The following is a 70514-nucleotide window of genomic DNA, read 5'->3' as shown; positions in this document are numbered from 1 at the left end:
TTCTGAGCGGTGCTGGGCTCAGAGTCCAAGGGCAGTTCACCAGACATCTCCTGTGAAGCCCAAAGAGACCAAAGGAGCAGGAGAGATTCAGGCCCCACTGATCCATGGGAACTTCCCCCAGAAGAGGCTACACAGGGCTCCAGACACAGCCAGCAAGATCCCTCCCACAAGCTGGGCCGTGTCCTTCCCCTCCCAGCCCCACAGCTTCCTCCCCACCCCAGCCTCAGGAACCCCTCCCACCCCCCTGCTCTCCCCACCCATTCTCCAATACCAGGCTGTTTCCAGAATGGAAGCAGGTGCGTACCAGAGTTCACTCCCCGCTAGATGCTGGCCAGGCCTCATGTCACCGCTTTCTAGCTGGGCTAGCAACCCCACTGATACTCACTCTTGCAGTTTGTTGGCTGGGAACTCAGCCCTCCAACCAGGTGACTGGCCTTTACTCCACTCCTTCCTGGGTCGTGCTCCTTCCAAACAAAGTCCAAACATGTCTTGAACAGAAACAAGGCCTTCCACCCTCGTGGGGAGTTCTTCCTCCGCCTGATTTCGGCTCGGCCTGCCCTTCTTGGGTTTCTATGGTCTTCTGTGTCCCCTTCCTTAGGGATGGTAAGAGAACCCAGTCCTACCCTGGACTCCAGGTTTTGGCCCAAGGCCGTTGACTGAACAGCTCGCTCTGCTTCTGGACTTTTGATGCTGTTTTCCCTTGTTTCCTCTCAGGTGGGGCTCACTTGGTCAACAATTTGGCCTAGCCCCAGGCTAGGCAGCCATAGGCCAAGCCACCCTCTTAGATACCCTCCTCCTTCAAATCCGGTCCAGCCCAGCTGACAGGTTTGCTGAGGGGATGGTGAAACCCCATTGCTGATCAGAAGAAGGTCAGAGTCTGTTCTCTAGGAGCTGAAGGTCCGTTTGTCCTGCTGCGGGAAGTGGAGCTGGAGAGCAGAGAAGTTAGGTGAAAGAGACTGCATGATGGAGTTGGAGACTGAGGGATGGGAGCCTCCTCCCAGAAACGCTCCCAGGAGAACAGGTTTGAGGAGTTCTCTGGGGAGTCTCTTGCTAGGAAAAAAACAAGGGTGGCACATTGATGGAGATGTCTCTGTCCCCGGGATGGGGGAAGCTCCCAGCCAGGCTATGCAGCAGGGATCCCATTTCTCCCCCAAGAAACCCATATGCCCAAAGAAGTCAATGGCTCTTACCTCCATGAGAGAGTGGGGTCTTCCCTCTCAGCCTCTTTGAGAACTACCACTGCTTGGTTTCCTCAGACAAGGGACCTGCCCCCACTGCTCCCTGAGGTGGTTCAGCTTCTGACTGCACCCATCTGGGAGGCTGTCACACACCCCAGGGCCGAGAAGACATGGGGGGAGGAGGCTCCTCTTCATGTCAGACTCTGAGAGCCCAAAGAAGAATACAGGGCAGGAGATGAAGCTAGCCCTGAGCCTCTGTCCCATCCTCACCTCCGCAAATGTGGAGCTTCCTGAGCTTCAGTTGGGCAGACAGTCTGTAACCCTGACACAAAGGTCCTTCTGCGCCATATGGGGCAGGAAGATCTCTGCCTGGGAGCACGGGGAATGGGATGGGGGTGAGATCAAGGAAAGAGGGGAGGGGTATGGGTGGGAGGGAGGGAAAGAGCTCCTGCCCCAGATGAAGGAATCTGGGGGGCTGAGGGAAGGACCCAGCTCCACAGAGAGGGCAGAGAATTTCTGTGAGTGCCAGGGGCCTCCATTTCCGCTTCCACGAGCCCTGCATTTACAGTGAGACAGAGCAGTACCTGCAGCAGGGAGCGGGACTTGCTGAACAGGGAGAGGAACCTTTAAGAGCATCAGATGAGCCACAGCCCTTGCAGTGCCTCGGGCATCTGGTGCAACTGCCTGATGATGTGAAGCTGGCACATGACCTTGGCTGTGACATCCTCGTGCTGCAGGGGAACGAGAACATGTCAGAGACAGAGACACTCCCCAGGAATCAGGGAGGATTAAGGGCACCTGGAACTAGCACCATCATTTCCACACAGCAGCTGCTCATGTCTGAGTGCTGGATTCACCCTCCCGACCCCCAGGATGGAGGCTTGCTGTCCTCTCTAGTGACCTCCACTGCCAACCCCCCTCCTTGTCGGGTGAGCTCCTGCCACCTCCCCATCAGTGCCCCTGACAGCTGTTCCACCTCCAACCCACCTGGGGACACCGCTCAAGTTCGTAGAACCCTCTCCTCCACCCCCAACTCCATCCCCACCCAGGTAGGGCAGGGAGGGGGCTCTAGAAGGGTGGCGGGGGGCAGGAGGGATTCTGGCAGCAGTGAACTGGGATGGGGAGAGGTTGAGACCTTTCCCCAAGTCACCCCAGTGACAAAAGCTGAAGCCACAGGATGGCAGCCCTGGTGAACGAGGGAGGTCAGCAGCCCCTGCTGACTGAATCCTCCCAATCTCTTGAGAGCGGGTCCAGCCCTACCAGCAGCAACACCAGCTTCCCACGCCCATGTGCCTCAGCCCTTCCTGCTCAGTTGCCATCACCAGTCAGTCCTTGGCCTCCCAGGCTGCCGGGGAAGGGAGCAGCTCTCGATGGTGGCTCAGGTGACATGGACACTTGGCTATGGGGAAATGGGGGCAGCTCTGTGGGGCAGGAAAGGTTCCCAGAGGGCTCTTTGGGGACTCTCCTGTCCTTTCCAGGAGTGATAGCAGAGCACCACATCCTAAGAAGAGAAGTCCATGAAGTCCAGAAGTCCCCACTAGGCTCCTTGCCACCAGACTAGTGAAAGGCGATAGGATGGGAATGAGGCCCTGGCCCCCACCCCAAGCTCCTGAGTCAATTGCAGCTGCTTACCGTGACCCCCATCAGTTGCTGGGCTTCCCCCAGGAGGGAGTAGACGAGCAACAGCCCAGCCTGGCTGACACGTAGCACGGGGTCGTGGATAGCCAGCACTGCTGTCTGAAGGAAGGATCTTTTCTGACCGATGGAGAAGAATTTTCCAAAGACCTAAAACCAAGAGGACATGAGGCTCGAGCAGATTGGCCAGAGCCAGCCTCCAAGTCCTGGCAGTACAATGGCGTCTAGTGCCCCAAAGGGCGGGGAAGAGAGCTGCTGTGGCCAAGGCAGTTCATTCCTCAGGAGGCTTTCAGGGTCCCAGGGCTCAGGGAAGCCCCTTTATTAAAAGGTGGCAGATGCTGAGGGACCAAAGCCTCCACTGGCTCTTTCAGGAGGGCAATTTCTGGCAGGGGCCAGGATGGGCTGGAAATGGATCTCTAATGTGTGTGAGCAGGCCCACTCTGCTGTGCAGGGCACCGAGACGACAGGGGACCCTGTGTTGCTTCCAGCAGAGAGATCTCCTGCACCTCAGCGGCTAGAGGAGTGTGTGTGTGTGTTGTGTGGGGCGAGGGGGTTGGAGCTGACAGACCAAAGGTCTCTTCACCCCAGCTTAGTGATTTCTCTCATTGCTGGGAATGGCCTCTGCATCTCCTTGAATCATAGAATCATAGAATATCAGGGTTGGAAGGGACCCCATAAGGTCATCTAGTCCAACCCCCTGCTCGAAGCAGGACCAATTCCCAGTTAAATCATCCCAGCCAGGGCTTTGTCAAGCCTGACCTTAAAAACCTCTAAGGAAGGAGATTCTACCACCTCCCTAGGTAACGCATTCCAGTGTTTTACCACCCTCTTAGTGAAAAAGTTTTTCCTAATATCCAATCTAAACCTCCCCCACTGCAACTTGAGACCATTACTCCTCGTTCTGTCATCTGCTACCATTGAGAACAGTCTAGAGCCATCCTCTTTGGAACCCCCTTTCAGGTAGTTGAAAGCAGCTATCAAATCCCCCTCATTCTTCTCTTCTGCAGGCTAAACAATCCCAGCTCCCTCAGCCTCTCCTCATAACTCATGTGTTCCAGTCCCCTAATCATTTTTGTTGCCCTTCGCTGGACTCTCTCCAATTTATCCACATCCTTCTTGAAGTGTGGGGCCCAAAACTGGACACAGTACTCCAGATGAGGCCTCACCAATGTCGAATAGAGGGGAACGATCACGTCCCTCGATCTGCTCGCTATGCCCCTACTTATACATCCCAAAATGCCATTGGCCTTCTTGGCAACAAGGGCACACTGCTGACTCATATCCAGCTTCTCGTCCACTGTCACCCCTAGGTCCTTTTCCGCAGAACTGCTGCCTAGCCATTTTCAGTCCCTAGTCTGTAGCTGTGCATTGGGTTCTTCCGTCCTAAGTGCAGGACCCTGCACTTATCCTTATTGAACCTCATCAGATTTCTTTTGGCCCAATCCTCCAATTTGTCTAGGTCTTTCTGTATCCTATCCCTCCCCTCCAGCGTATCTACCACTCCTCCCAGTTTAGTATCATCCGCAAATTTGCTGAGAGTGCAATCCACACCATCCTCCAGGTCTTTCTGTATCCTATCCCTCCCCTCCAGCGTATCTACCACTCCTCCCAGTTTAGTATCATCCGCAAATTTGCTGAGAGTGCAATCCACACCATCCTCTTGGTTTCTTTACAGGGAATCCAACCTGCAGCCTCACAAGGACAAGGAGACTCATGGCCCAGTCCCCATCCCAGACGCTCCTCGGAGACTTTTCTTCCACTGCAGCAATTCAGCTTGTGGGAGGCGGGACAAGCTCACACAGTCTCTCTCACGGGGCGTCTGTGGAGGAGCGTTCTGTCGATGCCCTTGTCGATCCAGGAGCCACTCCAGGGCCTCCTCTGTGATGTTGTGGCAATCACCCATTTCACCTTTGACTCCAGGCTGGGGGCACTGTGTTACGGTGTGTTCGAAGGTTTGGATATTCTCACCACAGTTGTGAGACGGGGCCGGGGGGTGTCTTTGATTTTCTACTTGTGCAGCAAGAAGGCGCAACTTGGGTCAGTGACAATGTGCTTCTTTGGAACAGTGGCTGAGGTCCAGATACTCTGCCATTCCCTGGCCAGGGCTGGAGACATGAGGGGGGCGCATGTGGTCCATATTGGCTCTGGAGCTCACTATGTCCCCTACCCAGTTCCCAGGTTGGGGCATTCTGCTTCCTGACCGGCAATGGAATTGGGCAAAGCCCATCTCCTTTCTCTGCTTCTACAGGGTGCAGGGAATTAAACAAGGGTCTGATCAAGCAATCGTGACTGGCTGAGCCAGTGCTCTCCTCTCAGACACTTGGGGATCAGCCAGGGGGACAAGGAGCAGAGAGACACCCAGAGCCATAATCCTATATAAACTCACCCACCCGGGGATCCTCCTTATGCCACAGAGCAATGCAGCCTTGTAAGACACTCAAATCACGGCAACTAGCGAGGTTCCAATGTGGGACCTTTAGCACCAGCCTGTCCCACTGGTTGCTGGATGAGGAATTCTGAGCTGGAAATAAGGAGTGGGCTCTTTTTCTGTCTCCAGGAGGCATCCACTGCAGGGAACCCAGCCAGCCACACTCCCTGAGCTGTGTCATGCCCTGGCACAGTGCCCTTACCTCCCCCACTCTGGCTGTGTTCTTGTAGCCTAAGAGCCTTCTGTCCTGGTGCCAGTCATAGCACCAGAGATCTTCCGCGTCATGTATGGTCAGGCCTGGAAGAGAGAGAGAGAGAGAGAGAGACTTTTCTCCTTCTGGTTGCAGTTTCTGTGTCCTTCCAATCCCATTGGTGGCTCCATAGTGGAGTGGAGAAGAACAGAGGCAGAGAGAGACTTGTCCTCCAGCTGGGGTCAGTCTGAGAGAAATGGTCTGGGGTCCCATTATCCACCTGTGGTCACTCTCAGTCCCCTATTGGGTTCCGTGTCCCAGCTGGGTTCCTTACCCCTCTGTTGGAGCAGCAGTTGGTAGAGCCGGTAAGTCCCCTCCCTGGCCTGCCGGCTGATGTCCTTGTCTGGCTCGCTGACAAATAGAGCCAGCTGGGCCACATGGTGACCCATCTTAGGGAACTCGGCTGAGATCTAATGGAAGGGAGAGGAGAGGGGACTCCATCAGCATTTTCCTGTCAGCTCCCCTGGGCCAGAGGGCTCCTTCCCCTTAGCTCCTCTGCAGGAGATGCTGGGGGAGAGGAGCTTGAGATCGACCCTTCATTTGCTCTGCTGCCAAGGGAGCATGGAGCTGCTTTGGGATGCCAAGCAGGGGTGGAGCATGGGCTCCTTAAAGGCCCAGGGAAAACACTGAACCAGGACAAGAAGAACTTGACTCAAGCCGAGCTCACTCCCTGCTCTGATTCTGCCTCCCCATGAAGAACCCTCCTAAGCCACAGCCCCAGCAGCAGCAAATCCTGCAGCCCGCTGGAGCCAGCCCGCCTCCTCCGGGAGCCAGCAAGCTGGGGTCGGAGGTCACTTACGTCAAACTCAGGGAGGGATACTGTGTATCTCAGCAGGGCTGTGCTGCTCCTGATGGCCCTGGCTCGCTCCTGCGACACCCTGGACACGACCCACAAGTTGATATCCTGTGGGGAAAGGAGGCAGGTCAGACTCAGTGGCCAGGTGCACCTGCTTTGCAAATGAGCCCCCCACGCCCCCAGCCCCAGGGGCCTGAGACATTCTGCACAGGGGGGAATAGCTGAGGCCTTGATGGCAGAGCTTTAGAAGGGGATTCTTTACCCCAGGACACAGCTTGTACCCTGCAGGTCACAACTTGTCAGCGTCTCTCTCGATTGGGACAATGTTCGGGATCGGGGCTGGTCCCCTCCTCCCAGAACTCCTGATTCCTGAACGGTTCACCAGAAAGGAGACTGAACCCTCGGCCCTTCCCTGCTATGAAAATCCTTGGGGGGATGTAGGGAGTGACTGAGAACACAATCCCCCCAGGAATTTCAGAGCAGATCAGAGGGAAGGGCTGATTCCCTGGGCTCCTCCTCTTTCTCTAGGAAGGAGCGTGTGCCTCTTCTCTGAGAACCATCTCCCAAATCTCATGGGGTGTGTGTGTTGGAGGGGTGGGGGAAGGGTGGGTTTTCAGACTCTCACTCCCCAAGACAGCCAGGAGCCCTGTGGTTAGTGCTCAGCAGAACCAGGCAGAGCTCTGGCTTGAAATCCCAGCTCTTTCCTCTGTCCCTCAAGAAGGAAGGACCTAACACTGCATTGCACTGACCTCCCCAACCAAGGACGGCCCACTGGGGACCCAGCTAGGAGGACAGAGTAGAAAATGGATCTTCCAGTCTCTCCTTACCAGTCCCCCAAATTGTTCAGGTGAAATGGGGCTCACCTCCAAGATGAAGTGGAGCCTGTCTGTGTCTGGGGACTCTGCCAGCAGGTTCCCCAGCATGGCATCCAGGACCTCTGGGATGACTTTGTGCGGAGCCTGCAAAGCATGGGTCAGAGTTAGGGAACCTGGGCCTGCACCTGCCACAGGATGGGAAGAGGGGTCTCTGGGAAGCACTGGGGAGACTCCCAAACACATATCCTGGCCTCTCTCCTTCACATCCCACTGCAGGCAATTCGCAAGAATTGATGACCCCTGGACCTTTGATCCATGAGCTTAGCAGGTCTCTGCAGAGGGCCTTGTAGGCAGAAGAGTTTGAAACAGCCAAGTTGCTATGGATGGAAGCTGGGCTTCTGGATAAAACATGGCTTATGAAAGAAAGAAAGAAAGAAAGAAAGAAAGAAAGAAAGAAAGAAAGAAAGAAAGAAAGAAAGAAATCCCCCAGGGAGGGGTAATCTCTTCCCTGCTGGAGGGAAGGATCTAACCCTGCAGCTTATTCCATCTCCGCTACCCCACCCCTAAAGCTGGAGCTCCAGCGAATCAAGGGAGCAGGGACCAAGGACTGCTCTGGAAGAGGAGAAGGATGGAGGAGGACGAGGTACCTGGATGCCGGTGGCGTCCTTCTCCGTGCCCAGGGTGAAGACGGAGTGAAGGGCAGCTCGCAAGAGGTGGGTCTCTAGGGCTGGCTCCAGGGCAGGTTTCATGGTGCTGGCAAGAGAGAGGAGCTGGTATTAGACTGTGCAGTATGGGAGTGGGACTGTCGCCAACACGGACACCAAGCCACAGGGATAGAGGCACAGGCTGGTGAGAATGGAAACTGAGGCACTTAGCTAGGGAATGACAAGGCCACGGCGTCCCAGACAGACAGTGGCAGGACAGGAATAACTCCTGTTCCCTGGAGCCTACTGCCCCTCCTGTATCTGAGTCCGGGAGTGAGCCTCTCCCCAAGGCCCCTGTCATGTTATGGAAGTGAAAAGAAGAGCCCTGCCAGGAGAGAGTGACCCTTCCCACCCCACCATCTCTGCCAGAGGCGCCACTCTTGGGAGGTGAACTGGGAGGGACAGTGATGGTGACTCCCAGCTTTGGGCCTGAGCAGCACTGGGGTGAGGGGAGCCGGCGGGGTGTGGGGGTGGGGCTGTCTCGGTACCAGAGGTTCCCCACTGCAGCCAGGGAGTGGGCGAGGACGGCGCTGGGTGACGAGTCATCGGGAAGCTCCTCGATGAGCTCCTGTGAGACGCGAAGGAGACAAAGGAGCATGTGAGCTTCAGGCCCGACTGACACCTCCCAGTGAGGAGATGACACAGCCAGTGCCCCACATGGCGAGCAGGATCCCACACAACCTCCCGCTCCTCCGATTCCTTCCTGCCCATCCGACTTGTCCCCCTTCCCGGATTCCTGCCCAGCTCACTCTCAATCCCCTTCTTTCCTCCTCCCTGTCAAAACTTCCCCCATTTAGCCCCATCCCGATGACCGAGCTGGGACCATGTGATTCCTTGTCCCCCACTCTCAGCTGCCCTCCAGCCCCACAATTCCCGCCCTGCCCACTACCCACCAATCTCAGAATTTCTCCCTTCTCTTCTCCCAAGTCTTCAGCGACAGCAATCCCTGCCCTCTGCTGCCCCCTCCAACAGTACCCAGCCCACACCCATTAGCCTGCCTATACCCTTGCCAATCCCATGCCTCTCTCCTCTCGCCAGCTGCCGTATGGCGTGTCTCACTCACCACAATCCTCTTCACCACAGCTGACTTGCAGCAGCGCGGCTCCAGCGTGTCCTCCCCTCTCTCCTGTGCAGCCAGACATGCGGGGTAGATGGCCTGAAGGAACACGAGCTGCTGCCCCTCATCCTGGATCCACCAGACGTGGGGTATAGCGAGAGAGAACCTGTTAGCGAGGGACCTTCCTGCCCCACCCAAACCAGCTCCAGGGCTCAGGCCTCAATGGGAGATTGTGGGGACCTGCTGATTGTCCAAATCCCCCACCACTCCTACGCAAGCAGGATCAGGAAATGGGACAGTGCCTGTCGGGGGAGACGACCTCGGCTGTTGTGGGATAAACACCCCCATCTTGGGGGTCCCACATCATGGATGTAAAAGGGCCCCATTAGGGGTGGTGGATCAGGAGGGACAAGACCCTTGGCCGGGGGTGGGGGGGATGCTGGGAAGAGACAGGGCAATCTTGGTTCCAGCCCAGGTGGGGAACATTTGTACCTTATCTCTGCACTGGAGCTGCTCTCGGATGAGCTTGAGAGCAGCTTCATCTTTGGCCACGTCCACCCCTTCCTCCTGCTCCGAATCCAGGGGGCTCCCTGCACCAGGGAGGGAAGGACAGGGGCATGGTGGGCAGAGCAGGATTCAAGACCCCCCTTCCCACCTCAGGTCCCCAGGGCAGATCGGGCCCCAAACCTCCCTCTCAGGGATGGCTTCAGCCCCCAACAGCTGCCAAAGCCCAGAGCAGAGCCCCCCTCCCCTGCCCAGGACTCCAGGGGAGGTGCCTGTTCCCCCCGCACGGAGCAGCAAGGACCAACTGGCAGCAGCTCTTCACGCCCCCACCCCCAGGTCCCCGTGCGGAAGGGGCAGCTGTGTGACGGGCTGTTGCTGTCCGTGGGGTTCGCGGGGCTCAGGCCAGACACCTGGGCTGGGGACCCCCCCCCCCCCCGTATCCCTGGGAGAGCGTCTGGGCCCAGGGTGTTCACATCCTGTCCTCAGCCCTCCCGGAGCCCAGCCTGGCTCCTCACCTGGAACAAAGCAGTGGCCTCCATCGGCCTGGCTGCTGCCAGAGGCCCATGTGCTGCCGCTGTCCCCTGCTGAGCTGCCGGTGCTGGGACAGGGACCTTCCCCCTCCTGGCCGGCGGGGGCTGGAAGGGCCTCAGAGAGCGGGCAGGGCGAGGCCTCGTGATGGGAAGGAGGGCTGGGCTCCTGGGGCCGCTGCTGCCCACACAACAAGCCCCAGAGCCACCCTGCCCGGCGCCCCTCCTGGGCTGGGTCCTGTCTGCCAAACCGCAGCCTGGGCCAGCTCCACTGGGGCCTGGTCGGGGCCTCTCCCAGCTCGGCGCCTGCGCCGGGAGCCGGGGTCCTTTTCCAGAAGGCCGGGCACTTCCGCCGTCTGGCCTGGACGGGAGCTGCTTCCCCGCCAGCGGGGACGCAGGGCTTGCTCTGCCGCTTGGGAAGACGGCAGCTGCTTCCCTCAGGCTCTGGGGCCACCTGCAGAGCCTTCCTCCGCAACATCCGCAGGAGTCTGGCCATCCTGGAACCGAGCGGAGAGCAGGGGTGAGTCTGCGCTCAAGGCAGCCTTTCACTCCTGGCCCTTTTCCGTGCCTCCTCCTCCCTGCTCCAACCACAGCAGCCCCCTCTGCCCCTACAGGAGTGCAGGGAGTGCCATCTACAAACACGGGCAGGAGTTCATTGCATGATCTGCTCCCAACGTTCCCCCTCGTAATCCCTGCTGCTGCAATATCCAGGAAGTCTCATCCTTTTCCAGCAGTGGGGTCAGTCCCAAAGACCATCGGTTACTCTGGACAAGTAGCCTCCTCCTGTCGTCCCAGGCCACTCTCCCGCCCAGGCTAGAGAAGGAACAGAACCCAGGAGCCCGGACTTCTCCTGCGAAACCATTCCCCATGTCAAAGTCACAGAGACCCTAGGCACAGGAAGACCAGGGCCCTCCTCATTCTCCATTGATTTCCAGGCTCAGCAGCTCACAGGGTCTGGCCCAGCTCAGAGACTCTCAGCCTGCGGAACAGTGTCCCACAAGGGAAGGGCTGGGAGCCCCATTGCTGGAACCTTTCCAAACACACTGGAGACGGCTCTGGAGAAGCCCCTGCCTGGCCTAAGAGTGAGGGGCTCTTGGGGGCTGTTTGCAAATGAAATCCCCCTTTGGAGATATTCTCTCCCCCTGTTTCTGCCTCTCCCCAGACAGACAGGGGAAGCCACCGAGGAACCCGAATGACACTCACTTGCTCTCAGTGATGGGATGATGGATGGCGGATGTTCAGGGTGAGCAGTCGTCCCTCGCCCTCCTCCTCACTCTCCAAGCCAAAGGCAGGCTGGAGAGGATGGTGACCTCAGGAGTTACCCTGCCCAGCCAGCAGGCAGGGTGATGACACGAGGGCGATCGACTGGCTGTGAAAACAAGAGTCTGTCTTATTGCCAAGGGACAGAGAAACTCAGCCAGCAGCAGGGGGGTGCCGAACACGGCCCTAGGGCGGAGATGTCAGCACCTCCAGGATCCTGACATCCCAGCACTTTACACACCTTTCTGGAGCCTCCCAACCCCGCTGGGCTGTAGCGATGGGACCCCAAACCTACTCTCGGCAAACAGGCCTCAGCTACTGGCTCAAGGTCACACTGAGTGTCAGAGCCATGGATGGACCCCTTCACTAACCACTGCCGCACACTCCCTCCCACAGCTGGCAATTGCAACCAGGCCCTAATGGCTGGTCCCCCTGACTTTGAGAGGGAGGGTCACTCCTGCTTCCATTGCTGCCTCTTGATCTGTGGGACTTTGGGCAAGTTGCTCCCCCTCTCTATGGCTCTCTGGGACTCACATCCCTGAATGGGCTTTAAAAAAGACAATGGTTAAAGTTTAGCTCCAACTAATTCCTGTTTCTCGAGTCTAGCCATTTTAGCAAAGTTTAGAGTTCTTGATATTCAGCACCTGGAAACATCCCTTTCTCCTTCGCAGATGGCCTTAAGATCCCTTACCTCACCCAGGCTCCCTGCTGCCTGGAGTTAGAGAATTGACCCTGTTCCCATTGGACCTACCCAAGGTGTCACACAGCAAAGCGGTGACGGAGCCAGAAAGAGAAGACAACAGTCCTGACTCCTGTTCTAACAGACAACAACCCCCCCCCCCGCCCCGGAGGCAGGGATAAAGCCCAGGAAATAAGGTGTGAACATTTGCATGGAAACCGTTTTCTCTCAGAAAATCCATTCAGACGAAACCACTTTGTTTCTTGAAATCGTAACAAGTAGGATGAAAATTCTTTGCAAAAATATTTGTTTGCAAAACAAGAGCATCTCCTGTCCGTCACAGCGCATTAAACTGTCTCATCGTACACAAAGGAGAGACACTATGCTCTAGAAAATTAGATGAGATGCTTCAGTTTTAGCTAAGTAGTTGCTGCTCTTCACAATTTCAAAACAATAAAATACAAATGAAATTGAATATTACGTCATAATCTGCTATGGCTCAGTGTGATAGGACACCCCCTAGTCTGCACTCCTCCGAGTGACACTCTTCAGTGGATCCCCAGCATTCACCCATGGCGAGGTAGGTGGGAGAGGATTGTTATTTTTACTTGACAGAAGGAGAAACGAAGGCTGAGAAAGGAGCAGTGACTTGTCTTAGCTGATGCAGCCAGTCAGTAGCAGAGTTGCTCTCAAATGAGCTACAGACCAACAATTGTTCCTAGTAATTATTCAGCAATTATTTCAGAAGAATTGGAATGTTCGAGAGGATCATGAACTGCTCCGAGACAATGAATGGAGAGCAGCGTCAACATTGGTCAAACATTTAACTGGTTGTGACTTATTTGCTTGGTCATAAAAGAGAACAACAAAGACCAGAGTTTCCTTCCTGTCAATAGCCCCCTCCTCAGCCAATCAAGGTTGGGACTTTGAGGGGTGGGAAGCTAAGGGTTCTCATCAAATAGCCCAAAGAATGGCCCTGGTCACCACCGAGGGGATCTCTCTCGGAGCACTAGTCCAATCTCACCTCTCTGTGAGGGCCTCCCACAACCCCCCCCCCGGCCCCCGCTCCACACACAGAGCTCCTGGTGGTGGGAGGAGAGCAGAGGAAAAGGACAAAGGAAGCAAGAAGAGAAAGGTAGGAGAGACCGAGGAAAAGGGAAAACAAAAAGGAGAAACCCCAATGTCCCCAGTAATTCTAAGGGACAAAGTCCTAGGTTGGAAATAAAATACTGTCCCCACAATCTAATGTTTTCCTTTCCTAAAAATTAGCCAGCACCTCATGGATCAGACTGAACAGGTTCCAAACCTCTCCGAGGCTCTTACCTTCTATACAGGGACGTCTGTTTTCGAGCAAAAGCACTGAAAGAAAAGGAGAAAACTCCAAAGAGGGTCCTCCTTGCACTCACGAATGTGAAAGTGAATGCTCTCTCAGTCCTCCAGGAGAGACCTCGAGAAGGAGACGTGCTGAAGCAAAGCCACAGGGATCTCCGAGGTTGCCCCTGTCCTGCACTCCTGTCCTGCCTGGCTGATGTCAAGATCTCTCTGTGAGGTCATCGCCTCCCCACCACCTTTGTCCAATAGGCTGAGGTCCTGCCAAATGCCCTTGTGATGTCACTGCCACACCCACCCCTCCCCTGCAGTGCTGATGTCCTGCCCCGTCCAGCTACATTGGATGTTTGAGCTGCTTCCCCTGCATCACCCCACTCAATGACTCTTCCTTGTGGGGATGACACCGACTACACAGTAGAACACAAAGGTTCTTCCCCAGGCCGCAATTAGGTTTCACAAGTTAGTCGACTTTATGGCCAGAAGGAACCGTTGGAGTATTTAATCTGATCCGCTGCGTATCCTAAGGCCTCCTGTATGTCAGAAGAGCTGGGCTTTTCTTTTACTCAAACATTTTCCAGAAAGGCATCTAGTCTTTATTCGAAGAGATCAAGAGATGGAGAAGCCATCATTTCTCTTGGTTCTTTGTGCCAATGATGAACCACCCTCTTACAAATCTGGGTCTTATTGTCATTATACTTTTTCTGATTTCTGCTTCCATCCATGGGGTCTTGTCATACCTTTCTCTTCGACATAAAAGATCCCTTTTATACTCAATATTTTCTCTCCATGAAGTCAAGCAACTCACTTCTCATTCTTCTTTTGTATATACTAAACAGATTGAGCTTTTTCAATGTCTCATTATAGGGCATCATCCCCATCACTCAGTTATGAATCTTTTCTGCACCCTCTCCAATTGTTTTAACATAATATTCAAAATGTGGACACAAGAACTGGATTCAACATTCCAACATCAGTCTCACCAATGCTGTTTCAATTCCCTTTCCATCCTCACTACTCTATCCATCCAAGAATGGCTTTAACCTTTTTTAACACAGTTTCACATTGACAGATCACATTGAGCAGCTCGTCCACTATGGCCCTAAAATCCTTTTCAGGGTCACTGCTTTCCAGCGGATTGTCCCCAGTTCTGTAGGGTGCCGTCTGACTCCTTTGTTACTGGAGGTATGGGGTTGCATTTGGCTTTATTAAAACCTAATTATTTAGTAAGTATTTTAGAAGAACTAGCCCATTAGAAAGAGAATCGTGAATTACTCAAAGACAATGAATGGAGAAAAGCGGCAAGAGCAATCAAATACATGTTTGGTTATGGCCTATTTCCTTGGTCTTAAAAGAGGGTAACAAAGACCTGAGCCTCCTCCCTCACAATAGCACCAAGCTCCCCCAATCAGCATTGAGACTCTGAGAAGCAGAAAGCTGAGAGTTCTCACCAGATGTCCCGGGTCACCACCGGAGGGAGTCACTCTTAGAGCACCATTCCAGCCACATGTCTTTGGGAGGGCCTCCCGCAATGAGAGTTGGAGTGCAACACACACCCCCCGCCCGCCCTCCGTCCCCAACTCCACACGCACAGACAGGTCCTGGTGGTGAAAGGAAAGCAGGGGAAAAGGACAAAGATGCAAGAGAAGAGAGAAAGGAGGGAGAGACAGGAAAAGGGAAAACAAAAAGGAGAAACCCCAATGTCCCCAGTAATACTAAGGGACAAAGTCCTAGGTCAGAAATAAAATGCTGCCCCCACAATCTAATGTTTTCCATTCCTAGAATTCAGCCGGCAGCTCATAGATCAGACTGAACAGGTTCCAAACCTCTCCGAGGCTCTTACCTTCTATACAGGGATGTCTGTTTTCGAGCAAAACCACTAAAAGAAAAGGAGAAAACTCCGAAGAGGGTCCTCCTTGCGCTCACAAATGTGAAAGTGAATGCTCTCTCAGTCCTCCAGGAGAGACCTCGAGAAGGAGACGTGCTGAAGCAAAGCCACAGGGATCTCCGAGGTTGCCCCTGTCCTGCACCCCTGTCCTGCCTGGCTGATGTCAAGATCTCTCTGTGAGGTCATCGCCTCCCCACCACCTTTGTCCAATCGGCTGAGGTCCTGCCAAAGGCCCTTGTGATGTCACTGCCACACCCACCCCTCCCCTGCAGTGCTGATGTCCTGCCCCTATCCAGCTACATTGGATGTTTGACCTGCTTCCCCTGGATCACCCCACTCAGTGAGTGTTCATTGTGGGCTCAAGCCCAACACAGTAAAACATCAGAGGCTTCTCCCCATGCTATGCTCAGTTTTTCATAAATTAGCAGACTTTATGGACAGAAAAGACAATTAGAGCATGTCATCTGACCCCCTGCATATCACATGCTTTCTGTAGAGCATAGGACCTAGTTTTTGACTACACACCTTCCAGAAAGGCATCTAGTCTTCATTAGAAGACATCAAGAGATGGGGAATTCCCACCACTTCCCTTTCTAGTTTGTTCCTTTGGTGATTCATCCTCACGGTTGAACATGTGTGCCCTCTTTCTCATATGAATTGGTCTCTTTTGAGTTTCCAGCCACTGGGTCTTGTTATGTTTTTCTCTGCTAGATTAATGAGCCCTTTAATACCTGATATTTTCTCTCCATGAAGTCACTTCAGCACTTCAATGACGTCACCTCCCGATCTTTTTAATCATCTAAACAGGCTGAGCTCTTTCAATAGCTCACTCGCAGGCATTTTTCTCCAACCCTCAAAACGTTTCATTGCTTTTTGCTGCCCCATCTCCAATATTTCAAAATCTTTTTTCAAAGGTGGACACCAAAACTGGATGCAGTATTCCATGATCAGTCTTCCTCATGTTGTGTCACCTCCCCATGCGCCTCACTGCTCTTTTCATACATCTAATGATGGCTTTAGCCCCCTTCACCACAGCCTCACCCTGGGTGCTCATGTTGAATGGCTTGCCCAGCATGGCCCCGAAATCCTCTTCACATTCAGTGCTTTCCTGGATACACTTCCCCATTCTGTAGGTGTGGCCTGCATGCTTTGTCGCTAGCTATAGGACCCTTCCTTTGGTTATTTTCAAACTTGTTTTCTTTGAATGGGTCCAGCTTCTCAAGGGATCCGATTGCTCTGTGTCACTGCCCTGTCCTCATCATTAATTACCACTCTACTACTATTTCATCACCCACCAATGTTAACAGCAGTGATTTTTTATTTGGGTTGCAGTTCACTGATATTTATTTTCAAGAATTAGTCCTTGAGAACCTCTTCATATCCCTAGTGCCCAGAACCTGCTCCACACAGCACAGCGAGACAAGGCCGTCCAGCCCAGCTGTGCCATAGGGGCTAAGCACAGAACAACCTTAGGAGCTTGTATCATCCATAGCTTCTGAACAACATGTGGGGGTCATCAGCTTACAAATACACTCTAGATTGGTAGCTTAGACAGGCCCCAAATGTATCTAAGCGTCCCGCCTTGAAAAACAGGAGAGAAAAAAACATAACCTTGATTAGCTGTATTTTATAGTTATGGAAACTGAGGCACAGAGAAGCAAAGAGATTCGCTCATGGTCAAAAAGCCAGGAATAGAAAATTTCCATCCCACCATCAACCTCAGCCTGGACCAGTCCACACAAGAGATCCACTTCCTGGACACTACGCTGCTAATAAGTGATGGTCACTTAAACACTTAAACACCAAATTTGTTAGTCTCTAAGGTGCCACAAGCCCTCCTTTTCTTTTTGCGGATACAGACTAACACGGCTGCTACTCTGAAACCTGTCATTAATTTCATTTGGTGACCATTAGTTCTTGTGTTATGAGATGGAATAAATAACACTTCCTTATTTACTTTCTCCACACGTGACATGATTTTATACACCTCTATCTTATCCCCCATTAGTTGTCTCTTTTCCAAGCTGAAAAGTCCCAGTCTTATTAATCTCTCCTCACAAGGAAGCTGTTCCATACCCCTAATCATTTTTGTTGCCCTTTTCTGAACCTTTTGCAATTCCAATATCTCCTTTTTGAGTTGGGGCGACCACATCTGCATGCAGTACTCAAGATGTGGGCATACCATGGATTTCTATAGAGGCTGTGGTCTCAACACCCCAGTAACCTAACCAGTGTCAAGTTGGTTTCAGATTTCCCAGCACAGGAGAGGTTTTGAGGGGCAATTTGAAAGAGGGCAATGCGAAGGCTTTGCAAATGTTGATGAGGAGCTCCTCCTAGGGGTCATAGCGAATGAGAGAGGCCAGGTAGGGTGTGGATTGTGAAGAGAAGGCTATACATTGATCTATGGCACTTATGTCCCCCGCACCCCATCACTGTAGTATGGGAGCATCTCACAATCTTTGGATGGATTTATCTTCCCAATGTCCCTGTGTATCTAACCTGAATTCTCCCCTTAGGAAAAACTCCACCTGATCCGGCTGGAGAACAGCCAGATGTTCCGCCTCCAAACTGCACCAGAGAACATCTGTACCCTCTCATGTTCACCCCACCCATGTCCTCGCCCTCGCGTCCTGCTTCAACAGCGGGTGGCAGGGCCTGCTGCCACCTGAGAGCGTGAGGAACTTTGGGGGGCCAGTACTGCTGTCCAGCCCCACGGCCAGCCGAGGATACTAGTTGGTGGCTCCTCCCTGGAGCCAAAGCAGGGGTGTGTACCTGGCACAGCTCCCCAGCTCCCCCGGTGCCTCTCCCTTTTGTGGAGACAGAGACCCAGGCACATGGCACTTTTGTTGCAGCCCCTCTTCTGGCTCCTCCAGAACCTCTCTGCATTTCTCCCTGCACCTCCTGAGCTGCACACATGCCCCGGCCGCCCCACAAAGCCTCACCCACCTCCTGGCGCTGGCCTGACGGCCATCTGTCACTCCAGGAGCAGAAAGCTGGATGGGGTTTGCCCTGCGACTGTGGCCTATTTCCAGTCCCTTGTCCGCTCCTGTCTCCGGGCAGAGTTCCTCTGGGCCCACTGACTCCTGGACGCCTTGGAGGAGCGGTGGGGGCTGTCGGGGGTTCTCTGCTCGGCGTCCCCCTCCGGATCCCTGATTTTCCGCCTGAGACCAGGCTCCCGTTCCTGTTTTCTCCTTTGTTGTCCCCCACCATCAACTGGAGCCTGGACTTAGTGGTTCCTCCCCCTTTGTCAAGGGACAGGGCCTTTAGTTTTGGGCAGGCCCAGCCCGGCCTGTCCTAATATTTCCCATAGCACAAGAACCCACAGGGAGTGACTCACCCTGGCATCGGCTCCCTTTACCCTGCCCAGGAGAGCGAGGGGCAGCTCTTCTGTGCTGCCTTTTCTCGGCCCCCCTAAAAGGGGACGGACCCCATAGGGAAGGAGTTGAATTCCCCAGAGGTTTCATACTTTGATTCCCCCGGGGTGGCCATAGTTTTGTACCACCAGGCAGAAGCAAACTCCCCCCCATCGTTTGCTCCTCTCCCCCCTCCCTCATGGACTTGGAGTTGCCCCCTCCCCAAAATCTGAAATGGTGCCCCTGGTGGTAGATAAGCTGGAGGGGAGGGATAGGATACAGAAGGACCTAGACAAATTGGAGGATTGGGCCAAAAGAAATCTGATGAGGTTCAATAAGGATAAGTGCAGGGTCCTGCACTTAGGACGGAAGAACCCAATGCACAGCTACAGACTAGGGACCGAATGGCTAGGCAGCAGTTCTGCGGAAAAGGACCTAGGGGTGACAGTGGACGAGAAGCTGGATATGAGTCAGCAGTGTGCCCTTGTTGCCAAGAAGGCCAATGGCATTTTGGGATGTATAAGTAGGGGCATAGCGAGCAGATCGAGGGACGTGATCGTTCCCCTCTATTCGACATTGGTGAGGCCTCATCTGGAGTACTGTGTCCAGTTTTGGGCCCCACACTTCAGGAAGGATGTGGATAAATTGGAGAGAGTCCAGCGAAGGGCAACAAAAATGATTAGGGGTCTGGAACACATGAGTTATGAGGAGAGGCTGAGGGAGCTGGGATTGTTTAGCCTGCAGAAGAGAAGAATGAGGGGGGATTTGATAGCTGCTTTCAACTACCTGAAAGGGGGTTCCAAAGAGGATGGCTCTAGACTGTTCTCAATGGTAGCAGATGACAGAACGAGGAGTAATGGTCTCAAGCTGCAGTGGGGGAGGTTTAGATTGGATATTAGGAAAAACTTTTTCACTAAGAGGGTGGTGAAACACTGGAATGCGTTACCTAGGGAGGTGGTAGAATCTCCTTCCTTAGAGGTTTTTAAGGTCAGGCTTGACAAAGCCCTGGCTGGGATGATTTAACTGGGAATTGGTCCTGCTTCGAGCAGGGGGTTGGACTAGATGACCTTCTGGGGTCCCTTCCAACCCTTATATTCTATGATTCTATGATTCTATGATTCTATGATCCTCCCCACCACACCGAGCCTCTCCCTCACGGCCTTGAACATGCCCCTCCCCATTAGCCTCTCCCTCCTCCCCCCTCCATTCGGCCTTTCTGTTCATCATGCAGACCACCAGTTTCCCGCTTTTCAGGCTGGCGATCCCCCCTGCACAATAAAAAATGCCCCAACGCCCTGAGGTTTCCTGTCCAAGTCAGAGTAAACCTTGTGTCAGTGCTAACGACGCCAGGAGCCTGCAACCCGGCTACAGCGACAACATCGGATCTCGCCAACGCCCCAGGGTTTGGCCACCCCAGTTTCACCCTGGAAATTGTCTTTTCTTCGCCTAAGATTGTAATAAAATTTGCAACACCTCACGCCCACACCCCCTCCCTCCCCTCTAGACTCCACCCATGCGTGGGGGGTGGGGGTGTCAGGTGTCCTGTCAAAAAACTGCTCCCTGACAGAATTTGCTGCTTAGATTGTTCTGAGCATGCTCGGTAACATCTGCTGAAGCCGCAGTCCTCAGCCTGCCCTTACTTGGAATCAGATTCTGCTGCCTGCTCTTTACAAGGGCTACAAGGGGGCAAAGGGCAGTGGGGCTCGATCCGGTTTTATAGTGGGGGGTGCTGAAAGCCAGCTCATGCAACTGTGTGTTCAAAAGCAACGTGGAAAGGTGCAATTCCCATTCCCACCGCATGGGTGGAGCACAGCTCCGGGATTTGAAATAATGCCAGCTTCCTTCTCACAGCCCGAGCAAACTTTTCACAGAGAAAGCTGGGGGCAGGGATTTCCCTACACCCCCACCCCCAAATTTTCCCAACATCCCCCCCCCCCCCACACACACACACAGTTTTGTGAACTAGTTACCTGCAGCATTGCCACTTTCGTGATTGTTTGGAAATTTGAATTGAAATTGAAACATTAATACCCACTTTAAAAGCATATAGAGTGTATGATAAAATACGTGTATCTGAAAAAAATACAATAGATTTGAAAAGTATGAACATGACTAGCTTCCTTATACAGCTGTTGTTTTTGGTGGCGATGTCAGCGCATTCATTTCAGTGAGGTTGGCCAACCTAGTAATTTCAAATGATGATTTGTAAGCAAAGTCTAAATGAGCTCTCCCTGAGAGCTAGTGATGAGCTGGAGACTGGGGGGGAAGGCTTCAGGACCAGATTGTATTTACATTCAAACCTAATCTACCTCCGTATCCAGCAAACAGAGCTCTGTTGCCCAAGTGATAGATTTTGGCTGGGGCTGGGTTACAAATCCCTTGAATGGGGAGGGGGCGGGGGAGATGAAAGGTTATTGTTCTTATTGCATGAGTAAAGGGCAGCAGAACTGTACTTAGCCTGCGCTGATTGAGGGCATCAAGAGAGAGGGTGGGGACCTGTCCCTCTCCACTGTTTAAAGACAGAGCTGATTAGGCTCCGTAGAGAGTCTTTTGTTCTGTTCAGTGACCACTGCAGCTGAAATCTCTGATAATCCGGTCTAAGTGCTCAGACCTGCTGTGGGACAGTGTTTCTGTGGAAGACACGGCCCAGCCTGCACTAGCAGGGAGGTTCCCCCACTGAGAGCTGGGTGGAACCGCGAGAGACCAACTCACAGAGGTCACAGTGGCAGGTGGCAGCAGACGGTGACAGCGCAGGGCTGTTGGGGCAGAGCAATAGCGTGAACGGTGGCCTGACAAACAACAGCAGCCAGAGCACTGCACTATGTTTTAGTGACCTTTCTCCAGAAGCTAGATTTGTGACTGGGAAACTTACATCAATATATCTTCCCTAGTAGGCCAAGATTTTTAAAATGCGTTATTTGCCAACGTCATTATCTCACATCATCGCTATCTCAAGAGGTCATTATCTTGGGGAGTTTCTGTACTAAACTTTTTTTTTATTATAATTATTTTTTATGTAAGAATGGTGATATTGGGTCAGATCAATGGTCCATCTATCCCAGTGTCCTGTCTTCCGACAATGACTATTCCAGGTGCTTCAGAGGGAATTAACAGATTGATCGGTCCCCTGTCGTCCACTCCCAGCTTCTGGCGAACAAGGGCTAGAGACACTCAGATCATGATGTTGCATCCCTGCCCATCCTGGCTAATAGCCATTGATGGACCTAGCCTCCATGAACTGATCGAATTCTTTTTTGAACCCTGTTATAATTTTGGCCTTCACAAGATCCCTGGCAAAAAAGTGACTGTGTGTTGTGTGATGAAATACTTCCTTTTGTTTGTTTTAAACGTACTGCCCATTCATGTCATTGGGTGACCCCTGGGTCTTGCGTGAAATGAAGGGGTAATAACACTTCTTTATTCATTTTCTCCACATCAATCAAGATTTTATAAGACTCTATCCTATCCACGCTTTTCCAAGCTGAAAAGGCCCAGTCTTCTCTCCTCATATGGAATCTGTTCCATATCCCTAATCATTTTTGTTCCCCTTCTCTGTACCTTCTCCAATTCCAATATATCTCTTTTTAGATGGGGTGACCAGAACTACATGCAGTATTTAAGATGTGGGCATGTCATGGATTTATATAGTAGAAGTGGAGGAGCTTGGTTTGCCAGACTGATCAGCTAAGCCAATGCTGACAACCGACATGAAAAGGCTGCCTCTGGACAGCGTCGACATGCAGAAAGCCTTCTAAGCCAGTCCCTGTCAAAGCCAATTTTAGAAGAACTTAAGGAGGCTGTTAAGAATGCTGGAGACACAACTCAGTTTATGTGAACCAACATGGCTGTGGCATCATACTTTCTATTTAAGCACGAGATACCGCACACTACAAACTAGAGGCCTATGTTAAGCGCACTGTCACTTGTTAATCCTGAAGTTGGACACTGGTTCTGAACAAGACTGGCAAATGCTCACTATCTTTCTGCAAGAAGCTCAGCTGACTCTCTAGAAGCATGCGGTGCAACAGGGAAAGACTCAGGAGCTGAAAAAATGAAGAACTCTCTCACTATATTCAAAATATGTGCATACATGGCTGGCGAATGCACCAGTGCAAATAGGCATCAATTATTAAGTCATTGCATATGTTATCTTGATGTCTCTAGTAGGCCAGTAGGTGCATTCTAGATGTTCAGGTTATAGGAGACACATCAGCTGCATCTGTGACATTTTAGAAGAGTTAAATGCTTGTCAACTGAACCCCAAAGAGATGGCTGCTTGTGCATTTGATGGAGCTACAAACTTCTCTGGAAGACTTAGTGGAGTACAAGCTCTGCTCAGAGAAAAGTGTCACCCTGATCTCTCCTACACACACTGTAGAGGCCATCTACGCCAACTAGCGCTAGTACAAGCTGCAGAATCTCCAAGACATTAAAAAGCCACAAATTTCATGGCTTTTTTATACTCTTTTTTCAGCAAGAGTCCAAAAGGATTGAACATTTTGGAAACAAATAGAAGATACACTGGGACTGAAGTTCAAATGAGTCCAACCTGGGAAAACCTGCTGGCTTTCTCATGAGTGATTCTTGGCAGTTGTCTTAAAATTACTGCAACCGTTATGACTGGCTTTGGAAAGTATCCACCAAGAGAGGACAGATCTAAGTAGTGAGGCTGGGGGACTACTTTTGTTACTGAGGATATGTCTACACTACGAAATTAGGTCGCTTTTACAGAAGTCGATTTTTCAGAACCAACTTTATTTCGTCGATTGTGTGTCCCCCCACTAAGCGCATTACATCGGGGAGTGCGTCCACAGTACAGTGGGGAGCATCAATTTTTGGAGCGGTGCACTGTGGGTAGCTATCCCACAGTCCCTGGAGTCTCCATTGCCCATTGGAATTCTGGGTTAAGCTCCCAATGCCTGATGGGGCAAAAACATTGTTGCGGGTGGTTTTGGGTACATGTCGTCAGTGTCCCCTCCCTTCCTCCCTGCCTCCGTGAAAGCAACGGCAGACAATCATTTTGTGCCTTTTTTCCGGGATTACCCGTGCAAACGCCATAGTACTGCAAGCGTGGAGCCCGTTCAGCTCACCGCTGCAGTTGTGAGCATTGTAAACACCTCACGCATTATCCTGCAGTACGTGCAGAACCTGCAAAAGCAGGCGAGGAGGCGATGGCTGCGCGGTGACGAGAGTGATGAGGACATGGACACGCACTTCTCTCAAAGCACGGACCCTGGCAATTTGGACATCATGGTGGCAATGGGGCAGGTTCATGCCGTGGAACGCCGATTCTGGGCCTGGGAAACAAGCACAGACTGGTGGGACCGCATAGTGTTGCAGGTATGGGATGATTCCCAGTGGCTGCAAAACTTTCTCATGCGTAAGGGCACTTTCATGGAACTTTGTGACTTGCTTTCCCCTGCTCTGAAGCACAAGAATACCAAGATGGGAGGAGCCCTCACAGTTGAGAAACGAGAGGCGATAGCCCTCTGGAAGCTTGCAACGCCTGACTGCTACCAGTCAGTTGGGAATTAATTTGGAGTGGGCAAATCAACTTTGGGGGCTGCTGGATCCAAGTAGCCAACGCAATCACTGAGCTGCTGCTATCAAGGGTAGTGACTCTGGGAAATGTTCAGGTCTTAGTGGATGGCTTTGCTGCAATGGGGTTCCCCAACTGTGGTGGGGCGGGAGGACTGCATGAGCTCGGAAAACATGTCATCACGAGTGCGGATTTTTTGCCTTCTAATCCGGGATAGCCTCTGGGATGGAGATGATAGGGGGAGCGTAGAAACATTTGCACCTGTGGGAGGAAAAAAAGGGAGAGCAGAATTTAAAAAGATACATTTTAGAGAACAAAGGGGAGACTCTTTCAGAGTAAATCAAGCGATTCAAACCACACAGCACATGTTCTTTCGATACAAGGTTGCATTTTGCCTGTTATATTGAGTGCCTGCTGGTTTGGTGTGAGACATCACACGCGGCTGGGCACCAGAATTTGGCTTGCAGGTAGCCCTAGTAATCCCAAGGGGCACGCGGAGTTTGGCTTCTTCCGCCTTCATAACATGTGGGAATGCTTTCGAACTGCGGTGCCCTCCTTTCCCATACCAAGCAATGCCTGGTGGGTTGGCCATTTAAAAGGAGAGGCTGCAGTTTTCAGGTGGATGTGCAACACAACACACCCCCCCTCAACCCAATTCTCTGGGATGATCGCTTCACCCCTCGCCCCACCGCGTGGCTATCATCAGCCACACCCAAACAGCTCAGCAAGAACGGGCACCTCTGAATGTCCCCTTGAACAAATTCCCCTATTTCAACCAGGTGACCATGAATGATATCGCTCTCCTGAGGCTAACACAGAGAGATAAATGACAAATGTTGCTTGAATGCGCCCAAAACCCAGGAGCATTCGCTGCCATGCTCTGTGCTGCAATGATTCCAGACGACTTGCTACTGGCTTGGCGTGGTAAAGTGTCCTACCGTGGAGGACGGAATAAGGCTGCCCCACCCAGAAACCTTCTGCAAAGGCTTTCAGAGTAGCTCCAGCAGAGCTTCACTGAGATGTTCCTGGAGGATTCCCGCTCCATCCCCAGACACATGAACAGACTTTTCCAGTAGCTGTACTGGCCGCGAATGCATCCCAAGTCTTCAGGGCAAATGAATCACGAAACACACTTGCTTTTAAACCCTTATTGTATTTACAAAGGTTCGCTCACCAGAAGTGCCTTCTCTGGCTTCATGGGTCAGGAGCCCGCCTTGGGAGTTTGTGGAGGGTGTTGGTTGGGCCAGGAATCCCCACGTCTGAATCTCCTCCTCCTCCTGTCCCCCCATCTCCTCCACCTCCATCTCCTCCTCCCCCCATCCCCGCATCTCCTCCACCTCCATCTCCTCCTCCTCCCCTCCCCCCATCTCCTCCACCTCCTTCACGTTGCTGCTGTCGGGGTCCTCCTGGAGCTGGGGCTTCGCTGAGGCACTGGCCCCATGACCGGCTGCTGCCCCACATTGACCCCCAGCAGCACCTCCCCTTAGCACCGCAGCAGGTGCAATCCAAAGGCAGAGCACGGCCAGGGGAGAAGGCAGAGCACACAGAGACTTGTGCTGCTCACACGGGCAGGAGCAGGGAGGCGAAAACCTCCCCCCAGTGACACTGGGCCTGGCTCTGCTGCCATGAGGAAGCCCTGCGGGCTGCGTTGCCTGGGCAGGGGGAGAAGCCGATGGCTCCATCTGCCGCCGGAGTGCCAAAGCAGCCCGAGCATAGACCAACAGAGCCCGGCTCGCACAGGATCGGGGCCCTTGAAGCGGGCTAAAAGCGAGTCCCGCCAGGAGCCCGGCTTCAGCTGAAGCCCGCTGGGCTGCTCTTGCAGCTGGCTCTGTCGGGTCAACGATCCCAGGGCGATCGGCGGGGTCCGTAACGTCGCCTCCAGCTCCCTAGGAGCCGCTCCTAGGATCAAATCAGCCCCACTCGCTAAGAGCAACTTAAAATCAGCTTTTCCATTAATACTTCAGTCACTTTCTAGGGGAAAGTGCGCACTCCCTGGCTGACAGAACCTTTCAAACATCTTCATGTCCTACTAAAGCATTTACAACAAGCTGGGCCCGGCTCCCTAGCAGCGCTGAGCACCGCCCGCAGTCGCGGCCCTAGCCTCGTGGGCCGCTCCACCACTGTGACGATGGGCTCAGTGCCAGCACGGGCCGCGGCCCCTTCTGCTAGGGAGGGACTAACTCCACCAGGAGCCAGGCCAGGCTAGAAGGTGCATGATGCCAGGCAGCTCTACATCCCTGGGGGAGTGACAGGGTCCCATAATATCAGGAGAGGTCAGGAGCCCAAATACCTTGTTGATCTGGACCTGGGAGAGAGGGGACCAGGAGGAGCCTAGAGAGTGGCGTGTGTGAGGCTGATGAGAGATGGGGACAGGTGTGACACTTGTACCGGGACCCGGAGCTCAAAACATCTGTAACTGGGGTGGAATGGAAGGGGTGGGGTTCCAGCAAACATGATGGACCCCAGATTTCTATAGACAGGCATGTAGAGTGCATGTGTGTCAGCAGAAGGCAAGGGGGTGGGAGGGATAGGTCAGTGGTTTGAGCATTGGCCTGCTAAACCCAGAGTTGTGAGTTCAATCCTTGAGGGGGCCATTTACAGATCTGGGGCAAAAATTGGGGATTGGTCCTTCTTTGAGCAGGGGTTGGACTAGATGAGGTCCCTTCCAACCTTGATATTCTACGTGACCTGATTTCATATTCTTGCAACTGCATCCATGTTTTCTTTAACTGTGGCCTCATAGCAGGTAGGAATTTCCTCCCTCCTGGGAGCGAGTGTAAGTTGGATCTTGCTGGGTAAAGCCAGTTTTTGGCCCCACCCTCCCACACTCCTGCTGCCTAAAGAGAGAACCAGTCTTGCTGCTCCCAGAGCATGAACAAATTCTGAAAAGTCCTCCCAAGGCAAGTTCCTTCCTGACCCTTGTTAGGTTGGATCGTGCCCTGAAGCATGAGGGTTTATAGCCCTTCCCAAATTTTTTAGTGATTGCTAAAACAACCTTTAGTATCTAACTCTGGATTCTCACCTCATCCAAATAAAATTATTCTGGGAATCTTGCCAAGTTCTTGGCCTCAACAACATCCTGGGGCAATGAGTTCCGCAGGCTAATTATGCATTATGTAGCAGAGCATTTCCTTTTATAGCATCATCTGCTTTTCATCTAATCCTTTATTCTACACTGATTTTTAAAACCCTGATCCACGGTTTGTTCCTTTCCTGCACAGCTGTGTTCATGGCACACGCTTATGGACCCAGCTACCTTCCTTCTCCAGTCTCACCCACCTCAAAGGGAATGATTCCTACCATCAATCCCACATGGGGCTAACAGTGCCACTCTCGCACAAGGGGCAGGGACTGGCTTTGTGTTCTGGGTTTGTACAGCACCTAGCACAACCCTGGTCCATGCATGGGGCTCCTAAGAGCTGAAGTAATACAAAATCATAATAATAATAAATAAGGGGGCAGAAAGTCTGATCAGATTCTCTCCTAAGCAGCTGGGAAATATCATAGAATCATAGAATCATAGAATATCAGGGTTGGAAGGGACCCCTGAAGGTCATCTAGTCCAACCCCCTGCTCGAAGCAGGACCAATTCCCAGTTAAATCATCCCAGCCAGGGCTTTGTCAAGCCTGATCTTAAAAACCTCTAAGGAAGGAGATTCTACCACCTCCCTAGGTAACGCATTCCAGTGTTTCACCACCCTCTTAGTGAAAAAGTTTTTCCTAATATCCAATCTAAACCTCCCCCACTGCAACCATTACTCCTCGTTCTGTCATCTGCTACCATTGAGAACAGTCTAGAGCCATCCTCTTTGGAACCCCCTTTCAGGTAGTTGAAAGCAGCTATCAAATCCCCCCTCATTCTTCTCTTCTGCAGGCTAAACAATCCCAGCTCCCTCAGCCTCTCCTCATAACTCATGTGTTCTAGACCCCTAATCATTTTTGTTGCCCTTCGCTGGACTCTCTCCAATTTATCCACATCCTTCTTGTAGTGTGGGGCCCAAAACTGGACACAGTACTCCAGATGAGGCCTCACCAATGTCGAATAGAGGGGAACGATCACGTCCCTCGATCTGCTCGCTATGCCCCTACTTATACATCCCAAAATGCCATTGGCCTTCTTGGCAACAAGGGCACACTGCTGACTCATATCCAGCTTCTCGTCCACTGTCACCCCTAGGTCCTTTTCCGCAGAACTGCTGCCTAGCCATTCGGTCCCTAGTCTGTAGCTGTGCATTGGGTTCTTCCGTCCTAAGTGCAGGACCCTGCACTTATCCTTATTGAACCTCATCAGATTTCTTTTGGCCCAATCCTCCAATTTGTCTAGGTCCTTCTGTATCCTATCCCTCCCCTCCAGCGTATCCACCACTCCTCCCAGTTTAGTATCATCCGCAAATTTGCTGAGGGTGCAATCCACACCATCCTCCAGATCATTTATGAAGATATTGAACAAAACCGGCCCCAGAACCGACCCCTGGGGCACTCCACTTGATACCGGCTGCCAACTAGACATGGAGCCATTGATCACTACCCGTTGAGCCCGACAATCTAGCCAGCTTTCTACCCACCTTATAGTGCATTCATCCAGCCCATACTTCCTTAACTTGCTGAAAAGAATACTGTGGGAGACCGTGTCAAAAGCTTCGCTAAAGTCAAGAAACAATACATCCACTGCTTTCCCTTCATCCACAGAACCAGTAATCTCATCATAAAAGGCGATTAGATTAGTCAGGCATGACCTTCCCTTGGTGAATCCATGCTGGCTGTTCCTGATCACCTTCCTCTCATGCAAGTGCTTCAGGATTGATTCTTTGAGGACCTGCTCCATGATTTTTCCAGGGACTGAGGTGAGGCTGACTGGCCTGTAGTTCCCAGGATCCTCCTTCTTCCCTTTTTTAAAGATTGGCACTACATTAGCCTTTTTCCAGTCATCCGGGACTTCCCCGGTTCGCCACGAGTTTTCAAAGATAATGGCCAATGGCTCTGCAATCACAGCGGCCAATTTCTTCAGCACTCTCGGATGCAACTCGTCCGGCCCCATGGACTTGTGCACATCCAGGTTTTCTAAATAGTCCCTAACCACCTCTTTCTCCACAGAGGGCTGGCCATCTACTCCCCATGCTGTGATGCCCAGCGCAGCAGTCTGGGAGCTGACCTTGTTCGTGAAAACAGAGGCAAAAAAAGCATTGAGTACATTAGCTTTTTCCACATCCTCTGTCACTAGGTTGCCTCCCTCATTCAGTAAGGGGCCCACACTTTCCTTGGCTTTCTTCTTGTTGCCAACATACCTGAAGAAACTCTTCTTGTTACTCTTGACATCTCTCACTAGCTGCAGCTCCAGGTGAGATTTGGCCCTCCTGATTTTATTCCTACATGCCCGAGCAATATTTTTATACTCTTCCCTGGTCATATGTCCAACCTTACACTTCTTGTAAGCTTCTTTTTTATGTTTAAGATCCGCTAGGATTTCACTATTAAGCCAAGCTGGTCGCCTGCCATATTTACCATTCTTTCGACTCATCGGGATGGTTTATCCCTGTAACCTCAACAGGGATTCCTTGAAATACAGCCAGCTCTCCTGGACTCCTTTCCCCTTCAAGTTAGTCCCCCAGGGGATCCTGGCCATCCGTTCTCTGAGGGAGTCGAAGTCTGCTTTCCTGAAGTCCAGGGTCCGTATCCTGCTGCTTACCTTTCTTCCCTGCGTCAGGATCCTGAACTCAACCAACTCATGGTCACTGCCTCCCAGATTCCCATCCACTTTTGCTTCCCCCACTAATTCTACCCGGTTTGTGAGCAGCAGGTCAAGAAAAGTGCCCCCCCTAGTTGGCTCCATCAGGCTTATTAATGTGCTAAAGAGACTGTGATGGCTTCATTAAACAAATTTAAAAAAAAAACTTTCAGAATGAACCTGTGGGTATTCAAAGGGAGGTGAATGGCTTGGAAAAGTGCTGTGATTCTCACTCAGTGGCAGGCAGTGGGCATGTGGTGCGGTGCCACAAGAACTGCATGCCACAGACTGTTAGACACTAACTCCAGACACTGCTAGAACATGATTCACCATTTATTTAAAGGGGGGGGGGGCTTGTTTCTCGCGGGAGGAGACGGGTTAAGCAAGAGAGAGACTCAAAGTCAGTGTGTGAAATTTAACCCTTTCCGGGCCTTGAAGGAGACGCAGTTGGGTCATTTATAAATGACTGTGAGTGTTATGGCAGCACCTAGAGCTCAGCTCTTGAGGTCAGGGCTGCCTTGTACTGAGCGCTGCCCAGAGACACAGTGAGAGACAGTCCCATCCCCCGCTCGAGATCAGGGGCCCCTTATGCCAGGCTGGGGAGCGGGTCCCCTTGCCTCCAAACCCCTCCGCAAATGAGTTGGCAGCATCTGGAGCTGATTGATCCTCTTTGTTTCTTTTAGAGTAGCAGCCGTGTTAGTCTGTATTCGCAAAAAGAAAAGGAGGACTTGTGGCACCTTAGAGACTAACCAATTTATTTGAGCATAAGCTTTCGTGAGTTACACTCCGATGAAGTGAGCTGTAGCTCACAAAAGCTTATGCTCAAATAAATTGGTTAGTCTCTAAGGTGCCACAAGTCCTCCTGTTTTTTTTTTGTTTGTTTCTTGTTTCAATTCAGTTCCTCCTGTGGGCGGGGGAGGGAAATGGACAATTCATGAAGTGGAGTCAGACTGATCTTTGAAAACAGCGTGAGAAAACTCAAACCCTGTAACCGCCATTTCTGGGTGGGATCTGGGGTCCCTCCCAGCTCAGGGCCAGGGGGCACAGGAGGAGGAGGAGGGGAGGGTGGCCTGGCGTTGATAGCCATGTAAACAGAGTATTAGGGAAGGTGTCTGGCTGTAACAACCGTAGCACAACATGTCCACTGGAAACCAAAGGACTGCACATTGCTCATCACAGAGAGCAGGGCTCCCCTTGAAAGCCTCCTATCCCCACACCCAGAGAATGGGCTGCATGCAGAGCAGACTCAGGAAAGGGTTTGGGGAGAACACGGGGTGGGGGGGAGGAGAGAGATTGAAATTGAGGTGAGGAAAGGAAGGAGGGAGGATTGAGAAAAGGGGGAACAGGAGAAACACAGGAAGGGGACGGGGGAGAGAAAGAACTGGGGTAGAAGCAGGAGCTGGAGAAGGAAAGAGAGAGAAGAGAGGAGGGAGAAGAAGAAAAACCGAAAGAATCAGGGAGGGAAGGTGGGAGCAGCCCCCAGCGACTGCGATAAAGAAACCCCAGAGCTGGGAATGAACTCCGCAGTCACGGCCCCTGGAATCAATGTGCACCTCTGAGAGGTGAAACACTGATGGAGGGCTGGAGGGTCAGATTGCACCCTTCAGCCTAGCCCCCCTCCATGCACCATGTAACCTAAACCAGTGCCCCACATCTGCCTGGAATCAGGGCCTCAGCCTGCAAGCCCCAGCAGCCTCTCTCGCTCCCCCATTCCCCGCACACTGCTCCCTAGGTCAAGTGGCTGCAACGCGGCTGTAAACCCATCCTGGGTCTTTGTCCCAGCCCTGCAGCCAGCCAGCCATGGGCCCTGCATAATCCAGCAGGTTTTGGTCATTGCCTGACTGCTGTGTATAATCTGCATGCTCTGGTCCTCTTTGGCTTCTGGCAACCAGCAAGCAAGAAGTGGCCATGAGCCAGGAGGCTCCTATCATGGCTCTAAATCACGTGCTTGACCCCCTGGGTCCTTTACTGCCGTGGCAGGTTGTTAGACACTGCAATGGCCCATGCTGTCTGTTCCCTGCTGCACACGTCGGAGGGGTAAACTAAAGAGCTCGGTCCCCTTGAAGGGATTTGGCGCGCTTTGTGCTAATCTGATCAGTGTCATTACAAATGTCCCGCCACCACGGTAAAGTTTCATTCATTTCAACAGCAGATGTAGTTACGGCTCTTGGTGCCTTGTCCAATCCAGGATCAGTATGCTAATATAGTATATGGCCACGCCCCTGTGTACATTGCAGTCCCCTTGTGGCTGGCTTTTTTCGCGGGTTTTTCCTTGCACTAGCAATGGGGGAAGACATGATGTGTGTGAAGAGGGGAGTTCGGGCTCCCCCCTCTGCTAATGCACAGAGAGGGGGACATGGAGCAGGGACCTGACCTGCAAGGAGTGCTGCAGCCATGGAGTCCCTGCACGCGGTAAGCTGTGATCTTCCTACGTAGCAGTGGCTTGTGAAACTGACTCACAACCCCCTGCTCTGCAAAGGGGGACACGGGCTTGGGTGGAGATCAGAGGTTATTTGGAAGACCCTGATATTGCAGCAGCCCTATTGTTGTTTTTACAGCCCCCAAAGGTGGGCTAAAGGGCCTCCCAGGACACATGAATGATGTACTATTATTTGCAGATTTAATAATTTTATTAAGATGATGTTGAAGTAAAAAGAAAACGGTACAGAGTTTAAGCATAGAAATTTCTGGTTATCAGGGAATAAGGTACAGATTATCAAGGGGTGCGAAATTCGGTTTAGGAACAGTTGGCGTAAGGAATACATAATCTGCAATGTCCCCGATTGGGGGTAAAAGCTTAACGGGTCAAAGTACAGACATTGAGATATGGGGGTATATTATTCATATAATGGCTATGTTCAGGTGTGGAGTATAATGAGCGGATACGATGATGAGGATGGATTTACCCTCATTTGGTGGGATTTAATGTTCAGTGATTTATGGTCCCCAGCAGAACAGAGTTCCATTGTGCTCGGTGCTGTATCTGTATGTAGTAAGAGACTGTCTCTGCCCTGAAGAGCTGTGCTAGGTGCTGTAGAGACACTTAGTTAGAACTGCATGGTCTCTACCCTGAAGCTGGTATGATCCAGTTTCACATGTGTCACCAGGAAAGGGATGAACAAAATACCTGAAAGGAGGATAGGTGTGTTACTGCCTCAGTTTCCATAGATACAGGTTTTTTAGGTCTACTTCTTGAGTCCTCAGCTTGCCTAATCCCTATGGTATATCACAGCCCCAGTGCATGAAATGCAGCCACCTCTGGGTTGGGGCAGCTGGCAATAGCCATGCAGCAACGTTGCCCAGGGATTGCTTGCCAAGTACTGAAATATAACTGCCTCTGGGGTTGGGTGCAGCAGCTGGTTGACAGCCATATAGTAACAATGCGCAGCGATCGCTCATCCAATGCCGAAATGCAGCCATCTCTGCGGTGGGACTCATCAAATGTTTAAATGTATATCAACGTTTTTGCAAACATTTTTAGTTGTATTTTTTCACTTAGAACAAACTCAGGTTTTGGGTTAAAGGGGGTGGAGGCATGGAAGAGAGTATGTAGTGAACAAAAGATTGATTTTAAAAGTGTCAGAACAATATTGTGAAACCAGGAAATTCCTATAGTCTTGACAATCTTTCACGAAAAACCCTTGCATTCCAAAAATAGTCCCTTTTCTACAGACAATCCTTCCTTTGGAAAAGATTTCCAACCGTGTCTAGAAATCGCTCCCAGGTCAGTGTCTCTCTGAGTGTGGGGTGCACTCATTTGCCCTCCCCTTCCCCTGGGGATGTGTATGAAGCACTTGTTAGAGGGGTACAGAAGAGGTATAAATAAAGAGGATTAGGTCTTTAGGAACACACATGTGGAGGGTGTGGTGGGGGGGACAGAGATATGACTGATTGTATTGTCGTGAAGCAGTGCACAGCTTCCAAAGATTTGGTGAATGCTTCTCTGGGGGAAGCAGTGAAACTGACGACACTGCAGAGTGCGGTCAATTGCACAAGGATAAAATGGAGAAATGTTGTGTGTGTTTAACCTCTTTCAATCAGTGGGCTCTTAAAGGTTGCAAATAATGTCTCGCTCAACCAGAAGTTAGGGGCTTGAGGTCGGAGTCTCCCAGGCATGGTCTTCACTGCAAAAGTGTGTTTACACGAAGATAGCTAACTTGATGTACAATCCTAGTGGAGACAAGGCACTGGTGGCTTTAACCTCTGTGTCACTTGTCCAGGTAAATTCCAGGCTGAGCATATAGCATTCCTGGACGAGCTACATCAAGCTAAAAGACACCTCTCCCTCACCTCTACTAGTAGTTTACATTGAGTTAGCCAGCTGAATGTAAACACATACTTTTTGAGCTGGGAGGTTGATTTTTTTGTTTTTGTTTTGCTGCTTTTTGGGGGGGGGGGGAGGGCACTGAAGCCATAATAGTGGCATTCTCTAGCCTGTGTTATTTGTATTACTGTAGCACATAGAAGCCCCAGTCATGGATCAGGACCCGATTGTGCTAGGTGCTGTACAAAATAGTACAAAAGACAGTCCCTGCCCCAAAGAGTTGACAATCTAAGTATAAGACAAGAGACAGATGGAGACAGACAGACAGACAGGGGAGTGGAAGGAAATAATGAGACTGTATTAGTCGGTATGATAGGCAGTGGTCTCAGCACCCCAGGAGACAGATTGTTGAATTTTTGGTAGACCTCAGGGCAAAGAAGAGCTTTGATTTGGGAATTGGAGATGGATAATGAGGTAGGTTTGCAAATGTTTAAGGGGCTCTCCTCCCGAGCATGAAGGGCATGTGGCAGAAAGCACGAATGGGGTTGTCTGAAAATTTAACAAGTGGGTGTTGCTGGCAGCATGGACCGATTGGAGGTGGGAGTCAACCCCTTGGTAGAGTGAACGAGAGATGTCAGGCTGGGAGAGGACAGTACGGGAAGGGCCTTGAAAGCGAAGACAAGCAGCTTCTGTTTGATGCAATAGAGAAGGGGGAGCCAGTGGAGGGATGCAAAGAGGGGTGACATGGTGAAAGCAGTGGACTAGGAGAATGATCTTTGCAGCTTGCAGCAATATTCTGAATGGATCTGAGCTGGGCAAGAGGGAGAAGAGAAGCATGTGGCGGTAACTGAGATGTGATGTGATCAGAGCCTCGATGGGAATTTTAGCTGTGTGGATGGAGAGGAAAGGCTGTATCTTAGAGATGTTATGCAGGAAAACTCCACAAGACTTAAGCACAGCCCTGGATGTGAGGACCTAGAGCAGAGGTGGGCAAAGAACGGCCCGCGGGCCACATCCGGCCTGCGGGACTGTCCTGCCCGGCTCCTGAGCTCCTGGCAGGGGAGGCTAGCCCCCAGTTCCCCCCCTACTGTCCCCCCGCCCCTGCAGCCTCACCTCACTGCGCCGTCGGCGCTCTGGCCTGCTGCTGCTACCGGGTGGTGGGGCTGCGAGCTCCTGCTGCTCTGAGCAGCGTGGTAAGGGGGTGTGGGGGGGGTTGGATAAGGGGCAGTCAGGGGACAGGGGGCAGTTGGATGGGGTGGAGTTTCAGGGTGGGCGGTCAGGGGATGGGGAACGGGGGGGTTGGATAGGTGTGGGATTCCCGGGGGAGGGGCTGTCAGGGAGCAGGGGTGTGGAGAGGGGTCGGGGCACTCAGGGGACAGGGGTTGGTTAGGGGATGGGGTCCCAGAGGGGGCGGTCAGGGATGGGGGTCAGTCAGGGGGCAGGAAGTGGGAGGGGGCGGATAGGGGGTGGGGGCCAGGCTACTTGGGGAGTCACAGCCTTCCCTACCCAGCCCCCCATGCCATTTTGCAACCCCGATGTGGCCCTTGGGCCAAAAAGTTTGCCCACTCCTGACCTAGAGAGAGGTGTGAGTGGAAGATGACAGGTTATGGGCCTGAGTGACAGGCAGGATGCTGGCGTTGTCCACAGCGATGGAGAAAGGAGGCAATAGAGAGGGCTTGGACAGGAGGGGAGAGATAGAGAGCTCTGCTTTAGCCATGTTGGGCTTGAGCTGACAGCTAGGTAGGCACAAGGAGATGTCCCAGAGACAGGCTGAGGTGTTCATTTGGCCAGCAGATGGGGCTGGTGCAGAGAGGCAAATGGGTGAGTTGTCAGCATCGAGAGGGGAGTTGAATTTGTGTTTACAGAGGAGACAACCCAGAGAGGAGGGGCAGAGGGAGAAGAGAACAGAAGAGGGAGGCTGGCCATAAACCATGTCACATTCACTGGTGTTTTTTTTTTTTTTTTCAAGACCTCCCCCCTCCTTGTAACACATTGTTACACCGAAACAAACCATTAAGGACCCTCCCCACCCCATGTGTTTATATACTATTTGGTCAGCCCCAGGGGACCAAGGACAGAGCATGTGGAAGGGCCCCAGAGAGCTGGAAGGAGGGGGAAGCAGCGATCAGAGGGGTCGGGGGAGCAGGGGAGGGCAGAGGGAGGACAAGGTTTCAGGAGGAGGGCTGGCAGGGCGGGCAGGCCAGGGAGGGCAAGGACTGAGCCCCGATCGGAGCTTTGCCCGGGGGCCGGGCGGACGCCGCTCGGGCATCAGGCCAGCCCGGGAGAGAGGGGGAAGGTTTGTGGGGAGCGGAGCGGCCGGGAGTCCAGTGGTTAAATGGAGCCAGGGCTGAGGGCGAGGATCAGCCGCTGTTGTGACACCCGGGCACTGACGTTTCCGCTGTTCAGACCCACGTGGAAACGAAGCTGGCGCAGTGGTCACAGGGAAGCCGGTTGCTCTTCAGCCGCTCTGTGGCTGCGAACTCACCCGGTGCGATCCGGCTGCGAGCCCGCCTGGCTGCTGGGACCTCAGCTCCTTTCCCCGGCTGCGGCGCCAGGCGCAGTTCCTGCGGGTGAGACGCTCCGGGTCCCAGGGGTCCCTGCCCGGGCCGCGGGTGGGTGGGTGCTGCTGGCTGCTCGGCGGTGGCTCGCTCGCTGCGCGGCGGGATTTGCGGGCCGGTTCCAGCCACAGTCGGGCTGGTGCGAGGGGGGACCACGGGCCCGAATGTGGGGGGGGCTCGGGCGGCAGCCCGGAGGGGGAGGGGCTGGGGACCGAATGGGCAGAGGGAGGGCTCAGGACCGGAGGGCTGGGGCTCGGGGCTGGGGCCCGAATGTGGGGCGGGGCTCGGGCGGGGGGGAGGGCAGCGCGGTGGCGGGGCCCGGTTCGTGGCCGAAGGGCGGGGATTCTGGGCAAAAGGGGGGTGATTCGGGGGGCGGGCCCCGGGCCGAAGGGCGGGGGGGGTTCACATGTGTCATCAGTCAAGGGATGAAAAAAATACCTGAAAGGAGGATAGGTGCCTCAGTTTGCATAGATACAGTTTTGGAGGTGGGAGTCAACACCTTGGGACGGTGAATGAGAGATGTCCGGTTGGGAGAGGAGAGTACGGGAAGGGCCTTGAAAGCGAAGACAAGCAGTTTGTGTCGGATGCAATAGAGCAGGGGGAGCCGGGTTAAATGGAGGCGGGACTGAGGGCGGGGACTGGCCCTTGTGGTGATGAAACTTGGGAACCGAAGTCTCAGCTGTTCTCTTAGGTCGGCTCTGATTGGCTGCAAACTTAGCGGGTAATGGGGTCGAGCCTGGCTGGTGGGACCTCAGCTCCTTCCCCCTGCTTCGGCGCCGGGTGCTCTTCCCGCGGAGTGAGACGCTCCCGGTCCCCGGGCCGGTGGGTGCTGCTGGCTGCTCGGCGGTGGCTCGCTCACCGCGCGGCGGGGTTTGCTGGCTGGTTCCAGCCTCAGCCGGGCTGGGGCGAGGGGGGCCCGCAGGCCCGAATGGGGAGGGGGCGGGCCGGGGACCCGGAGGGGGAGGGGCTGGGGACCGAATGGGGAGGGGCTGGAGGGCCAGAGGGGGAAGGGACCGAATGGGGAGGGCTCGGGGCCGGAGCCCGAATGGGGAGCGGGGCTCAGGGCTGGGGACCGGAAGGGGAGGGGCCGGGGACTGGAGGGGGAGGGGCTGGGGCCCGAATGGGTGGCGGGGCTCGGGCTCAGGGCTGGGGACCGCATGGGGGGCGGGGCTCCGAATGGGGGCCGAGCTCGGGCGGGGGCTGGGAACCAAATCGAGGCAGGGCTCCGAATGGGAGGCGGGGCTCGGGGGGTGCCTGGGGACCGCATGGGGAGTGCAGCGCGGCGGCCGGTCCTTGGCCGAAGGGCGCGGATTCTGTGCCAAAGGGGGGCGATTTGGGGGGCGGGCCCCGGGTCGAAGGGCAGGGGGGTCGGGAGAGCCCCCCCCGGAAGGGAAAGGAGGGGCTGGGCAGAGGAGCGCAGGACACTGGTTCAAGTCCTGTCCTTCAAGGAGGGGACTTGAGGGACAGGGCTGTTTTGAGCCCCATCCCCACCCCTTCTGATATCCGACTCACACTTACTTCCAGGAGGATTGTGTGTGTGAGGAGGGTCTTCTCCCCCACCCCCCAACTGAGTGCCTGTCACGGGTGAGCGGGGCCTGTAGCAGATCAGGTCTCTGAGGCCCTGGGGGGCAGAGGGGCCGATGGGAGTTAAGGGGTTTTAATCATCATGGCACCGCCTCTGGCAGGGGGTTGGGCTGCTGGGCAGGGAACGAGAAACCACAAATCGCCTCCCCCACCCCTGACCCGTCCTGCTTGGTCCGTCTGGGTTTCAGATCGGCTGGAGAGCCTGGAGCAGGGACGGGGAGCCAGGGCCAGGACCTGTGCCTCGGCTTTGCTGCTGCCAAATCGGACTCACTCAGACCGAGAGGAGCCGACCCCAGCCCAGCACCTGCTGCAGCGTCTGTGACCTGAGTGTCGCTGAGAGAGACGATGGGGCCAGCAGCTGGGGCTGCTGAGAGCGAAGAGCCGCTTTTTGTCACTTGGCCCTGCCCCTCCCCCTTCTCTTCCCCCTCAGGTCCCCCCCACCCCGCCTCTGGCTGGCAGCTCGAGTCCAGCTGGGGAGTCCAGGCAGTTGCAGGGAGCCGTGGATGACCCTCCACTTGCCAAGAGCAGCCCCTGGTCCGTATCCCTCCCCCAGTCTCCCTGCCCAGAGCAGGTGGAGGGTCTGTAGTTCCCCACAGCTGCGGCTCTTACCATGGCCCGGCTGCTGCTCTGAGGCCTTGCTACCCAGACAGAGCCGGATCTTGGTAACAGCCCCAGGGCAGCTCTGGGGAGCCATGGACCCTCCATCTGCCCTTGGGGGTGGGGGGGGTCTGCCTGACCCTCCGGGCTCCTCTCCCAGAGCGTCTGAGGGAAGGAGCAATCGACAGAACGGTGCATGTTCCAGGGCAGCTCCAGCCCTGGTGCTGTCAGTGAGACGTGTCCTCCCAGCCCTGCCTGACGGGTCTTTCTGTTTCAGACCCTCCTTGTAACTGCCAGAAAAGTCCAACCTGTGGAGTTGTGGTTGCACTGATAGTTGTATCGTCTGCTTTGATCGCTGCCATCATTGCTCTGGCAGGTGAGTTCCCAGCTTCCGCCCTGCTCCCTTCCCCTCCATCTACAGTCTCTGTGCATCCCATTCCCCGTGACCTGCCACGGTCCCTCTCTCCTCCCAGCCTGTCTGGCTTCTGCCCCTGGGACAGAGGATTCCTGGGGGATGTTCCTCCCCAACCCTCTTCCTGCTCCCTCCCAGACCCCTGCACCTGGGCACTCTCTGTGTCGGGACGATCTGACTGACATAGAATCATAGAATCATAGAATATAAGGGTTGGAAGGGACCCCAGAAGGTCATCTAGTCCAACCCCCTGCTCGAAGCAGGACCAATTCCCAGTTAAATCATCCCAGCCAGGGCTTTGTCAAGCCTGACCTTAAAAACCTCTAAGGAAGGAGATTCTACCACCTCCCTAGGTAACGCATTCCAGTGTTTCACCACCCTCTTAGTGAAAAAGTTTTTCCTAATATCCAATCTAAACCTCCCCCACTGCAGCTTGAGACCATTACTCCTCGTTCTGTCATCTGCTACCATTGAGAACAGTCTAGAGCCATCCTCTTTGGAACCCCCTTTCAGGTAGTTGAAAGCAGCTATGAAATCCTCCCTCATTCTTCTCTTCTGCAGGCTAAACAATCCCAGCTCCCTCAGCCTCTCCTCATAACTCATGTGTTCCAGACCCCTAATCATTTTTGTTGCCCTTCGCTGGACTCTCTCCAATTTATCCACATCCTTCTTGAAGTGTGGGGCCCAAAACTGGACACAGTACTCCAGATGAGGCCTCACCAATGTCGAATAGCATTAGCCCCCCCCAGCCCATCTCTGAGCACTTTGGGTCCAAGTCACCTTTGCCACGCGCCGTGAAGCAGTCCCTGACCAGGGTGTCCAATGGGACAGGGTGCAGTGCAACCCTGAGCCCTTTGCCTTCCCTGTGTTGCTCTGAGGTTACCAGCCTGGCCTTCCTGGATCTTCAGGTCATGCCTGTGGCCAGGCGGCAGGTGCTGCCGTGTTATTGAAAGGAGCCGGAGAACTCAGTCTAGACCCCTCCACCAGCGCAGTGTGGAAACCCCCCAATCGCTGAGCGTGGCCATGAAGGCTCCCGTAGCACCATTCGCTCCCCCCGGCTGCACAGACGGTGTGTGCTCGTGCAGAGGGCGTCTGTTTGCGGTGAACATGAACCCTGCTGTATCCCCCTGTTGTCTGGGGCAGGGGGTGCTGGAGACTGTCGGGGGTGGGATTTCTCTATTGCCCTGGGATCTGATCACTGGGCCCGAGGAGGGTTTAGCAGCTGGCAGAGGGGATTGAATCCAGGTCTGTCTGCATTAGGAATCCTCTGTGCCGATGTCATGACATCCGTGCAGTTGAATTGGTGCAAACCGCTAAAGGAGACGCACCGCACTGGTGCACAAAGGAGCTTGCCTTGGTGCAGTTCGCTGCAGGAAGTTACCAGAGCGAGCCGCACTGCTCCAGCGCATCTCCAGGAGGTGTTTGCCCTGATGTCACTGCGTCACTGTGATTATACCGGTGCAGATTGCTCGGATACAGATGGGCCCTGAATCCCAGCTCCCTGCTGTAATGGCAGGCTGTTGCAATGGGCAGCATTGACTCTCGCTGTGTAAGGTGGGAATCTGTGAGCTTAGGGTTGGTTAAACACCTGCAGGTGCAGGGAGCTCTGCAGAACATGTGGCATCTGACCTGGAGATGGATGGTGGAGACAGCCTGTGCCATCAACTGTTAGTCACTGACTTCTCTGCTCAGTTCAGTAGGGGAGGGGTGTTGGCTACCGTGCACTGGACAGTTAAATCTACAGGGTCAGACATGCCTTGTGAGTGAGGTGAACACATGCTCGTTTTAAGATCACCGCTGCCACGTTTCCTAACTCTTCCAGACTCAGAGTGTCTGTTCCACGCTGAGCGTCAACCACATGGGAAGGCTTGAAAACCAGCTACCGAGTTACTGTGGTGCAAAGAAAAGCGATGTGCTCAAAAGTGTCTGGAGGGGTTTGAGTCCGACTCCTCTCAACTAGACAGGCCTTTCAAATCCTCTTTGGTGTCACTTATGGGTGACCCCCCTGCTGCTCTTTCATGGCTCTGAAAGGGTTACAGTGCCGTGAGGGCTTCCAGAAAGTGCCTTTCTTGCTGCTGTGTTTGGGGAAAGAAAAGTCTGCAGGTAGGAGGTGAATAAAGTTACATCATTCCTGGCCCACAGTGCAACAGGTCACTTCCCGTGGCTGTGGTTTCTGGCACCCCCTTGTGGCTTTCATGTCCCTGAGTGAAAGTTCCCACGTTCTTCTCAGTTGTTCACCTGCTGTTTGTTGCGAGGTTGAAGGTCCAGCTGTTAATCTTGTGCCTGGGGTGAAATGCTCTGAGCTGTGTCAGTCCCTCCCAGGCTGGGAGTGTCCCTGGAATCCTTCTTGCCAGGCAAATTTACTGTGACAAACGCCTCCGTCCCCCTGCGTCTGATTGCCCTGGACCAGCCCCAGCTGGGGATCCCAGTAGGCTTGGCAAGCCGGTTAATTGACTGCCTGTTTGGCCACAATCAAATGCTCCAGCGAGAGCCCTGGGGGTAGGAGGCAGCCTGCCTTTCGGATTGCGCCTTGGAGCCTCACTGGTGTTTTTCAGAACTTGGTTTCAGTGTTTTGCCTTTTTTTTCTGAGTTAAAATAACTCAATGAAGTACAGGAGTACTTGTGGCACCTTAGAGACTAACCAATTTATTTGAGCATGAGCTTTCGTGAGCTACAGCTCACTTCATTGGATGCATACCGTGGAATATGCATCCGATGAAGTGAGCTGTAGCTCACGAAAGCTCATGCTCAAATAAATTGGTTAGTCTCTAAGGTGCTACAAGTACTCCTTTTCTTTTTACTCTGAAACCTGTCAATGAAGTACATTTTTAAAAAAAAATTAGGTAGATCCGTATCTATCTAAAGCTAAACCTACTGGAGACAATGACGTCTTGCTCTTTTTAGTTACTGTTCTGATAAATTTAGTATTTTAAAATATCTGACCACTATCTGACACATTTGACTGGTCAATTGACCAATTTTTGTACCAGTCAAATGCCCAATTCTAGGTGCAACTCTTACCCTCCGTGTGACTGTCTCATTCTCAGTGCTGGCATCTAAGCTTTCATCAGCTGATCTGTGCCCCCCTGCTGGACCCTCGTGCCCAGACAGCTGGGTCGGATACCGAGGGAAATGCTACTATTTCTCCGAGAGGGAAGGGAGCTGGACCGACAGCTAGAGCCGCTGCTCTGCACCGGGTGCCTCCCTGGCTGGGATCGACAGTGAGCAGGAAATGGTGAGAGACTCTCGAATTGCCAGACACTGGCCTTGGCTCAGCGGCGGCTGCTGCAGTAGGACCTGGGCTCTGCCCCTGCGGGGTGAGGAGCAGCTCTGACCCCTCCCGTGCTGGGAGGCCGGAGTGAATGAACTTCCAGGATCTGAATCCCAGCCCTGGCTGGGCCCAGGGCCCTACTGTCAGTGTGTGATCACAGGGATTGCCCATTCTCCGCTCCCCGCTCCCCAAATAGGGAGACAGCTTCTTCCTAGGGCAGGGCTGGCTCAGGCATCTCCTGGCCTGCTGGCTGCTGGAGAGGGACCGAGAACCCAGCCAGTGCTCCTGTTGTGGGGATGGGAAAGGAGCAGCCAGCTGAGGAGGCGCGGGAGGAGGGGATCCTCTCACATTGACCCTCCCACTTCAGCTTGACTCGCTCCCTCCTCCTGCCTTGCTGTGGTGAGCGGGGGCTGATCTGTGAGAAGAGATGTCTCTGCAGAGAGCTCAGACCCAGCAGCTGCCCCCAGCCCAGGGGGACTTGGGGTGCGGGTGACTGGGAGCACCGGGGCGGGGCTGCTCTGTGCAGGGGGAGGGTTAATACTGCCTGGGTGATCTTGTACTTTGCAAAAGGGAGGGGAAACACCCCCGCCGAAAATAAACTGAGCACCCTTCAATATGGGGGGAGGGATATCTCAGTGGTTTGAGTACTGGCCTGCTAAACCCAGGGTTGTGAGTTCAATTCTTGAGGGGGCCATTTAGGGGTATGGGGCAAACATCTGTTGGATGATTTAACTGGGGATGGGGGTGGGACTAGAAGATCACCTGAGGTCCCTTCCAACCCTGACACTCTATGAATATGCAGCTGGGATTCTCTGCGGCACAGAGCCCTGGGGGGTGGGGGTGGGGAAGCACTGGAGCTGGGGCTGATACCTGCTGTCCCTCAGCTTTCTTTAAGGCGTTCCTGCTGCACCATAAGGGTGTCTATGACCACTGGATCGGCCTCCGGAGGGAGCAGGGTCAGCCCTGGACATGGGCCAATGGCACCGAATTCAACGACCTGTGAGTCTCTCTCGCCCCTTTGGACTAATCCCCTGGGCTTGGGATTCTGGTGTCTGACTGTTTGAGCTCAGGTAGATCCACCACTCAGTGCTGGTGAAACAACCAGACACGACCCTGGTCCGTTCGCGTCCTGCGTGTATCGGAGACAGATGGGAGCCGGCGTGTCCCTGAACTCTCGGCTCCTCCCCGCAGCACGGAGCTGGGCCGGAGACAGAGCCCGCCATAGCCAGAGGTGCCCTCGCAGCGCGCTGGGATTTCAGCTGGGACACTCGCTGTTCTCCCCCAGCCCTCTTCAGCAAGGTCCCTGGGGTGTCTGACCCCCCCTGGGGAAAGGAGGCAGCAGGGAGCTCAGGTTAACAGTGGCTGCTAGAGAGGGCAGCATGCCGAGCAGTGCATGGCAGGTGCAGGTCCCGCTGGGGATTTCAGCCGGCAGGTTTGAGTGACTTGGCTGGTGAGGCCTCTGAATCCGCAGCAAGGCACCAATGTTAAAGGAGCCTGCGGTTCACAGGTGCTGGACACCTGGGGCTCCCACGGGAACGGGGTACAGTAGTGATGGCTGCCCAGCCAACACCCCGCGATGGGTTTCAGTGGGCTCCAAGTGTGATCAAAAACCTTGAGCCCGGAGCAGGGTTTGAACCCCGGAATTCAGCACTAGAAGCATGAGCCTCTGCCATAGGAGCGAAAGAATCCACTTCTTTAACTGAAACCCCCCCCGATTGATAAAGCTCTTATGCAGGCCAGCCATTAGAGGGGGATGGAGACCCCCCACTTCCCTGGTCTGGGTTACTTCAGTACTTTGAAAACTCAGGCTGTTATGGCGCTGGGTCAGGGCTCCCCAATGGACAGTCCCCATTCTGCTGTATTGGACCCAACCTTTGGATCCCACCTGCTTCCAGCCTCACTGGGTCTGAATAGCCTCCAGACACTGCCCCGAGTTTGGGCCTCTATGGCCCTCTCCTGGGGTACAGACTCCCTGTCTGGTTCCCTCCTTAGGAGGTGGGACCCTGCAGATCAGCTACTGTAGGACCCAAAACCAGGTCTGAACCCTCCCAAACCTCCCGAGAGGCATGTTGTCCCTAGAGCTCCACCCTCCACTCCAGAGGAACTCTGGGAGGGTCACGTGAGGATTACAAACAAGGCACACATGCTTTCACAAAGGAACTTCTTCAACACTCTCTTTTTCCCCCATTCCCAATGGAAAGCTCAAGAGTTATAGATCAATGGAAAAGGAAACCCCTGAATGCGATTTCCTCTTTCAGTGTCATCTTGGTTCTGCTCCGTGTGTTTCAAGGAAGTGAGATCCCTCCTGCCCCCCGCTTTTCCTGCTTGGTCATCTGGTTCTGGTCTGCCCCTCTTGTTAGAGGACCGGTCCCTTTTGACAATCAGTCTAACAAATTCTCTCCGTCCTGCTGGGGACTTTCCATTCTCCAGCACCCCTGTGGGCTGCTCAGCCTAGAAGGTCACGAACAGTCAGCGGTTCTGCAAAGCCCCCGCTGTCCTGAGCTCTGCTCCTGAGGGGCTGGGAGAGTAGCTGCTCCGCACTCAGGCCTGCACTGTGGAGAACGGCTCCCCTGGCTGGGACTGGTGTGAAATGCCCGGCCTCTGCCTGACTGCAGCTCCCTGGCTTCTGTGTTGCAGGTTTCAGATAAGAGGAGGAGGTGACTGCGCGTATCTTAACAACGAGAAAGGGGTCAGCAGCTCACGGTGCTACATGGAAAGACGGTGGATCTGTAGCAAACCTGAGGTGTATGTGATGGGAAAAGAGACTGCACTGGAAGGGGGCTCGAAATGAGACTCCTAGAAGTGACACTGATCCAACTCACACCTACTTGAACGAGCCAAGTCCCCATTCGTCAGCCTGGCCAGGATCTCAAAATCAGGCAGCAGGGCCCTCAAGCATTAAGTGTGTCTCGTTTAAACTGTGGATTCTTCGTATGTGCCTTCTGCTTTTGAACCTTTAAACTCAGGGTCACATTGTCAAGCTTTTCTCTGCAGCTGAGAGGGAGTGATCTCATGAGAAGGAGTCTCAGCCACACGCTAGGGAAATGAGAGAAGGGAAGGCCTTGTTCGTTTAGATTTCAGAACAGCATTTCTCAAATGCAGCCACCAGCTGATTGTTTTGCAGCCACAAGAGCCTCCAAAGTGCCCCAAGAATCGCTGAGATGTTAAGTATTAAAGGTGCCTTCTAAATGCCATAAATCCTAATGCGCACTCCCTTTTAAATAGTACCATGCCAGCAGAGCTGAGCTATATCGGTGTGGTTTTCTTTGAAGTCGCAAAGTGTATTCTTTGGCTAAGAACATAAGAAGGGCCAGACTGGGTCAGAGCAAAGGTCCATCCAGCGCAGTATCCTGTCTGCCGACAGCGGCCAATGCCAGGTGCCCCAGAGGGAGTGAACCTAACAAGCAATGATCAAGTGATCTCTCTCCTGCCATCCATCTTCACCCTCTGACAAACAGAGGCTAGGGACACCATTCCTTACCCATCCTGGCTAATGGCCATTCATGGACTTAACTTCCATGAGTTTATCCAGTTCTCTTTTAAACCCTGTTATTGTCCTTGCCTTCACAACCTCCTCAGGCAAGGAGTTCCACAGGTTGGCTGTGCGCTGTGTAAAGAAGAACTTCCTTTTATTTGTTTTAAACCTGGTGCCCATTAATTTCATTTGGTGGCCCCTAGTTCTTGTGTTATGGGAACAAGTAAATAGCTTTTCCTCAGTCACTTTCTCCGCACCACTCATGATTTTATAGACCTCTAATCACTGTGTTTACATCTCATGTTACTGTGGCTCTGTAAGTGGCTATGGGCCATCTCACTGTGTGGTGTTTGGGTAGGTTGTGATTGTTCATGGGTGGGGAGGTGAAAGTTAAAAATGTGACTGGGTATCAGAAAGTATTTCAAATAATCTAGTGCCAGAAAATGACCTTGAATGTGACAGCAGGTGGCTCCTCTGGGACCTTCTGCTAAGAAAAGCAAAACAGAGAAAGAAAAAGGAACACTTCAGCATCAGGGGGAAAGGCAGTTTCCTGTGTTTCTGAAGCTATCCGATTCCGTTTCTGAGCAAGTTGCAGTGTGAGAGAGAAATTCATCAAATTGAAACGTATGTCATGCTACATCCCTACAGCACTTGTGCAAGGGAAGTTGAACCAAATTACCACGGTGAGCTTCAGAGGCGCAAGCTGTTAAATGATGCAAAAACCAAGCTGAAAAGACAACAGCAATGGCTCAGATTTTGTTGTTGCTATTATCATTATTATTACTGGGCTAGGTTGATTGGGTTTTTTTGTCTGTGAAAGAAATTTTGGACATATTGGCAGATACATTCTTTCATTATTAGTCATTATTCTTTCTATTATGTAAAGCATTTTTAAATTTAGTTCAGAATTGTTGTACAGCCGTCCACCTTTGACCAAAAAAGCAAAAGAACAACAAAAAAGACAAGACTGTGCAAAGCACTGGTTTGTTCTGTGTTTAGGTCCAGTAAAGATAGGACACAACTGTACCTTATATTTATTATTGAGTCTGCAAAAAATCCCTATGTAAATATGCACATGTAATTTATTTGTTTGTTTTTCCTAGAGTTAGTAAAGTATTGTCAGAGCCGCATGCCTAGGCTGCCAAAAATTTGTGAGAACCCCGGCTCTAGAAAGTGTGAGGATTTGGTTTTCTATGTAACCATTACTTTCCAGTATTTATTCACTCTCGCTTGCATCTCTGTTCTTTGATGATAAACTCGTTCCTGTTTTCTGTATATCTAAGTGCTGGGTTCTCAATAGAGTGGTTGGCCTGAATTGAATCTTACAAGCTGCTGTGGACCGCGCCTGAGGGAAGAGAGTCACAGTTCTGCATGTGCTCCATGGAACGGGCTGAGTACTCCCGAGGGACGCTCAGAAGCTTTGGGGGTGTCGATCGCTAACCTGTACACAGAGAGCGAGGCCTGCAGGGGGCTGAAAGGTCAGGCCTGCGCTGCCAGGGGTGGTGGTTTGAGAGAGCTGACCCATGGCAGGCCTGGACAAGGCTCCCCCAAAGGTGCCTCGTTTGTCTGCTATGAATCGCTCAAACGGGCACACGTCCCCGGCTCATTCCACCCCTGCACCCCCCAGGTACAACCCGCACAAGGCATTCTGCCAGGGGCGAGGAGAACACGTGAGCTTCTGCCCTTCCGTCCCATTCCTGCTGCTTGCCCGGAGCCAGGCTGCCTGCGATGGGTTTTCAGTGTTTGCTACTTTCAGGGGGTTTAGCGTGTGAGTGGCTGCGGGAGGGGAAAAGAGAGTCGGAAAGTTGTATCCCGAGGGTTTAGGGAAGCATCAACCTCCACCGTCCCATGAAAGCCGTGGCAAATCAAGTATGTGAGGCGGTGCAGGGCGGTAGTTCACACTCCACCGCGTATGTCAGCCTGCAATGCAAGGAGGGGGGTGCACCAGACGTCTCTCTTTTCCTTGCTCGCCTGGACCCAACCCCAGTGATGATAGGGGGGATTTCTGGTTGACTGTACCGGGCCTGCAACCCAGCAGTGTCTTGAGCCCACTCCCAGTGAAAATTCTCACCCTTAGTCTCACAAATAGGGTGCAGGCCGTATCAGGCCATACTGGGGTTGGCATTAGCTCCGCTCACCCCAGGGCCCTGGGCAGCAGATGGTTCAGATTCTCAGTTGGTTTTAAGAGCCATGGCAGGAGAGGGGAGGTAGGAGCCCCTTAAAACTATATTGGGCACAGACAGGCTCCTGAGAAGTTTGATTTGTCCCATGGCCCCGTCCCTACTCTGCCCCTTCCCCCAAGGCCTCACCCTCGCGCCCCCTCTTCCTGCGCCCAGGGAGTCAGCGCCCACAGCAGGTGTGTAAGACTAAGTGACGCGCGTGTGTGTGACACAGAGAGAGAGAGAGAGAGGGGTTAGATAATTTCTGTATTGATAAACACAAGAGTTCAAAATGAATCAGGCCTCAAAACCGTGAGACCCACTTAAAAATCATGAGACTTAAAATACTAAATGCAGAGTTTTTTATCTGCTGGTTTGTGAGCCTTTGGCGGTCATGGTGTGGAACCAGGAAGAGTAGTGTCGTCCCCAGGGGGAGCCAGCAGGGCCGGGGCAGAGAAGGTTGAACAGTTCTGGGGGGGGGGGGGCATGGCAGGGGGGCCCAGGCCCAGGCCCAGGCCCAGGCCAAGGCGAGTTCAGTTTCAACAGCTGGAGGTGGTGGTGCAGGGTACGGGGAGACTGAGGCACATGTGCCGGGCTGGGCTACGTACACTCAGAGCCCTGGGTATAAACAGAGAGACTCAGCCTCAGCAATTGCTTGGGGCCCCCAGCAGTTCAAGGGGGGGAGCCTAGTCCCTTTTTTTATTGTAAGAACTTGTCTGTTTTAGTATTGGGGGAGGGGCCAAAAGGCAACTTGGGGGGAGGGAGAGGACGGGATGGGGCGGGTCAGAGCCTCTCCCCAAGCTGGAGAGAGAGAGAGAGAGAGAGAGAGAGAGACACCCCCAGCGCCTGTCTTCCCACTTCCACATTGTAAGGTGGGGGGGAGGAGCGAGGGGGCGGGGCCTCAGGGGAAAGGGTGGTGCAGGGGGCAGTGCCCCGGTTCGGGCGCCAGTGGTCCCATCCCCCCCCCAGCACACTCACTTTTAGGTACTTCCACTGCCCTGGAAAGCCGAGTGTGGGGGGACTGGGCTGTCGCCCCTCCGCAGCCAGCTGCTGCACACAGGGCCTGCCAGGGAGGGGCTGTGGCTCGCCGGGAAGCTGAGCCCGGGCAGGGATCGGGCTGCTGCTGCCGCCGCTCCCCAGCCAGGCTCTCCCCAGCAGCTGGCTATGGCCACTTGCTCCCTGCCTGGGGCCTGGCTGCCCAGTCTCTGTGGCGCAATCGGTTAGCGCATTCGGCTGTTAACCGAAAGGTTGGTGGTTCGAGCCCACCCAGGGATGCGGACCTGCTTTGGGGGGGTAGGGATAGCTCAGTGGTTTGAGCATTGGCCTGCTAAACCCAAGATTGAGAGTTCAATCCTTGAGGGGGCCATTTGGGATCTGGGGCAAAAAGTGGGGATTGGTCTTGCTTTCAGCAGGGGGTTGGACAAGATGACCGGCTGAGGTCCCTTCCAACCCTGATAGTCTATGAACAGGGGGAGGGGCGGAGCAGCAGGAGGACACAGCCCCGCCTCTCCCACCCACATGTCTGGAAGACGCGCCTAATATGGTATCATACATCACTGGCCGACTGTCTATAGCGGGGGTGGTCAAACTACAGCCCGCGGGCCAGGGGACCCTCCTGTCTGGCCCCTGAGCTGCTGGCCCGGGAGACTCGCCCACTTCCCCGCAGCCATAATCCGGCATAATCCCTGCACAATACTGCACATGTGAAATGTACCAACCACTTCCCACTCACTCACTGGATACCATCTAACCTTAGACTTTCCCTTACCCACCATTCAACCCACAGCCTGCTCTGGCATCCCACCTCACTGCTGCCAATCCCCGTGGCAAGACCCCCCCAGTGCCTTGCTACTGAGACAACATACACAAGTTTTTAACAAAATGAGGCAGACTGGATCCTTAAGGTACAAGGCTTCCTGCGCTTTGATGGGGTGGGGGCAACCCCTGGTTTCCTCGTAGCCCAGTCACAGCTCGGACACTCCTCAAACTAACGCCTATCACCTCTCTCGACCTGCCCCACCCTTCAGTACAGCTACAGGTCCCACAGAGAGTGCAGCTGCTGTACATGCCGATAATCCCAGTGCCTATTGCCTGCTCCAGGGAGCAGAGTTGAGGTTGCCTGGGCATGGACCGTAACTCTGTAATTCCAAGGTTTCTGATGCTTGAGTTTTGCCAATGCCCACGTTCTGGAAGGGAAGGAGCTGTCCCTGCCCAGCAAGCCGGACCTCTGCCTGCATGAAGTCTCTGCTGTTTAGCTGATTTCAGATTCCTGCCCCTGGTTGGAGCTGAATTCACACTGCTGCGGGGTGGCGGGGGGGGACGACAGTCTCTCGGAGCCCCACAAGTCTTGTCCATCCCAGCAGCCTTTCAACCCTCTGGCTCTCTTTCTGTGCATGCTCAGTGTAGCCCAGGGGTTCTCAAACTGGGGGTTGTGAGGTTATTATGTGGGGGTCACGAGCTGTCAGCCTCCACCCCCAAACCCTGCTTCATCTCCAGCCATTAAAACAGTGTTAAATATATTAAAGTGGTTTTCAATTTATAACGGGGGGTTGCACTCAGAGGCTTGCTGTGGGGAAGGGGTCACCAGGACAAAAGTTGGAGAACCACTGGATAATCCATTTGGTTCTTGGGCTGGAGGCACAACCCTAAAAGGAGAAGCACGCGCTTTTGCCTCTCGTGTTCTCCGTTTTGCTCCGGCTGGTGGGGCTGCAGGGGTAGCTGCTGCCCCTGTCCCAGGCTGGGTAGGGGGAAGGGAGGGACAAGGACCCTGGGCTGGAAGCACTGGGAATGAATTCTCAGCCAATCAGATTGTGGGGCGTGACACCAGGAGCATGGGCGAGGGTATGAAGCCAGAGAACTGGGTGGGGAATGGAGGGGCAACAGCTCCGGAGCCCATTGGGGTGGCATTGGGACAGGGGTGCTTGGGAGAGACACCACTGGTCACAATCCTGTAAGTGGGGAGTGGATGAACACGAGTGAATGTCACCATGTGCCTGAGGGATCCCAGCAGGCCAGGGCCAAGGACTGAAGTGAGATCCCTCCATCTGGTCCCTCCAGGGCGTGGTGAGGGGATATAAGGGGGGAATCCTGATACGGGGACCCCACAACCGGTTCTAAACAATGGAGGCAATGTCGTGACTGACAGGTCTGGGAGGAACTGTCCGAGCTCCCCTTAGAGAGAAGCTTGCCACGTTCAGACAATCTGCATGGGGCCAGGAGGTGACCAGCCCTGCAAACCAGCTGCCCAGCCACCCCAGAGGGGCCTGATCCCAACCCAGTGCTCGCCCGGAGCCCAGATGGATCCAGCAGCTTCTCCCTCTGCCGGGGCACCGCAGCCCACAGGGCATCTTCATGGCAGGGATGGGCCTGGCACAGCCCCACGTACCGCGCTTCTCTGCCCGGGACGGGGATGGGGAGAGGCTAAACACGACCCTGCAGGGCTGAGCAGCAGCAGGTGCAGCTGGCTGGTCCCTGTGCGGATCCCCCCATTGGGATCTGCTGCAGCTGCTCTTTGGGGGCAGGGAAGGGGCCCTATGGCCAGGCAGGGGGCGCAGCTGTGTGTGCAATGGGTGCAGGGGATGGAGTTGCGGGGGAGGTTGTGGGAACTGGGGTGGGTGGGATGAGGGATTTCACAACAGCTGTAACGAGTGGACTGAAATGGTTCCATTGACTTTTTTTTTAGGAAAAATTGGGTGTTTGATTCAAGGCAAGTTTTTGTGGAAAGTGTCGGCTTTAATAGAAAACATTCACTGTCTTCCTGGAAAATTCAAAAACCAAAAATTGTTCTGTTTTCAATCATTCTGGACTAATTTTTTCTGATTCTGGTAGAAGATTTTGGCGGGGTTGGCCATTTTTGTCAGAAGTTTTTCTTGTTCTAGCCCTCCTGGAGGGGGAGAAAAGCTTGAAAAGGTGACCCCTAAAGGCTCCACCACTAGGAGATCAAGAACAGAACCCACAGTTGTTTTCAAAATCTCATCTTGTTTCAGCCAATCTGATGGTTTTGGGGGGCTCTGACTTGTGATTTTTGGTCACTGGGGGTTGGCCACATGGGCTAGAACCAGCTTGGCCAGGATCCAGATGTTAACCCCAGTGTAGAGGGCCCTGGCAGTGGCCCATACCCAGCAGCTGTGGGGGACAGGAGAGAGATTTGATGTGTTCCCTGAAGTTCAAATTAGCAAGAGAAGCGGCCGGGGAGATGCATTATAAACTGAGGGATCAGTGACATTCAGGACGAGGCAACATTGAAAATACTCAGCAGTGTTAGAGTTACTTTGCTCTGACACTCTCAGACCTGGTGGAGCAGAGCCCCCGGCCCTTCCCTGAACACACCCACAGATACCCCTGCAATTGGGGTCCAGAGCTAGGAGCGGGGCAGGAGGACCCCTGGGCACCAACTCCTCACCACACTCTCCTCTCCATGTTCTCTCTCTCTCTTTCCAGATTCAGCCAGCCGGAGCGGGGTGGAAGCTCCTCCCGCCCCACAGGGACCCCTTGCTGCAGCTGTCGTGAGTAAGTATTGGGGAGCGAACCCCGCTCCCAGGCCGGGATCTCGGTGTCTGGGGGTGGGGGGATTTGCTGGGGGGTGTCTCTGTTCTGCGCTCTCACAGCCCCGCTTTCCTCTCTCTGTTAAATCTCCTGAGGTGGGATCCACCTTCCACCCCTCTGCTGACCTGCCTCTGCCCCTCTCCTCTCTCTGCCAGGCCCCTGCCTTCGCTTGGAGCTCTCGCCGGGGAGGGGCTGCTGCTGCTGACTCTGCTCTGAGCTCTGCCTGAGGATGGGGGAGATGCACTCGGCCCCTGGAGGGGTCAGGAACTGAAGGTAGAGAGCATCTTGCAGGGGTTCCTGTTTCAAATGGATCGCTGCACCCAGGGCCTGCTGCACTGGGAGAGCCATTGAGGGCCTGATTCTGGGAGCTGCCTCCTCTGAGAATCGGCCCAGAGACGCCTGGGAACTAGTTCATGGTTTGAGATTGTCTAGCTCGGCATTTGTCCAACTGGGAGTCCTGACCCAAAAGGGGGTTGCAAGGCTTTGGCGTGGGGAGGGGGGGTCAAGAGATCACAAAAATATTCTCAGGGGAGGGGGGCAGGAGGGGAAGAGGGCTACAACAGCTGCCCCTCTCCAGCTGCCCAGCTCTGAGGGCAGTGCCCCGCCCGTAGCAGCCCAGAAGGAATTGTGGCAATACCATGCGTATGTTTCCATGAGTCCGTACAGTAACTTGCTATGACTGTTTGGGGGTCGGGGGTTGTCATAGCCTGAAATACTTTCAAAGTGGGGCCAGCAAAACCAAAAGTTTGAGAAGCCCGGGTCTAGCTTATTCTGATACCTGTTGCTCCCAGCCTTCCCCCAGCTGGTTTTATAGAGCTGGTGAGGCTCTTCCTCCTCATCTAGTGTCCGATGATAGTAAAGCAAGAGGGAAAAAAGTGATCCAGGCAACTACAGACCCATGCATCTAAGCAAAAAGAAAAGGAGGACTTGTGGCACCTTAGAGACTAACCAATTTAGTTGAGCATAAGCTTTCGTGAGCTACAGCTCACTTCATCGGATGCATTCAGTGGAAAATAGAGTGAGGAGATTTATATACATACAGAACGTGAAAAAATGGGTGTTATCATATTACCAGCAAGAGAGTGGAGGAGGGGAAAGAAAACCTTTTGTAGTGATAATCAAGGTGGGCCATTTCACTCTCACAAATCTTGGGAGACAGGCCAGTCCTTGACTACAGACAGCCCCCCAACCTGAAGCAAATACTCACCAGCAACCACACACCACACAACAGAACCACTAACCCAGGAACCTATCCTTGCAACAAAGCCCGTTGCCAACTGTGTCCACATATCTATTCAGGGGACACCATCATAGGGCCTAATCACATCAGCCACACTATCAGAGGCTCGTTCACCTACACATCTACCAATGTGATATATGCCATCATGTGCCAGCAATGCCCCCTGCCATGTACATTGGCCAAACCGGACAGTCTCTACGTAAAAGAATAAATGGACACAAATCAGATGTCAAGAATTATAACGTTCATAAACCAGTCGGAAAACACTTCAATCTCTCTGGTCACTCGATCTCTGACCTAAAAGTTGCTATATTACAACAAAATGACTTCAAAAACAGACTCCAACGAGAGACTGCTGAATTGGAGCTAATTTGCAAACTGCATACAATTAATTTAGGCTTGAATAAAGACTGGGAATGGATGAGTCATTACACAAAGTAAAACTATTTCCCCATGTTTATTCCCCCACCCCCACCCCCCACTATTCCTCAGACGTTCTTGTTAACTGCTGCAAATAGCCCACCTTGATTATCACTACAAAAGGTTTTCTTCCCCCCTCTCCCCCCCCCGCTGGTAATAGCTCATCTGAAGTGAGTGTGTATGAGAACACCCATTTTTTCACGTTCTGTGTGTATATAAATCTCCTCACTCTATTTTCCACTGAATGCATCTGATGAAGTGAAGTGAAGTGCATCCAACTATACTCTTAGCCCAGCAGAAGAATCTGTCCTATCTCGGGGCCTCTCCTTCTGCCCCTGCACTTATTCCCTTCACCTGGGGATAGGTTCAGTTCAGCTACTACTCCTTTCATGGTCATCTCATCCTGGGACAGCCTGAAACTGGAAACCTGTGCTCGAACAGGAACTGTTTGCTAGGAAAGGAGCTGAAGACACAATGGAAGAGGAAATCCTTTGGACTGGATTGAAACTATTCCAAAGGAAAGTGAATGAGAGAAAATGTCCAGCGTTACCCTCCTAGCGAAAAAAAAAGAATTAAGGTCAGAAAGGACCATTCTGTCCATCTTCTGTGTAACACAGGCCCTAGAACGTCACCGAGCACTTCCTCCAGAAAACCGACGACATGGGACTGAGCCAGAGCACGTCTTCTGGAAAGACATCTCCATGCATTAGAGCCAGCTGGTCAGAAACAATCTTTCTTCTGCAGTGACGTGAAGTTAAAGGACATGGAGACGAAGAAAACCTCGACTCGGGTTGTTGCTGGAGCTGAAGCAGAGAGGCCAGGACAAACACGGCTAGGGCCCAAGCCTGACTATCAGCAGATCTGCCGTTTTCTATTCCTGGCTTTTTGACCATGAGCGAATCTCTTTGCTTCTCTGTGCCTCAGTTTCCATAACTATAAAATAAAGCTAATCAAGGTTCTGTTTTTTTCTCTCCTGTTTTTCAAGGCGGGACACTTAGAAACATTTGGGGCCTGTCAACGCTACCGGACCAGAGTGTATTTGTAAGCTGATGACCCCCACATGTTGTTCAGAAGCTATGGATGACAAAAACTCCTCAGGTTGTTATGTGCTTAGCCCCTATGGCACAGCTGGGCCGGGCGGCCTTTTCTCACTGTGCTGTGTGGAGCAGGTTCTGGGCACTAGGGATATGAAGAGGCTCTCGGGGACTAATTCTTGAAAATAAATATCAATGAACTGCAACCCAAATAAAAAATCACTGCTGCTAACATTGGTGGGTGATAAAATAGTAGTAGAGTGGTAATTAATGATGAGGACAGGGCAGTGACACAGAGCAATCGGATCCCTTGAGAAGCTGGACCCATTCAAAGAAAACAAGTTTGAAAATAACCAAAGGAAGGGTCCTATAGCTAGCAACAAAGCATGCAGGCCACACCTACAGAGTGCGGAAGTGTATCCAGGAAAGCACTGACTGTGAAGACGATTTCGGGGCCATGCTGGGCAAGCCATTCAACATGAGCACCCAGGGTGATGCTGTGGTGAACGGAGCTAAAGCCATCATTAGATGTATGAAAAGAGCAGTGAGGCACATAGGGAGGTGACACACCATGAGGAAGACTGATCATGGAATCCTGCATCCAGTTTTGGCATCCACCTTTGAAAAAAGATTTTGAAATATTGGAGATGGGGCAGCAAAAAGCAATGAAAACTTTCGAGGGCTGGAGAAAAATGCCTGCGAATGAGCTATTGAAAGAGCTCAGCCTGTTTAGATGATAAAAAAGATCGGGAGATGACGTCATTGAAGTATTGAAGTGACTTCATGGAGAGAAAATATCAGGTATTAAAGGGCTCATTAATCTAGCGGAGAAAAGCATAACAAGACCCAGTGGCTGGAAACTCAAAAGAGACCAATTCGTATTCGAAAGAGGGCACACATATTCAACCGTGAGGATGAATCACCAAAGGAACAAACTAGAAAGGGAAGTGGTGGGAATTCCCCACCTCTTAATTTCTTCTAATGAAGACTAGATGCCTTTCTGGAACGTGTGTCGTCAAAAACTAGCTCCTATGCTCTACAGAAAGCATGTGATATGCAGGGGGTCAGATGACATGCTCTAATTGTCTCTTCTGTCCATAAAGTCTGCTAATTTATGAAAAACTAAGCCTAGCATGGGGAGAAGCCTCTGATGTTTTACTGTGTGGTTGGTGTCATCCCCACAAGGAAGAGTCATTGAGTGGGGTAATCCAGGGGAAGCAGCTGAAACATCCAGTGTGGCTGGACAGGGGCAGGACATCAGCACTGCAGGGGAGGGGTGGGTGTGGCAGTGACATCACAAGGGCCTTTGGCAGGACCTCAGCCGATTGGACAAAGGTGGTGGGGAGGCGATGATCTCACAGAGAGATCTTGACATCAGCCAGGCAGGACAGGGCTGCAGGACAGGGACAACCTCGGAGATCCCTGTGGCTTTGCTTCAGCACGTCTCCTTCTCGAGGTCTCTCCTAGAGGACTGAGAGAGCATTCACTTGCACGTACGTGAGCGCAAGGAGGACCCTCTTCGGAGTTTTCTCCTTTTCTTTTTGTGGTTTTGCTAGAAAACAGACGTCCCTGTAGAGAAGGTAAGAGCCTCGGAGAGGTTTGGAACCTGTTCAGTCTGATCCATCAGGTGCCGGCTGATTTTTAGGAAAGGAAAACACTAGATTGTGGGGGCAGCATTTTATTTCCGACCTAGAATTACTGGGGACATTGGGGTTTCTCCTTTTTGTTTTCCCTTTTCCTCTGTCCCTCCTACCTTTCTCTTCTTGCTTCCTTTGTCCTTTTCCTCTGTTCTCCTCTCATCACCAGGAGCTCTGTGGGTGGGGCGGGGGCAGGGCGGGGGGTTGTGAGAGGCCCTCACAGAGAGGTGAGACTGGACTAGTGCTCCGAGAGTGATCCCCTCGGTGGTGACCAGGGCCATTCTTTGGGCCATTTGATGTGAACTCTTAGCCTCCCACCCCTCAAAGTCCCAACCTTGATTGGCTGAGGAGGGGGGTATTAACAGGGAGGAAACTCTGGTCTTTGTTGTTCTCTTTTATGACCAAGCAAATAAGTCACAACCAGTTAGATGTTTGACCAATGTGGATGCTGCTCTCCATTCATTGTCTCGGAGCAGTTCATGATCCTCTTGAACATTCCAATTCTTCTGAAATAATTGCTGAATAATTACTATGAACAATTGTTGGTCTGTAGCTTATTTGAGAGCAATTCTGCTACTGACTGGCTGCATCAGCTAAGACAAGTCACTGCTCCTTTCTCAGCCTTTGTTTCTCCTTCTGTCAAGTACGAATAACAATCCTCTCCCACCTACCTCGCCATGGGTGGATGCTAGGGATCCACTGAAGAGTGTCACTCGGAGCAGTGCAGACTAGGGAGTGTCCTATCGCACTGAGACATAGCAGATTATGACCGAATATTCGATTGGATTTGTATTTTATTGTTTTGAAATTGTGAAGAGCAGCAACTACTTAGCTCAGACTGAAGCATCTCATCTAATTTTCTAGAGCACAGTGTCTCCCCTTTGTGTACAATGAGACAGTTTAATGCACTATGATAAACAGGAGATGCTCTTGTTTTGCAAACAAATATTTTTGCAAAGAATTTTCATCCTACTTGTTACACTTTCAAGAAAGAAAGTGGTTTCGTCTGAATGGATTTTCTGACAGAAAACGGTTTCCATGCAAATGTTCACACCTTATTTCCTGGGCTTTATCCCTGCCTGCGGGGGCGGGGGGTTGTTGTCTGTTAGTTAGAACAGGAATTAGGACTATTGTCTTCTCTTTCTGGCTCTGTCACCACTTTGCTGTGTGACACCTTGGTTAGGTCCAATGGGAATAGAGTCAATTCTCTAATTCCAGGCAGCAGGGAGCCTGGGTGAGATAAGGGATGTTAAGGCCGTCTGCTAAGGAGAAAGGGATGTTTCCAGGTGTTGAATGTCAAGAATTCTAAACTTTGCTAAAATGGCTAGTCTCGAGAAACAAAACTAGTTGGGGCCAAACTTTAACCATTGTCTTTTTTAAAGCCCATTCAGGGATGTGAGTCCCAGAGAGCCATAGGGGGAGCAACTTGCCCAAAGTCCCACAGATCAATAGGCAGCAATGGAAGCAGGAGTGACCCTCCCTCTCAAAGGCAGGGGGACCAGCCATTAGGGCCTGGTTGCAATTGCCAGCTGTGGGAGGGAGTGTGCGGCAGTGGTTAGTGAAGGGGTCCATCCATGGCTCTGACACTCGGTGTGACTCTGTGCTCCTAGCTGAGGCCCGTTTGCCATCAGTAGGGTTGGGGTCCCATCGCTACAGCCCAGTGGGTTTGGGAGGCTCCAGGAAGGTGTGTAAAGTGCTGGGATGTCAGGATCCCGGAGGCGCTGTCACCTCCGCCCTAGGGCTGTGTTCTGCACCCCCCTGCTGCTGGCTGAGTTTCTCCATCCCTTGGCAATAAGACAGACTCTTGTTTTCACAGCCAGTCGATCGCCCTCATGTCATCACCCTGCCTGCTGGCTGGGCAGGGTAACTCCTGAGGTCACCACCCTCTCCAGCCTGCCTTGGGCTTGGAGAGTGAGGAGGAGGGTGAGGGACGTCTGCTGACCCTTAACATCCGCCATCCATCATACCATCACTGAGAGCAAGTGAGTGGCATTCAGGTTCTTCGGTGTCTTCCCCTGTCTGTGTGGGGAGAGGCAGAAACAGGGGAAGAGAATATCTCCAAAGGGGGATTTCATTTGCAAACAGCCCCCAAGAGCCCCTCACTCTTAGGCCAGGCAGGGACTTCTTCAGAGCCGTCTCCAGTGTGTTTGAAAAGGTTCCAGCAATGGGGCTCCCAGCCCTTCCCTTGTGGGACACTGTTCCCCAGGCTGAGAGTCTCTGAGCTGGGCCAGACCCTGTGAGCTGCTGAGCCTGGAAATCAATGGGGAACGAGGAGGGCTCTGGTCTTCCTGTGCTTATGGTCTTTGTGACTTTGATGTGGAGAATGGTTTCGCAGGAGAAGTCAGGGCTCCTGGGTTCTGTTCCTTCTCTAGCCTGGGCGGGAGAGTGGCCTGGGACGACAGGAGGAGGCTGCTTGTCCAGAGTAACCGATGGTCTTTGGGACTGACCCTATTGCTGGAAAAGGATGAGACTTCCTGGCTATTGCAGCAGCAGGGATTACGAGGGGGAACGTTGGGAGCAGATCATGCAATGAACTCCTGCCCGTGTGTGTAGCTGGTACTCCCTGCACTCCTGTGGGGGCAGAGGGGGCGGCTGTGGTTGGAGCAGGGAGGAGGAGGGACGGAAAAGGCCCAGGAGTGAAAGGCTGCCTTGAGCCGAGACTCACCCCTGCTCCCCACTCGGTTCCAGGATGGCCAGGCTCCTGCGGATGTTGCGGAGGAAGGCTCTGCAGGTGGCCCCAGAGCCTGAGGGAAGCAGCTGCCGTCTTCCCAAGGGGCAGAGCAACTCCTGCGTCCCCGCTGGCGGGGAAGCAGCTCCCGTCCAGGCCAGACGGCGGAAGTGCCCGGCCTTCTGGAAAAGGACCCCGGCTCCCGGCGCAGGCGCCGAGCTGGGAGCGGCCCCGACCAGGCCCCAGTGGAGCTGGCCCAGGCTGCGGTTTGGCAGACAGGACCCAGCCCAGGAGGGGCGCCGGGCAGGGTGGCTCTGGGGCTTGTTGTGTGGGCAGCAGCAGCCCCAGGAGCCCAGCCCTCCTTCCCATCAGGAGGCTTCGCCCTGCCCGGTCTCTGAGGCCCTTCCAGCCCCCGCCGGCCAGGAGGGGGAAGGTCCCTGTCCCAGCACCGGCAGCTCAGCCTGGGACAGCGGCAGCACCTGGGCCTCTGGCAGCAGCCAGGCCGATGGAGGCCACTGCTTTGTTCCAGGTGAGGAGCCAGGCTGGGCTCCGGGAGGGCTGAGGACGGGATGTGAACACCCTGGGCCCAGACACTCTCCCAGGGTTACAGGGGGGGGGTCCCCGCCCAGGTGTCTGGCCTGAGCCGCGCGAACCCCACGGACAGCAGCAGCTGTCACACAGCTGCCCCTTCCGCACGGGGACCTGGGGGTGGGGGTGTGAAGAGCTGCTGCCACGTTGGTCTTTGCTGCTCCAGGCGGGGGGAATCGGCACCTCCCCTGGAGTCCTGGGCAGGGGAGGGAGGCTCTGCTCTGGGCTTCGGCAGCTGTTGGGGGCTGAAGGCATCCCTGAGAGGGAGGTTTGGGGCCCCATCTGCCCTGGGTGCCTGAGGTGGGAAGGGGGGTCTTGAATCCTGCTCTGCCCACTACGCCCCTGTCCTTCACTCCCTGGTGCAGGGACCCCCCTGGATTCGGAGCAGGAGAAAGGGGTGGAAGTGGCCAAAGATGAAGCTGCTCTCAAGCTCATCCGAGAGCAGCTCCAGTGCAGAGATAAGGTACAAATGTTCCCCACCTGGGCTGGAACCAAGATTGCCCTGTCCCTTCCCAGCATCCCCACCCCCTGCCGAGGGTCTTGTCCCTCCTGATCCACCACCCCTAATGGGGCCCTTTTACATCCATTATGTGGGACCCCCAAGATGGGGGTGTTTATCCCACAACAGCCGAGGTCGTCTCCCCCGACAGGCACTGTCCCATTTCCTGATCCTGCTTGTGTAGGAGTGGTGGGGGATTTGGACAATCGGAGGGTCCCCACAATCTCCCATTGAGGCCTGAGCCCTGGAGCTGGTGTGGGTGGGGCAGGAAGGTCCCTCACTAACAAGTTCTCTCTCGCTATACCCCACTCCTGGTGGGTCCAGGATGAGGGGCAGCAGCTCCTGTTCCTTCAGGCCATCTACCCCGCATGTCTGGCTGCACGGGAGAGAGGGGAGGACACGCTGGAGCCGCGCTGCTGCAAGGCGGCTGTGGTGAAGAGGATCGTGGTGAGTGAGACACGCCATACGGCAGCTGGCGAGAGGAGAGAGACATGGGATTGGCAGGGGTATGGCAGGCTAATGGGTGTGGGCTGGGTACTGTTGGAGGGGGCAGGAGAGTGCAGGGATTGCTGTCGCTGAAGACTTGGAGAAGAGAAGGGAGAAATTCTGAGATTGGTGGGTAGTGGGCAGGGGGGGAATTGTGGGGCTGAAGGGCAGCTGAGAGTGCGGGACAAGGAATCACATGGTCCCAGCTCGGTCATCGGGATGGGGCTGAATGGGGGAAGTTTTGACAGGGAGGAGGAGAGAAGGGGATTGGGAGTGAGCTGGGCAGGAATCCGGGAAGGGGGACAAGTCGGATGGGCAGGAAGGAATCGGGGGAGCGGGAGGTTGTGGGGGATCCTGCTGGCCATGTGGGGCACTGGCTGTGTCATCTCCTCACTGGGAGGTGTCAGTCGGGCCTGAATCTTACACGCTCCTTTGTCTCCTTCGCGTCTCACAGGAGCTCATCGAGGAGCTTCCCGATGACTCGTCACCCAGCGCCGTCCTCGCCCACTCCCTGGCTGCAGTGGGCAACCTCTGGTACCGAAACAGCCCCACCCCCCCACCCCGCTGGCTCCTGTTTCCCCAGTGCTGCTCAGGCCCAAGGCTGGGAGTCACCGTCACTGTCCCTCCCAGGTCACCTCCCAAGAGTGACGCCTCTGGCAAGATGGTGGGGTGGGAAGGTTCACTCTCTCCTGGCAGGGCTCTTCTTTTCACTCCCAGAACATGACAGGGGCCTTGGGGAGGGGCTCACTCCCGGGCTCAGATACATGAGGGGCAGTAGGCTCCAGGGAACAGGAGCTATTCCTGTCCTGCCACTGTCTGTCTGGGACGCCTTGGCCTTGTCATTCCCTAGCTAAGTGCCTCAGTTTCCATTCTCGCCAGCCTGTGCCTCTATCCCTGTGGGTTGGTGTCCGTGTTGGTGACAGTCCCACTCCCGTACTGCACAGTCTAATACCAGCTCCTCTCTCTTGCCAGCACCATGAAACCTGCCCTGGAGCCAGCCCTAGAGACCCACCTCTTGCGAGCTGCCCTTCACTCCGTCTTCACCCTGGGCACGGAGAAGGACACCACCGACATCCAGGTACCTCCTCCTCCTCCATCCTCTTACTTTTCCAGAGTGGTCCTTTGTCCCTGCTCCCTTGATTCGCTGGAGCTCCAGATTTAGGGGTGGGATAGCGGAGTTGGAACAAGCTGCAGGGTTGGATCCTTCCCTCCAGCAGGGAAGAGATTACCCCTCCCTGGGGGATTGATTGATTGATTGATTGATTGATTGATTGATTGATTGATTTCTTTCTTTCTTTCTTTCTTTCTTTCTTTCTTTCTTTCTTTCTTTCATAAGCCGTGTTTTACCCAGAAGCCCAGCTTCCGTCCATAGCAACTTGGCTGTTTCATACTCTTCTACCTACAAGGCCCTCTGCAGAGACCTGCTAAGCTCATGGATCAAAGGTCCAGAGGTCATCAATTCTTGCGAATTGCCTGCCATGGGATGTGAAGGAGAGAGGCCAGGAGATGTGTTTGGAGTCTCCCCAGTGCTTTCCAGAGACCCCTCTTCCCATCCTGTGGCAGGTGTAGGCCCAGGTTCCCTAACTCTGACCCATGCTTTCCAGGCTCTGCAGAAAGTCATCCCAGAGGTCCTGGATGCCATGCTGGGGAACCTGCTGGCAGAGTCCCCAGACACAGACAGGCTCCACTTCATCTTGGAGGTGAGCCCCATTTCACCTGAACTCTTTGGGGGACTGGTAAGGAGAGACTGGAAGATCCATTTTCTACTGTGTCCTCCGAGCTGGGTCCCCAGTGGGCCATCCTTGGTTGGGGAGGTCAGTGCAATGCAGTGTCAGGTCCTTCCTTCTTGAGGGACAGAGGAAGGATCTGGGACTTCAAGCCAGAGCTTCTGCCTGCTCTGCTGAGCACTAAGCACCGGGCTCCTGGCTGTCTTGTGGAGTGAGAGTCTGAAAACCCACCCTTCCCCCACCCCTCCACCACACACACCCCATGAGATTTGGGAGATGGTTCTCAGAGAAGAGGCACACGCTCCTTCCTAGAGAAAGAGGAGGAGCCCAGGGAATCAGCCCTTCCCTCTGATCTGCTCTGAAATTCCTGGGGGGATTGTGTTCTCAGTCACTCCCTGCATCCCCCCAAGGATTTTCGTAGCAGGGAAGGGACGAGGGTTCAGTCTCCTTTCTGGTGAACTCTTCAGGAGTTCTGTGAGGAGGGAACCAGTCCCAACCCTGAACATCGTCCCAATCTAGAGAGAAGCTGACAAGTTGTGACCTGCAGGGTACAAGCTGCGTCCTGGGGGAAAGAATCCCCTTCTAAAGCTCTGCCATCAAGGCCTCAGATATTCCCCCCTGTGCAGAATGTCTCAGGCCCCTGGGGCTGGGGGCGTGGGGGGCTCATTTGCAAAGCAGGTGCACCTGGCCACTGAGTCTGATCTGCCTCCTTTCCCCACAGGATATCAACTTGTGGGTCGTGTCCAGGGTGTCGCAGGAGCGAGCCAGGGCTATCAGGAGCAGCACAGCCCTGCTGAGATACACAGTCACCCTCCCTGAGTTTGATGTAAGTGACCTCCGAGCCCAGCTTGCTGGCTCCAGGCAGAGGCGGGCTGGCTCCAGCGGGCTGCAGGATCTGCTGCTGCCGGGGCTGTGGCTTAGGAGGGTTCTTCATGGGGAGGCAGAATCAGAGCAGGGAGTGAGCTAGGCTTGAGTCAAGTTCTTCTTCTCCTGGTTCAGTGTTGTCCCTGGGCCTTTAAGGAGCCCATGCTCCACCCCTGCTTGGCATCCCAAAGCAGCTCCGTGCTCCCTTGGCAGCAGAGCAAATGAAGGGTCGATCTCAAGCTCCTCTCCCCCAGCATCTCCTGCAGAGGAGCTAAGGGGAAGGAGCCCTCTGGCCCAGGGGAGCTGACAGGAAAATGCTGATGGAGTCCCCTCTGCTCTCCCTTCCATTAGATCTCAGCCGAGTTCCCTAAGATGGGTCACCATGTGGCCCAGCTGGCTCTATTTGTCAGCGAGCCAGACAAGGACATCAGCCGGCAGGCCAGGGAGGGGACTTACCGGCTCTACCAACTGCTGCTCCAACAGAGGGGTAAGGAACCCAGCTGAGACACAGAACCCAATAGGGGACTGAGAGTGACCACAGGTGGATAATGGGACCCCAGACCATTTCTCTCAGACTGACCCCAGCTGGAGGACAAGTCTCTCTCTGCCTCTGTTCTTCTCCACTTCACTGTGGAGCCACCAATGGGATTGGAAGGACACAGAAACTGCAACCAGAATGAGGAGAAAAGTCTCTCTCTCTCTCTCTCTCTTCCAGGCCTGACCATACATGATGCAGAAGATCTCTGGTGCTATGACTGGCACCAGGACAGAAGGCTCTTGGGCTACAAGAATACAGCCAGAGTGGGGGAGGTAAGGGCACTGTGCCAGGGCATGACACAGCTCAGGGAGTGTGGCTGGCTGGGTTCCCTGCAGTGGATGCCTCCTGGAGACAGAAAAAGAGCCCACTCCTTATTTCCAGCTCAGAGTTCCTCATCCAGCAACCAGTGAGACAGGCTGGTGCTAAAGGTCCCACATTGGAACCTCGCTAGTTGCCGTGATTTGAGTGTCTTACATGGCTGCATTGCTCTGTGGCATAAGGAGGATCCCCGGGTGGGTGAGTTAATATAGGATTATGGCTCTGGGTGTCTGTCTGCTCCTTGTCCCCCTGGCTGATCCCCAAGTGTCTGAGAGGAGAGCCCTGAGTCAGTCAGTCACGATTGCTTGATCAGACCCTTGTTTAATTCCCTGCACCCTGTAGAAGCAGAGAAAGGAGGTGGGCTTTGCCCAATTCCATTGCCGGTCAGGAAGCAGAATGCCCCAACCTGGGAACTGGGTAGGGGACATAGTGAGCTCCAGAGCCAATATGGACCACATGCGCCCCCCTCATGTCTCCAGCCCTGGCCAGGGAATGGCAGAGTATCTGGATCTCAGCCACTGTTCCAGAGAAGCACATTGTCACTGACCCAAGTTGCGGCTACTTCCTGCACAAGTAGAAAATCAAAGACACCCCCCCACCCCCATCTCACAACTGTGGTGAGAATATCCAAACCTTCGAACACACTGTAACACAGTGCCCCCAGCCTGGAGTCAAAGGTGAAATGGGTGATTGCCACAACATCACAGAGGAGGCCTTGGAGTGGCTCCTGGATCGACAAGGGCATCGACAGAACGCTGCTCCACAGACGCCCCGTGAGAGAGACTGTGTGAGCTTGTTCCGCCTCCCACAAGCTGAATTGCTGCCGCGGAAGAAAAGTCTCCGAGGAGCATCTGGGATGGGGACTGGGCCATGAGTCTCCTTGTCCTTTTCAGGCTGCAGGTTGGATTCCCTGTGAAGAAACCAAGGAGATGCAGAGGCCATTCCCAGCAACGAGAGAAATCACTAAGCTGGGGTGAAGAGACCTTTGGTCTGTCAGCTCCAACCCCCTTGCCCCACACAACACACACACACACTCCTCTAGCCACGGAGGTGCAGGAGATCTCTCTGCTGGAAGCAACACAGGGTCCCCTGTCATCTCTGTGCCCTGCACAGCAGAGTGGGCCTGCTCACACACATTAGAGATCCATTTCCAGCCCATCCTGGCCCCTGCCAGAAATTGCCCTCCCGAAAGAGTCACTGGATTCTTTGGTCCCTCAGCATCTGCCACCTTTTAATAAAGGGGCTTCCCTGAGCCCTGGGACCCTGAAAGCCTCCTGTGGAATGAACTGCCTTGGCCACAGCAGCTCTCTTCCCCGCCCTTTGGGGCACTAGACGCCATTGTACTGCCAGGACTTGGAGGCTGGCTCTGGCCAATCTGCTCGAGCCTCATGTCCTCTTGGTTTTAGGTCTTTGGAAAATTCTTCTCCATAGGTCAGAAAAGATCCTTCCTTCAGACAGCAGTGCTGGCCATCCACGACCCTGTGCTGTGTGTCAGCCAGGCTGGGCTGGTGCTCGTCTACTCCCTCCTGGGGGAAGCCCAGCAACTGATGGGGGTCACGGTAAGCAGCTGCAATCGACTCAGGAGCTTGGGGTGGGAGCCAGGGCCTCATTCCCATCCTATCGCCTTTCGCTGGCCTGGTGGCAAGGAGCCTAGTGGGGACTTCTGGACTTCTCTTCTTAGGATGTGGTGCTCTGCTATCACTCCTGGAAAGGGCAGGAGAGTCCCCTAAGAGCCCTCTGGGAACCTTTCCTGCCCCACAGAGCTGCCCCATTTCCCCATAGCCCAGTGTCCATGTCACCTGAGCCACCATCGAGAGTTGCTCCCTTCCCCGGCAGCCTGGGAGGCCAAGGAGTGACTGATGATGGCGACCGAGCAGGAAGGACTGAGGCACATGGGCGTGGGAAGCTGGTGTTGCTGCTGGTAGGGCTGGACCCGCTCTCGAGAGATTGGGAGGATTCAGTCAGCAGGGGTTGCTGACCTGCCTCATTCACAAGGTCTCATAGAATCATAGAATATCAGGGTTGGAAGGGACCTCAGGAGGTCATCTAGTCCAAACCCCTGCTCAAAGCAGGACCAATCCCCAATTTTTGCCCCAGATCCCTAAATGGCCCCCTCAAGGATTGACCTCACAACCCTGGGTTTAGCAGGCCAATGCTCAAACCACTGAGCTATCCCTCCCCCCATCCCACTTCACTGCTGCCAGAATCCCTCCTGCCCCCCGCCACCCTGCTAGAGCCCCCTCCCTGCCCTACCTGGGTGGGGATGGAAGTAGGGGTGGAGGAGAGGGTTCTACAAACTTGAGCGGTCTCCCCAGGTGGGTTGGAGGTGGAACAGCTGTCAGGGGCACTGATGGGGAGGTGGCAGGAGCCCACCCGACAAGAAGGGGGGTTGGCACTGGAGGTCACTAGAGAGGACAGCAAGCCTCCATTCTGGGGGTCGGGAGGGTGAATCCACCACTAAGACATGAGCAGTTGCTGGGTGGAAATGATGGTGCTAGTTCTAGGTGCCCTTAATCCTCCCTGATTCCTGGGGAGTGTCTCAGTCTCTGACATGTTCTCGTTCCCCTGCAGCACGAGGATGTCACAGCGAAGGTCATGTGCACGCTTCACATCATCAGGCACTTGCACCAGATGCCCGAGGCGCTGCAAGGGCTGTGGCTCGTCTGATTCTCTTAAAGGTTCCCCTCCCTGTTCAGCAAGTCCCGCTCCCTGCTGCAGGTACTGCTCTGTCTCACTGTAAATGCAGGGCTAGTGGAAGCGGAAATGGAGGCCTCTGGCACTCACAGAAATTCTCTGCCCTCTCGGTGGAGCCGGGTCCTTCCCTTGGCCTCCCAAATTCCTTCATCTGGGGCAGGAGCTCTTTCCCTCCCTCCCACCCATACCCCTCCCCTCTTTCCTTGATCTCACCCCCATCCCATTCCCCGTGCTCCCAGGCAGAGATCTTCCTGCCCCATATGGCGCAGAAGGACCTTTGTGTCAGGGCTACAGACTGTCTGCCCAACTGAAGCTCAGGAAGCTCCACATTTGCGGAGGTGAGGATGGGACAGAGGCTCAGGGCTAGCTTCATCTCCTGCCCTTTATTCTTCTTTGGGCTCTCAGAGTCTGACATGAAGAGGAGCCTCCTCCCCCCGCCACGTCTTCTAGGCCCTGGGGTGTGTGACAGCCTCCCAGATGGGTGCAGTCAGAAGCTGAACCACCTCAGGGAGCAGTGGGGGCAGGTCCCTTGTCCGAGGAAACCAAGCAGTGGTAGTTCTCAAAGAGGCTGAGAGGGAAGACCCCACTCCCTCATGGAGGTAAGAGCCATTGACTACTTTGGGCATCTGGGTTTCTTGGGGCAGAAATGGGATCCCTGCTGCCTAGCCTGGCTGGGAGCTTCCCTCATCCCTGGGACAGAGACATCTCCATCAATGTGCCACCCTTGTTTTTTTCCTAGCAAGAGACTCCCCAGAGAACTCCTCAAACCTGTTCTCCTGGGAGCGTTTGTGGGAGGAGGCTCCCTTCCCTCAGTCTCCAACTCCATCATGCAGTCTCTTTCACCTAACTTCTCCGCTCTCCAGCTCCACTTCTCACAGCAGGACAAACGGACCTTCAGCTCCTAGAGAACAGACTCTGACCTCCTTCTGATCAGCAATGGGGTTTCCCCATCCCCTCAGCAAACCTGTCAGCCGGGCTGGACCGGATTTGAAGGAGGAGGGTATCTAACAGGGTGGCTTGGCCTATGGCTGCCTAGCCTGGGGTGAGGCCAAATTGATGACCAAGTGAACCCCACCTGAGAGGAAACAAGGGAAAACAGCAGCAAAAGTCCAGAAGCAGAGCGAGCTGTTCAGTCGATGGCCTTGGGCGAAAACCTGGAGTCCAGGGTAGGACTGGGTTCTCTCACCGTCTGTAAGGAAGGGGACACAGAAGACCATAGAAACCCAAGAAGGGCAGGCCAAGCCGAAATCATGCGGAGGAAGAACTCCCCACGACGGTGGAAGGCCTTGTTTCTGTTCAAGACATTTTTGGACTTTGTTTGGAAGGAGCATGACCCAGGAAGGAGTGGAGTAAAGGCCAGTCACCTGGTTGGAGGCTTGAGTTCTCAGCCAACAAACTGCAAGAGTGAGTATCAGCGGGGTTGCTAGCCCAGCTAGAAATCGGTGAGACGAGGCCTGGCCAGCATCTAGCGGTGAGTGAACTCTGGTACGCACCTGCTTCCATTCTGGAAACAGCCTGGTATTGGAGAATGGGTGGGGAGAGCAGGGAGGTGGGGGGGGGGGTTCCTGAGGCTGGAGTGGGGAGGAAGCTGTGGGGCTGGGAGGGGAAGGACACGGCCCAGCTTGTGGGAGGGATCCTGCTGGCTGTGTCTGGAGCCCTGTGTAGCCTCTTCTGGGGGAAGTTCCCATGGATCAGTGGGGCCTGAATCTCTCCTGCTCCTTTGGTCTCTTTGGGCTTCACAGGAGATGTCTGGTGAACTGCCCTTGGACTCTGGGCCCAGCACCGCTCAGAAATTATTCGCTACCTTCAGAGAGACAGGGCACAGCTCAGCCTGTTGGGTAGGCTGGAGACTCACACTTCACTCGAACACACAACGCTGAGGTGCTTTGGGAAGCACAGTAACAAAGAAGAGATTTAAATGAAACTAAGCAAGAGAAAAAGACAAATTTCAAACAGACAAAGAAAACAAAACACACTTTGTAGTGACTTAAACTGAACCTTAACAAGTCACAATCTTTGCCTTAGCTGTTTCCAGACTAACATCTCAGCTTTCCTAACAGACCTTCTTTGATGTCCCTGTAGGGTACAAAACTTCTCTGTCGAATCCGCGGACTTGATTGCTTCGTCTTCTGGTTTCAGACCCTCTGTTCTCCTTCTGGGCTGCCTGGACCCTGACTGTAACATCTCTCTGGCCCAGCCGCTTACACAGATGTGTGCTGCAGCCAGCCCAGTGCAGGGGGCAGTGGGGACAGATGATCTCATCCCATCAGACCAAGCAACAGGGGTCCCAGTGAGGCTTAGATGGAAGATCCCAGGCATGTCCTGGAGGTAAGAACCGTCCACTCTTCTGGGCACTTGGGGCTGTTGCAACAAAGAGGGGGCTCCTGTTCCATAGCCTATTTGTCCTCATGACTGTGTTTTTTTATTCTCAGAGGATGCGTCCGGGACCCTGGAGACTGTTTCGTGCAGGAGGTTTGAGCGGGGAGAGATCAGTCACTGTCATGACCCATGGGTCATTAACCCGGGTCTGCAGGGTTCCTGGGAGCAGCCACCCTCCAGCACGCCACCTGGAAGCCTACGAAAAACTGCTTACCTAGGACTGACGAAGCCCAGACCCAGTTTGAGGCTCTGTTAGCAGAATCCCAGAGAAGCTAATCGGCCCCCAGGACCTCCTTAAACCAGCAGCAGGAACAAGAAGCTGTCTGAACACCTGAGCTCCTCCCTGCCCCCTCTGGACCGTGTGTTGGCTGTTCCTGCTCCCGCTCCCCAGACTTGATTTCCTGGCATCCGGACTCGGGGTGACTCATCTGACTTGAGGTTCTGAAAACAATTTGGTCTTTTGCTTCTGCTCTTCCAGTGTCCTGACCCAGCTGACTCTCGACTCCTGTCTCGTGAGTGTGGACTCTGCCTCTGACCACTAGATCTGGCTGCCCATGACTCAGCCATGACACTGACTTTTCTACAATTCCTCCAGTGCCCTTTTCTGCTCTCCAGCTCTGCTCTCCCAGCAAGACACACCGATGCCTTGGCTCCCAGAGTCCTGCTTGCCTGCTAGTCAAGGGCTCAGGGGGAGAGCTTGTCTTGCCCCCTCCCGCACCACAGCTGCTTTTCCTCTGGGACTCTCTCTAGCGCAGAGGAGAATCCGTCCTGGCAGCAATTCAGGAAGTCACAAAAGGGACGGTCTGCTCAGCTCCCTCTGCAATGCCACTGCCCGAGACCGTTACGAGTGGGTGCCCAGTGACTGCGCCGGCAGCTCCTTGAGAGACTCCTGG

The 70514-nt window shown here is 53.8% G+C and overlaps 1 long non-coding RNA gene and 1 other non-coding gene across 2 annotated transcripts; both read left to right on the top strand.

Annotated features, from left to right (window-relative positions):
- The first annotated feature begins 31948 nt into the window (after nucleotides 1-31948).
- On the top strand, nucleotides 31949-47085 carry LOC142068363 (uncharacterized). The gene is made up of 5 exons (XR_012665028.1): nucleotides 31949-32076; nucleotides 38945-39043; nucleotides 42127-42314; nucleotides 43235-43349; nucleotides 44988-47085. It is a non-coding gene; the product is annotated as an uncharacterized LOC142068363 (long non-coding RNA).
- A 2100-nt stretch (nucleotides 47086-49185) lies between these two features.
- TRNAN-GUU (transfer RNA asparagine (anticodon GUU)) lies at nucleotides 49186-49259 on the top strand. The gene has a single exon. It is a non-coding gene; the product is annotated as a tRNA-Asn (tRNA).
- Nucleotides 49260-70514: the final 21255 nt, after the last annotated feature.

Source organism: Caretta caretta, chromosome 14, assembly GCF_965140235.1.
Source record: "Caretta caretta isolate rCarCar2 chromosome 14, rCarCar1.hap1, whole genome shotgun sequence".
Lineage (NCBI taxonomy): Eukaryota > Metazoa > Chordata > Testudines > Cheloniidae > Caretta > Caretta caretta.
The sequence above is the reverse complement of the archived record's forward strand: the minus strand, read 5'-3'. Positions and strand labels throughout refer to the sequence as shown.